Source organism: Oncorhynchus masou, chromosome 12 (genome assembly GCF_036934945.1).
Source record: "Oncorhynchus masou masou isolate Uvic2021 chromosome 12, UVic_Omas_1.1, whole genome shotgun sequence".
Classification (NCBI taxonomy): Eukaryota; Metazoa; Chordata; class Actinopteri; order Salmoniformes; family Salmonidae; genus Oncorhynchus; species Oncorhynchus masou.
In genome coordinates this window covers 50,909,203-50,981,291 of record NC_088223.1, presented here as the reverse complement: position 1 = coordinate 50,981,291, position 72,089 = coordinate 50,909,203, and the positions used below count along the sequence as shown (strand labels likewise).

At 42.7% G+C, this 72,089-nt stretch overlaps 1 protein-coding gene across 1 annotated transcript; it reads left to right on the top strand.

The window, feature by feature from the left end:
* Positions 1-17,015: 17,015 nt before the first annotated feature.
* Positions 17,016-68,449, top strand: LOC135550313 (GDNF family receptor alpha-4-like). Its single transcript, XM_064980991.1, has 8 exons — positions 17,016-17,555; positions 47,694-47,957; positions 48,055-48,147; positions 48,793-49,144; positions 61,681-61,790; positions 62,075-62,209; positions 62,651-62,802; positions 64,042-68,449. Exons 1-8 carry the CDS (start codon positions 17,447-17,449, stop codon positions 64,234-64,236), a joined length of 1,410 nt encoding a protein of 469 aa, XP_064837063.1. The 5' UTR covers positions 17,016-17,446; the 3' UTR covers positions 64,237-68,449.
* Positions 68,450-72,089: the final 3,640 nt, after the last annotated feature.

Genomic DNA, 72,089 nt, shown 5'->3' with positions numbered 1-72,089 from the left:
ATTTCAAAGATTTTACTGAGTCAATTTAAATAAAGTCATTAGGCCCTAATTTATGGGGCAGCAGGGTAGCCTAGTGGTTAGAGCGTTGGACTAGTAACCGGAAGGTTGCAAGTTCAAACCTCCGAGCCGACAAGGTACAAATCTGTCGTTCTGCCCCTAAACAGGCAGTTTAACCCACTGTTCCTCAGCTGTTATTGAAAATAAGAATTTGTTCTTAACTGACTTGCCTGGTTTAAAATTATGGATTTTACATGACTGGGAATACAGATATGCATCTGTTGGTCACAGATACCTTAAAAAAGGATCAGAAAACCAGTGCAATATCATGCAGCACAACACTCAATGGCTGTGAACTGGAACACGTTGTCGATCCAGAGCATCCCAAATGTGCCCAATGAGTGTCATGTCTGGTGAGTACTGTTGGATTCGGGGTAAACTTTTAACATTGTTATACGCATAAGCATAGTATATAAAGGAGTGGAAGAGACTGGTCAGAGGTTAAATGGTTCTCTGTAGAAAGACAGAGTGGCTGTGGAATGTGCTGTGTGGACGGGAGGGAGTCACGGCAGTGCGATAGGTGATACGGGTGGAGAGCTTTGGATTAGACATCAAGGGGATTGAGGTCAGGTCACCTTAAGGGAGACAGAACGGTTTATTACTCTGTCACTTCGTTTTCCTGTTGAACCATAAGATGTAAGGATTGGAGAGAAGGAGGAGAGCCTAAAGTGGAGTAAATATATTTGTAATGTTGGAAACATGTCTGGGTCTGAATACAGCTGTGTCGACCCTTTGGAAGAATTAAACTTGGTTAAGCTTCTCTAGTGTCCGTGAGTTATTTACTCTGAAACATTAGAACTTAACAGTATGCCGGCCATGGAAGAACTGGGACATTCCAGGAATTGTGTACAGATCCTCGCGACATGGGGCCGTGTATTATCGTCCTGAAACATGAGGTGATGGCGGCAGATGAATGGCATGACAATGGGCCTCAGGATCTCATCACAGTATCTCTGTGCATTCAAATGGCCATTGATAAAATGCAATTGTGTTTGTTATCCGTAGCTTATGCCTGCCCATACCATAACCCCTCCGCCACCATGGGGCACTCTGTTCACAACGTTGATATCAGCAAACCACTCACCCACACAACGCCATACATGCGGTCTGCCATTTGCCCGGTACAGTTGAATCCGGGATTCATCCGTGAAGTCCACACTTCTCCAGTGGCCATCAAAGGTGAGCATTTGCCCACTGAAGTCAGTTACAACACCAAACTGCTGTCAGGTCAAGACCTGGTGATGATGACCAAGCAGATGAGCTTCCCTGAGACAGTTTCTGACAGTGTGTGCAGAAATTCTTAATTTGTTAAAACCCACAGTTTCATCAGTTGTCCTATTGGCTGGTCGCAGATGATCCTACAGATGAAGAAGCCGGATCTGGAGGTCCTGGGCTGGCGTGGTTACACGTGGTCTGCGGTTGTGAAGCCCGTTGGACCTACTGCCAAATTCTCTAAAATGACGTTGGAGGCAGTTTATGGTCGAGAAATTAACATTAAATTATCTGGCAACCGCTCTGGTGGACATTCCTGCAGTAAGCATGCCAATTGCACGCTGCCTCAAAACTTGAGACATTTGTGGCATTGTGCTGTGTGACAAAACTGCACATTTTAGTGGCCTTTTATTGTCCCCAGCACAAAGTGCAACTATGTAATGATCATGCTGTTCAATCAACTTCTTGATATGCCACACCTGTCAGGTGGATGGATTATCTTGGAAAAGAAGAAATGCTCACTAACAGCATTTAGATAAACAAGCTTTTTGTGTGTTTGGAAAATGTATGGCATCTCTCATTTCTGCTCATGAAACATGGGACCTACACTATGCTGCGTTTATATATTTTTTCAGTGTACATCATGGGCAAGAAACATAATTGCTTTTAATAAAATCAATTATAGTAGTAGCAAGCTATCAAAGTTGACCTCCGGTCCTCCTCCTTATCTTTGTGCTCTCCTTCTCAAACTGAACAGAACATAGGCTATAGGCTAGATGCGCGCAATATAGTGCTTTATTTTCGACTATGCCTTATCAACAACAACAACCGGAAGAAACCTTTGACTCTCCTCCTGAACTGCCACTGTAGCCCTACACAGCACAGCCATTGGTTAAGCAGCACACAAAAATGTTTTTGATCAGCAAGAGCAGAGTAGGCCGGGGCTCAGGGTTGGAATATCTATTACAGTGCGCTGCCAAGTTTTATTTACACCAAATCAAATTTGATTTGTCACATACACATGGTTCGCAGATGTTAGCAGATGTTAGCAGATGTTAATGCGAGTGTAGCGAAATGCTTGGAATGCATAGTTTCCTAGGAACGCGAAGCGAGGCGGCCATCTCTGTCGGCGCCGGAAGTATAATGCAATTATACCATCCCAGCAGCTATCTTATAAATATAACTTTGCTCTGTGCTTCTCCCAGCATGCATCGTAGCCTTTATGCTATGGATAATTTGCTTGAGACCACACTAAAGAGCCTATAGGCGCAATGATATTGCCCACCCAGTGGAGAATCAGAGATGTGGGGCGGCATCGGGCACACGTCGATATATAGCCTAATAAAGCAACTAATTCTAAAACACTGAGAAATATTAAAATTTGATCCATTACCAGTTACTGTCCACTCGGAAAGTATTCAGACCCACATTTTGTTACGTTACAGCCTCATTTTAAAACGAATTAGAATTTAAAAAAATCCTCAATCTGAACACAATACCCCCATAACGACAAAGTGAAAACAGATTTGAAATATTTGCTAATTTATTACAAATAAAAATTTAAATATCACATTCCGAATACACTGTACATGACCCTCCCCTGGACTAGTTAAAAAAAATACTAAACCCTCCCCTTGACTGATATTTTAAAGTTATGACCCTCCCCCGTTTTCCTCCATTGTTTCCCATGCTTGTTCAATGAACCATAAACAATGAATGAACATGCACCTGTGGAACGGTCGTTAAAACACTAACAGCTTACAGCAATTAAGGTAACAGTTATGAAAACTTAGGACACTAAAGAGGCCTTTCTACTGACTCTGAAAAACACCAAAAGAAAGAGGCCCAAGGTCCCTGCTCATCTGCGTGAACATGCCTTAGGCATGCTGCAAGGAGGCATGAGGACAGCAGATGTGGCCAGGGCAATAAATTGCAATGTCTGTACTGTACGATGCCTAAGACAGTGCTACAGGGAGACAGGACGGACAGCTGATCATCCTCACAGTGGCAGACCACGTGTAACAACATCTGCGCAGGATCAGTACATCCGAACATCACACCTGCGGGACAGGTACAGGATGGCATCAACAACTGTCCGAGTTACACCAGGAACGCACAATCCCTCCATCAGTGCTCAGACTGTCCGCAATAGTCATAACCTCTGACTACTCTCGCAAAATGAAACATTTGCCTCAAAACAGTTTTACCTGTGTTCAAAATCAAACACTGCTCTCAAATCATAAACAAAGTGATCAAAATGATATACACTCTCAAGCAGTCAGTAAACAATACACCGAAAAATAGAAAACACATTGTTCAAAACATACAATTCTCAGGGAGAAGTACATTTTTGTCTAAAAAAATATTCATATTTTTCTGTCATTGTCTTTTGATGAACAAAAACCTGTTCTATCATAGTAGCTCAAAATGTATCAGAAATTACTACTCTGCTTTGCTCTTTGCAATTTTGTTTTTTGTTCTTCCTCCTTCTTGTACCCCTATTTTTACAGTACTGTACCCTGCATCTCACAAACTTGTCCTTTGTCTCTGTGATACTGTAATTCTTGTTCTTTGTTGATATGAACCTGCAACCAGTCAAAATCTGTTGAGCAGTCAGTACTGTTAATAAATGGAAAGCACAATGTTCAGGGCCATACAATTTGTCCATTGTACAGTATACAGCCTACAATGCACTGTACTACAGTATACAATACTAAAAGGGACAAAAATCAAAGGAGTAAAAATGTGATCAATGTTGTTCTTCTTCTTGTCTTTGGGCTGGGTCAGGCCAGAGCACTTCGTCGACATCACAAGCAATATTGTCCCTCCTGAGGCAACGGGGGAAGAAGCCTCTTGTGTGCCGTATCCAGCCCTGACAAGATTCCTCACCTATATCACCACAGGCTAAATCCATGGTTTGCAGCAGATTTACTCTGGTGTAGGGTTGTCTATCATACACTTTCCATCTCCAAGAGGAGAAAAACTCCTCAATCGGATTCAGGAAAGGCGAGTATGTAGGGAGGTACAAGTTCATAAATTGCCCATTGATGTTAAACCATTCCCTTACCTGAGCAGCTCAGTGGAAACTGACATTGTCCCACACTATCACATAGGTGGGAATGGGATTCTCATTTAGCTCTTGACCCTGCTGCTCTTGAACCTGCTGCTCAAATAAAATATCTCTTAGATTGGCAATAAATCTTCGAAGGTGCTTGGTGTTATATGGCCCGAGTGTAACATGGTGATGTAGAACACCATGGTTGCTGATAGCAGCACAGATTGTGACATTGTCACGTCATTGACCAGGGACTTCAACAATGGCCCGCTGTCCAATCATGTTTCTGCCTCTCCTTCTCCTCTTTGTTAGATCGAAGCCTGCTTCCTCGACAAAGATGAACTCATGGGGTCTGTCCAAGGATTCTAAATCAAATATTGTCTGTGTAGAAATACAATATACTGTATGTAGGATTTTGTAAGTCGTACAGAGACAGTGCTATACTGTAGAGTACAATTAGGCTTCTGATTCATATACAATGTTTGTACTGAAGAGTAATGTCATTCACATAGTATGTGTAAGTACTGTAGACAATCTGGATTACAGTAAATGTTTCTGTGTGTACACTTACTTGCACATACTGAGCTCGCAGTTCTTTCACCCTTGGTGAGTTGCGCTCAAAAGGTTCTCTGTATACTTGTTTCATTCGCATCCTGTTACGATGGTAGACACGGTCAATTGTGGAAATGCTCACACTGTCGATCGCCTGGAAGTGTGTGTTGTCTTGTATCACTCGTTCCTGGATTTCTCTGAGTTGTATTGCATTATCTTGAAGGACCATTCCAACTATAATGGCCTCTTGCTCCCGAGTGAATATAGCTGTCCTTCCACCTGCATGTGGCGGCCTTGCAATTCTACAAAGAGTAGTTGTGCAGTTACAAAACATATTCATGCAGTACAATACATACAGTGATTAACTTTACAAATGTCTATTGAAACAGCTGCATATAGTGTAGTACAGTAAATTTACAAGAATACAGTAGTACACTGTACCTGTTCTCTTCTCTGAATGTCCTTACTGTGGTGGACACAGAAAATCGGCTCAAATTGGGTTGCACTCTAAGTCCTGCTTCCCTCATTGTCAGTCCATGGACAAGAACAGGGTCTATAACTGTTGCTCGAATTTCATCAGATATTTCCACTCTTTGTCTTACTCTTCGTCCTCCTCTTCCTCCTTGTCGCCCACTCGTCCTCTCACATTGTTTCTTCTATCCATTCTCAGACTTTCTCCTTCCCACCTTCAACAACCTGTTTGCTCTCTGAACTGGCTTATATTGGTTGTGTCTCATCATTTGAAACAGGTTAAATCAATTTTGAGTGGTTGTGTTCAATCAATGACATGTCTTCTCTATTTGTATTTGATTGTTGCCACTTGTGTTTACCAGTATGGATGACATGTGCATTAGAGTGCAGAATGTGATTTGAGAATGTGTTTAGAGTTTTGCTGAAAAGTCTAAGTGAGATCTGCAAATTGTGTTTTACCATGTGAAATGGTTTAAGGTATTGACAACAGACTGTGTTTTACCATGTGAAATGGTTGACGGTATTGACAACAGACTGCATAATTAGCTAAATGAGTCCAGGCAACTGAGAACTTTGCTCAGCCAAATGGGTTTTAGCAATTGAGAAAGACTGTAAGCGTTGACTTGAATCGGCAATTTTATGCCATGCTTCCCGTCTAAAATTGCGAGCAGCAGTTGTATTATTTTTGTGATATAAAATATGTTTTAGGTCGTCAAACCGCTGAAGTATATAACTTGCTGCTCTGAACGCCGGCCTTTGTCCCTTTTCCATTTTTCAATCACGTGGTGTTGTCGTTGTCATGGTTACCCCTGTTCTTCTCTTCTATGTTTTATCAAAGATCCTTAAATCCCTACCTTTACTCAGCCTAACTATAACCCTTACCGTAACCATTTTAAATGTAAACATCAACGGGGTTAGGGCATCCCAATAATTATTATGACCACGCTATGGAAAGGGGAGACTCCGTTTGGCTCTACGCCCCCAACAAGTGTCACATGACTCATTTCAATTCGACTATGCTGATGTGCCAACGTCTGTCTGTAGCGTCCGAACCGTTTGAACTACAAACAACTACAAGTACTCAATCGCCATACTTGAGTGAAACTAAAGATACCTTCATAGAAAATGACTCAGGTGAAAGTCACCCAGTAAACTATTACTTGAGTAAAAGTCTAAAAGTATTTGGTTTTAAATATAATTACTGTAGGTTTCAAAAGTAAATGGAATTAGTCAAATGTACTTAAGTATCAAGTAAAAGTACATTGATCATTTCAAATTCCTTATATTATAAAAAACAGACACCACAATGTATAGCTTTTTAACATTTATGGATAGCCAAGGGCACAATACAACACTGTCATGAATTTACGAATAAAGCATGTGTTTAGTGAGACCGCCAGATCAGAGGCACTTATGCCCTGCCAAGACTGGCGTCTCGGGTCTTCCTACCTTGGGAGTTAGAGGTCTTAACGGGTCCAAAAAGTTGGAAATGGATCCGTGGCTTTCCCGCCTGACTGATATGCATAAATACATTTTCAAAAAACAGAGACCTGTTCCAAATGGACCCGAGAACAGTCAGACCCGTTCCGACAAGTAGCGTGGGAAACAGACCCAAACAGACCTGTGCTGGTTCGGATCCGAGGGACCCGTTAAGATCCTTGCCATTGTCTCCTCTGCTTTTCTTTAGCGGTTTCCCCTGGGTTGCTGACTTGCTGTCAAGCATTTTTTTTCCATGTATGAATGAATAGGCCTTTGTAAAAATGAATTGGTCACCTTTGTGTGGTGATCCCTGTGCAGCAGCATCATCTGCACTTCCCGTGCTGAGGTTGGACAGGTCCAGACATTGCCTGCATTACTTAGTTTCACTCCTCTGCGATGTCTAGACATGTCCAACCATCGCCGAGGAGTGTCACTAAGGCAGGCAGGCGATGCATGGGATAAAGATGGGTAAACATGGAGATATAAAGATCATGGTTGTAGTTTTAGCCTAGTCTTATTCATAAGTCACGGCACTAGCTCTTGAGAACCCAAGGGGGCCCAAAGTGGCTCTCAGCCAGTCCCTGTCTTGGGTTCTCAGCTGATTGTATGGACAGCTGGCTCCATGTGAAGTAGAATCCAGATAGCTTAGTACCCCTCCCCCCCAATCTAACATGGAATTGTTCTAAGATGGTCGTAACATTGCTATTTGATAGGTAAAGGTAAAAAAAAAAACTGATTATTTGATAAAACATTGAACTTGGCCTTTACTGCGATAGAAACACATTGAATAACACACAAGACAACTCAGGAACGAGTCCCATTATACTTGCTGTGTTGTAAAGTACTTCAGTAAAAATATTTTAAAGTACTACCTAAGTAGTTTTTTGGTGTATCTGTACTTTACCATTTATATTTTTAACAACTTTTACTTTACTTCACTTCATTACATTCCTGAAGAAAATAATGATTTTTTTTACTCCATACGTTTTCTCTGACACCCAAAAGTACTTGTTACATTTTGACAGGGAAATGCTCCATTTCACACACTTATCAAGAGAACATCCCTGGGCATCCCTACTGCAAGAGTGTATGACCATCTATGCTGGTGTGTGCGTTGCATATTCTGTCCACAAACTCTGGTAAAGTAGCAGAGGCTTTGTACTTTCACTTTCAGTAAAATGTTGCACCATTTTAATTTCAGTTGCCACTCCTTCGTCTTTGTTTGTCTTTTGTATGCCATTGTATTTTTGAGCCCATCGTGATATGCTGTTTTCACTCCATCCTCACCATTTCATGTTTTTTTAAAAACATTATTTCCTGTTGGTTTGTAGACAAGCCTACTTCTTCTCCAGTGGCCCTGGGCTCTACTGCCCCTACTGTAGGTGCCAGACTTATTCCTCTCACCTTCAAGAGCACCATTAACTTGAACGTATGAATGCTGTTATCATTTGTGGAGGGATGAGTACCTAGTCCCCATTGGCCCTGTGGATCCCAGTGGCATTGTGTTAGATGATGCTTCCTGCATCATCTAACGTAATGATGTTCTCCTTTGTTCCAGGAGCAGTCGCTCTCTACCTATGAATGTGTTTTTAATGATTCTCATTGTGTTTAACACACTCTCTTCTCACTCAGCTCAGGTTGCTGTGTAGCAGCATAAATGATTACATTTCAGTAACAGCTCAGTGCCCTGTGTGGCTTATTCAACTATGGCCACTAGATGACAGAATGGGATTGCTCAAGTTTCTCCACCTCTGCTGTGGATGTGTTTTTGAGGAGTTACGCATTCTCTGTATCTCACCTGAATTACAATGACTGCATTGCTGTGGTTTCCCCTGTGTTTAGATGGCCCCAGGAAGAGATCTCAGGACAAGCCAAAGTGTTTTATGCCTATTCCAGACTCTCAGCTCCAAGGTGACAGTGAGCCCTGTGCTTTAGGAAGTCCCGTCTACCCTGCACCCCCCCCCCCAACCCAGCACTCTCCAGGGGACCTAGATGGATTCATGGAAATTCTGGAGCAGGAAGCTATTGATGTGATCTGGATCTCATAGACTTGTCTTCAGCTCTTGCCCCATTGTGTTAAGCTATGTCACTGAATGGATCATGCAGCGAGGTTTGCACCCGTGTGAATATTGAACCTGTATTCAATGCACGGTTCAATCTCTGTTGCTGCAGCTTTGAATAATTCTTCCCCAGATCTTCTTCCTTTTTTTTCTGTCTTCCAACATACCCCAATTTTGAATCTCTCCCCTGCCCTTTCCTTTTCTCATGTGTCCATGGCTTGACGTACATCATGGTTGACACAGTAAGTGTAATGAGATGTAGTTCTCCTCCTCCTCCTCCTCCTCCTCATAGTTGCATGTTACATTTGCAGTAAGATACATTATATCTCAAAATACTTCATTCTCTCATTGTCCCAGATGAGTGTTCTTCTGGAAGGGAAGTTCAACTGCTTGGTTGAGTCTTTTGCTGTGGTGGACTGCTGTTACCCATATGAGCATCAGGGAGGACACAGTATGGTGAGAATAATTCCCTGGGCAGTGCAATTTTTGTTTATATCAATGTGGAGTGTGAACCGAGTGTGTTCGTCTGAGTTAGTGTTATCCCTCTCATCACCTGCAGGGGGCTCTGAACCTGCCCAACACAGAGGAGGCAGTGGAAAGCATACTGTCCCAGAGGCTAAAAGCCCACACATTTTATGAGGCTTGTGTTGGAGCTGCACTGTGAATTCTCCTCCGAAAGAGCACCCAGAACGTAACATACATACCTTTTTGTCACGTCCTCCTGTGCGTGTTTTCATGTTCGTGTGTGTGTGTATCAAATCTGCAGATTGCCTATTGTCTGCTTTTGACTCCTGACCAGAAATGTGTTTTTTTTCTGCATGTATTCCATTTGAGATTAAGTCTCTCCTCGTGAGAGAGTGCTTTTCTCATTCTGTAGGTGTCGCCTCCTGCGCAGTGTGGACCACAGAGTGAACGAATACCCAGCCCTGCACTATATCCTCAAGGGTGGCTACAGAGACTTCTCTCATCAGGTATGGACCTGACAATAAATCAAATCACATTTTATTTGTTGCATGCGCCAAATACAACAGTTGTAGACCTTACTTACTTACTTATAAGCCCTTAACCAAAATATTTACAACAACAAAAAAATGTACATGTAAATAGTCAGGGGGGCCATTTGATGAATTGTTCAGCAGTCTAATGGCTTGGGGGTAGAGGCTGTTAGAGGAGCCTTTTGGTCCTAGACTTGGTGCTCCGGTACCCCTTGTCGTGTGGTAGCAGAGAGAACCGTCTATAACTTGGGGGATTGGAGTCTTTGACACTTTTTAGGGCCTTCCTCTGACACCGCCTAGTATATAGGTCCTGGATGTCAGGAAGCTTGGCCTCAGTGATGTGATGTGCTGGGCTGTATACACTACCCTCTGCAGCGCCTTACGGTCAGTTGCTGAGCAGTTGCTATACCAGGTCTCCTTTTCCCATAGTCCACGATCAGCTTTTTTGTCTTACACACATTGAGGGAGAGGTCTGCCAGGTCTCTGACCTCCTCCGTATAGGCTGCCTCATTGTTGTCAGTGATCAGGCCTACCACTGTTGTGTCGTCAGCAGTTTATTTCTCACTCCCTTGGTCTCGTCTGTCTGCCAGGAGCACTGTGAGCCCCAGACCTACTGCACCATGCACCAAGAGGACCACAGAAAGGAGCTGCTGCGGTGCCGCACACACAGCCTCCGCCTAGGAGCGCCGCAGACGCCACCACAACCAAACTTTTGTCAAACTCTGAGCCGGTTGTGTTGGGGATGGAGTCCAGGAGAAGAACAGGCACTCAGAGGGACGGACAGCTGAGTCCAAACAGTGACCTAAAGATTGTCCGTTTAATTATCCTACAGGAACCTACTTGACTATGTGATAACAAATTGCCCTTTTGTTGGGTTTGCTAGCTTTCCAAATGGAACCCTTTTTCACATGCTGTCATGTAACTATGCACTATGTCAATGTTCACTGATGCCTTTGTCCATTTTGTAGTATATTTTAATTACAGTAGAGACCGCAGGTCGCCTTTTCAAATTGCTTTAATGTAATTTCCACATTGCAGAGCAGAAAGGGGTGGCATTATTTCCAGTGTCAATCATGGATGTATGTTTTTATTATTAATGGGAATCATGACTTAATTTGAGCTCTTCTGAATAACATTATTTTAACCAGAGTGAATGACCTTGGAGTTTAGGTTGAATAGTTTTTAATGTTTTGATTATATCAGGGACCTGCACATTAATTCATGCATTACGTATGACATTTATAATTAAAAAACACAAAAAAACATAACTTTTATATTAATTATATAATTTCAATGGGTATCATATGGTCCATGGACAGTAAAACCAAAACATAAAGGAGAAACCTTTCGAAGTATTTTTTTTATTAGGCTTGTCCTTGTGAATATCCTTTGTCCTTATCCCTGCCGGTGCCACAGGTGTGTCTTGTTTGCAGCTGTGGTTCCTCCCCCAACACAGCTGGGTTAACTCTATCCCCCTCGCTGTTAAAAGGCCCCCCTCTTCTATGCACAGCAGCTGTAATTGCGGAACAACTGTGGGATTTCACAGGCCCCAAAAAGTGGTATCCAGCTATACTGAAAGCAGATAGGGTGGGAATGGCCACAGTTCAGACTTCAGACCTTTCCCAGGAGGAAGGAAGACTGGTACTGGCTGGCTGTTGCAGTGGAGGACCTTTTGGCAGTCAGTTTTTATGGGTTTTTAATACCACGTATGGGCCTATATACTCATATCTCTGGCAGCAACAACCCAGAGTCTCAGGCAAGGCCATGGGAGGACGGAGGATGTTGAGTGGGGAGATAAAGACATTGTTGGAGAAAATGGTGAATTAAGAAATCACATGTTATCAACAGCTATGTCCAAGTGGAGGTCTCAAATTGCAGTTTTCAAAAGTCACTTGCTCAACAAAATCAGCCTGTCGAATACCATGACTAACATGTGTCTGATAATGCTTTCTAGTGCGGTGTAATGTTTGGAATATACAGGCTGGTTTCAACTGAGCCAATGGATTTGGAGTTCCTTAATCCCTGCTCCTCAAGTCATGCAGTCCAGAGTGGAGAGGTAACGGGAGGGAAAGTGAAATTATCCATTCCATCTTATTTATAAGTGCCATTATTGGAGTGGCGATGATGGAGAGATTAGTTATTGTCTGTCAGCACAATATGCAGGAAGCCCAGGTGCAAAAGCCCAACTGCTAACGGTGAGAGGAAATCCAACCTAATAGCTGACTACAATTTGCTCATTTTTGGAGTCCAGTTATTTTCTGCAGGGTCAAATGACATTTCAATAGAGAAGGCCATCATGTTGGCCTTCAGAAAGTATTCACACCCATTGACTTTTTACAACAACAAAAAAGTGTTTCAGACAGAATTTAAAATTGATTCAATTGAGATTTTGTGTCACTGGACACAATACTCCATAAAGCCAAAGTGGAATTATGCTTTTAGACATTTTTACAAATTAATTAAAAATGAAAAGTTGAAATGTCTTGAGTCAATAAGTATTCAACCCCATTGTTATGGCAAGCCTAAATAAATTCAGGAGTAGAAATGTGCTCAACAAGTCACATAAGAAGTTGCATGAACTCCCTCTGTGTGCAATAATAGTGTTTAATATGATTTTTTAAATGACTTCCTCATCTCTGTACCACACACATACAAGTATCTGTAAGGTCCCTCAGTCGAGCAGTGAATTTCAAACACAGATTCAACCACAAAAACCAGGGGTCCTTCCTAACTCAGTTGCCAGAAAGGAAGGAAACGGCTCAGGGATATCACACTGAGGGCAATGGGGATTTTAAAACAGTTACAGAGTTTATTGGCTGGGATTGGAGAAAACTGAGGATGGATTAACAACATTGTAGTTACTCCCCAATACTAACCTAAATGACAGAGTGAAAAGAAGGAAGCTTGTACAGAATAAAAATATTCCAAAACATGCATCATGTTTGCAATAAAGAACTAAAGTAAAACTGCAAAAAATGTGCCAACACAAAGCATTATGTTTGGGGAAAATCCAACGCATCACTGAGTACCAGTCTTCACAATTTCAAGCATGGCAGTGGCTGCATTATGTTATGGGTATGCTTGTCATCAGCAATGACTAGAGTTTTTTTTTTTTTTTTGGGGGGGCATAAAAAAGAAACGGAATTGAAATAAGCACAGGAAAAATCCTACAGCAAAACCTGGTTCATTCAGTCTGCTTTCTAACAGACACTTGGAGACTGTAACGGCGTTCGTCTGTTGAAGAAGTGGACCAAAATGCAGCGTGGTGGTTACTCATGTTCTTTAATGAAAAATGACTCGACATGAAATAACTAGAAAATACAAAACAACAAACGGAACGTGAAAAACTATACAGCCTATCTGGTGAACATAAACACAGAGACAGGAACAATCACCCACAAAACACTCAAATAATATGGCTACCTAAATATGGTTCCCAATCAGAGACAACGATAATCACCTGACTCTGATTGAGAACCGCCTCAGGCAGCCATAGACTATGCTCGACACCCCACAAAACCCCAAGACAAAAACACACCACAATAACACACCACACACCCTGGCCTGACCAAATAAATGAAGATAAACATAATATATTTCAACCAGGGCATGACAGAGACAACTTCACCTTTCAGCTGGACACTAACCAAAAACACAAGGACAGATATATACTGGAGTTGCTTACCAAGAGGACATTGAATGTTCCTGAGTGGCCTAATTACAGTTTTGACTGAAATCTGCTTGAAAATCTATGGAAAGACTTGAAAATGGATGTCGAGCAGTGATCAATAACCAACTTGACAAAGCTTGAAGAATTTTTAAAAAGAATAATGTGCAATCCAGGTGTGCAACGCTCTCAGAGAATATATATATACAGTGCTTTGCGAAAGTATTCGGCCCCCTTGAACTTTGCGACCTTTTGACACATTTCAGGCTTCAAACATAAAGATATACAACTGTTTTTTTTGTGAAGAATCAACAACAAGTGGGACACAATCATGAAGTGGAATGACATTTATTGGATATTTCAAACTTTTTTAACAAATCAAAAACTGAAAAATTGGGCGTGCAAAATTATTCAGCCCCTTTACTTTCAGTGCAGCAAACTCTCTCCAGAAGTTCAGTGAGGATCTCTGAATGATCCAATGTTGACCTAAATGACTAATGATGATAAATACAATCCACCTGTGTGTAATCAAGTCTCCGTATAAATGCACCTGCACTGTGATAGTCTCAGAGGTCCGTTAAAAGCGCAGAGAGCATCATGAAGAACAAGGAACACACCAGGCAGGTCCGAGATACTGTTGTGAAGAAGTTTAAAGCCGGATTTGGATACAAAAAGATTTCCCAAGCTTTAAACATCCCAAGGAGCACTGTGCAAGTGATAATATTGAAATGGAAGGAGTATCAGACCACTGCAAATCTACCAAGACCTGGCCGTCCCTCTAAACTTTCAGCTCATACAAGGAGAAGACTGATTAGAGATGCAGCCAAGAGGCCCATGATCACTCTGGATGAACTGCAGAGATCTACAGCTGAGGTGGGAGACTCTGTCCATAGGACAACAATCAGTCGTATATTGCACAAATCTGGCCTTTATGGAAAAGTGGCAAGAAGAAAGCCATTTCTTAAAGATATCCATAAAAAGTGTTGTTTAAAGTTTGCCACAAGCCACCTGGGAGACACACCAAACATGTGGAAGAAGATGCTCTGGTCAGATAAAACCAAAATTGAACTTTTTGGCAACAATGCAAAACGTTATATTTGGCGTAAAAGCAACACAGCTCATCACTCTGAACACACCATCCCCACTGTCAAATATGGTGGTGGCAGCATCATGGTTTGGGCTTGCTTTTCTTCAGCAGGGACAGGGAAGATGGTTAAAATTGATGGGAAGATGGATGGAGCCAAATACAGGACCATTCTGGAAGAAAACCTGATGGAGTCTGCAAAAGACCTGAAACTGGGACGGAGATTTGTCTTCCAACAAGACAATGATCCAAAACATAAAGCAAAATCTACAATGGAATGGTTCAAAATAAACATATCCAGGTGTTAGAATGGCCAAGTCAAAGTCCAGACCTGAATCCAATCGAGAATCTGTGGAAAGAACTGAAAACTGCTGTTCACAAATTCTCTCCATCCAACCTCACTGAGCTCGAGCTGTTTTGCAAGGAGGAATGGGAAGAAATTTCAGTCTCTCGATGTGCAAAACTGATAGAGACATACCCCAAGCGACTTACAGCTGTAATCGCAGCAAAAGGTGGCGCTACAAAGTATTAACTTAAGGGGGCTGAATAATTTTGCACGCCCCATTTTTTCAGTTTTTGATTTGTTAAAAAAGTTTGAAATATCCAATAAATGCCGTTCCACTTCATGATTGTGTCCCACTTGTTGATTCTTCACAAAAAAATACCGTTTTATATCTTTATGTTTGAAGCCTGAAATGTGGCAAAAGGTCGCAAAGTTCAAGGGGGCCGAATACTTTCGCAAGGCACTGTATATATACACACACAGTTGAAGTCAGAAGTTTACATACACTTAGGTTGGAGTCATTAAAACTTGTTTTTCAACCACTCCACACATTTCTTGTTAAGAAACTATAGTTTTGGCAAGTCAGTTAGGACTTGTGCATTTTTCCAATAATTGTTTACAAACAGATTATTTCACTTATAATTCACTGTATCACCGTTCCAGTGGGTCAGAAGTTTACATACACTAAGTTGACTGTGCCTTTAAACAGCTTGGAGAATTCCAGAAAATGATGTCATGGCTTTAGATGTTTCTGATAGGCTAATTGTCATCATTCGCGTCAATTGGAGGTGTACCTGTGGATGTATTTCAAGGCCTACCTTCAAACTCAATGCCTCTTTGCTTGACATCATGGGAAAATCAAAAGAAATCAACAAAGCCCTCAGACAAAAAATTGTAGACCTCCACAAGTCTGGTTCATCCTTGGGAGTAATTTCCAAACACCTGAAGGTACCAAGTTCATCTGTACAAATAATAGTATGCAAGTTTAAACACCATGGGACCACGCAGCCGTCATACCGCTCAGGAAGGAGACGCGTTCTGTCTCCTAGAGATGAACATACTTTGGTGGGAGAAGTGCAAATCAATCCCAGAACAACAGCAAAGGACCTTGTGAAGATGCTGGAGGAAACAGGTACAAAAGTATCTATATCCACAGTCAAACGAGTCCTATATCGACATAACCTGAAAGGCCACTCAGCAAGGAAGAAGCCACTGCTCCAAAACCGCTCACAGTGCGCATCCAACCCGGAAGCCAGCCGCACCAATGTGTCAGAGGAAACACAGTGCACCTGGCAACCTTGGTTAGCGCGCACTGCGCCCGGCCCGCCACTGGAGTCGCTGGTGTGCGATGAATAAATACCATATGAAATACCATATGAAACGTAACATATCATACTAATTGGAGATTCTCTGATTTACTGACAGAATAATACGAACTGCTCTGAGACCAGGTTGGACGACCCCCCCAGCCATCCTCACCCCCTCAGATTTTTGGGGCGCAGGATGGCTTTGCTGGTGGCAGTGGTGGCATAATGCTGCTGTTGCTCAGGCTGGAAGTATTTGAGGTGTATTAGAATCGAGTTCTTCAGTAAGTTTATCATTCTGTGTAGAGGTGATGTATGTGCATAGGCCTACATTTAATATGGTAATCGTGTATTTTCTGCCAATTTGATTTTCAGACGCTGGTTTCTGACTTATCATATTTAAAATATTTTCCCCAAACGTACTGTACGGAATATGCATGCACAACTGAGACCTAGGTTAGGATGAAATAAAACATGCAGTCACTCCAGCTCATCATGCTGAAGCACATATGTAGCCTACTCTATCCTCTCAAAGATTGAGGTACATCAAATATAATTGGATTGGTCGCATACACATATTTAGCAGATGTTATTGGAGATGTGTAGATATGTGTACATCTGTTTGCCTCTAGTGTAATTACAGTTGTAAACAAAATATGTCGCGTTCTTTTAAGTAAAACACACACACACAAAGTAAACGCACACACACAGAGGCGCGCAGCATCACTGTGGAGTATGGTATTTTATTCACCGACTTTTTCTGTAGGGGTATTAGGCTACTCGGGGGCCAATCACAACACAGCTCTGTGTTAGAGCTGCACCATGCAGTCTGACCATTCTATTTTCAAGTCTAGCAAGCGCAATTGAGGACCGACGACGCAAGGCGACATAAGTGCAGTTGAGAATGATTCTAAACAAATTCTGCCTCTGGGTCGCTTAACCTTTCGGAAACTTTGGAGGGACATTTTCTGAAAAGACCGCGGAACGCTTGCAGTGTGTGATGCACGGTATTTGGGGTAACCTATTCTTGACTACTCGTCTAATTATAATATAACTAATTTATTGTACTGCAAGTCCTCTCTTTAAAAAATACGCGACAGCTGCAAACGTTGCATCCCTGCGAGTCCAGGTTTGGGAATTGTCACACATTTGCGAGAATCGGCTTGGCTTATTCACTCAGTCGATCCTGGGACATACGCGGTGTGGCTGGATGTTGCATGCGGGTCAATGAGCGCGAGGACAAAGTGCCTCCGAAGTCCCCAACTCCCCGACCTCTCTTACCTGATGCCGTGCATGATGATTGTCCTTGGAATACTTCTGAATGTCCTCAGTCATGGTAAGCGAAATTCGTCAGTCACTATAATATTGTTTATTTATCATGTCGTCAATTCTAAAGTGATGAAATATTACCCGGCGCATTGTGCACTCAATGTTCCCCCTTGTTTAGAACGTCCAGTCTCTCCAAACTGTAATGCTGTAAAAGCCGTTATCAAATTTTCTAGTTGTCTGTCACTTTCCAAAATAGGGTTCAACGGATGGACAGTCGGTCTGGGGAGTTGTTTTTTTCTAAGGCATCTCCAGGGATCATAATAGCGTGCTTCTATTTCTAAATATAGCAGGTCATTGGTTCAGAAAGCACTCACTGGATGTGACAAAGTTAAACAGATTACAATGGTTTTAGTTTACTTTTATAACAATTCTATGACAAATAGAATATTGACAATCCTTTATAATTAAGACAGTATTAATAATTTACAGTAGGCTAGGCCTATTATTAGTTTTAAAGAGACTCCAAAACTCTCACTTCAGCTCAATTCTCTATTTTAGGCAGTCAACTCCCATTTCAAAAACATGTTTTTAATCAAAGTACTTATTAGGATCAATATGGATACTGTTTCATTTGTTTTCATGAAATTGCAATTCACACAAAGTTAAGAATTTCATGCAGTGTTGAATGTAGAATTGGATTCATGATGCCTATCCAAAATGAATTCTCTACTGTGGTCATTTTCATTTAGCATATTCATTTAGCATAGGAAACTCATGTATGTGTCCTCTCTTGCTATAGCTGACAAAGGAGCTATATATTTAATTGCTGGCTCTATAAAAGGTGTTGTAATCTTTCATACCAAGATTTTGTGACTAAAATTGAAGCACTTAAATCAACTCACAAAGGCATGCGAGAACATGAGACAGTATGATCTATGGTTATCGACACAGTTAAGACCACGGCTCGATGACATCATTTTGAAGGTCTTGTCCTGCTCTTGTGCTTACACGACTAGAGTGGAAAAAGTCTTCTGCCGGGTCCTTTTACAGCTTTACTCTGCTTTTAAGACTTGTTTTCCTGGTCATTCTTTTTTTACTGATACAGATAGAGCTCAACATGCTCTTACCCTAGTTAATTGTGATGTCATTGGAAAAACCACTGACTGCTCGTCCAAGACAAATTATCACAAAGGTGTGAACCAGAAGGCTGCTATCAAATTGAATGCATTCTGCCATGAGGCATGCTGTTGGAGCCTTTTGGTGTCAGACTTTATTCACCGGTACCGCTTTGCCATGCAGAAGAAGAGAGCACAGTCTATGGCTTGGGTGGTTGGAGTCTAACAATTTTCCAGGCCTTCCTTTCACACAGGCTGATATAGAGATCTTGGATGGCAGGGAGCTCGGCCCCAGTGATGTACTGGGCTGTCCGCACCACCCTCTGTATCACCATGTGACCGAGAGTGGTGCTATTGCCATAAGCAGTGATGCTGCCAGTCAAGCTGATCTCAATGGTACTGATCTCAATGAATCACTTTTTGAGCATTTGAGTGCCCATGCCAAACCTTTTCAACCTCCTGAGGGGGAGCTGAAGGTGCTGATGCATCTTCTACACGACTGAGTGCGCCTGGGTGGACCATTTTAAGTTCTTATTGATTTGAAGCTGTCGACCCGCTCCACTGCAGCCCCGTCGATGTGGAGGGGGGCGTGCTTGCCCTCCTGTTTTTGGTAGTCCACGATCAGCTCCTTGGTCTTACTGACGTTGAGGGAGAGGTTGTTGTTCTGGCCCTACACTGACAGGACACTGACCTCCTCTCTTTAAGCTGTCTCATCGTCGTCAGTGATCAGGCTCACCACCGTCGTGACGTCTGCAAACTTGATGATGGTGTTGGAGTCGTGGGTGATAAAGGAGTACAGGAGGGGACTAAGCACACATCCCTGTGGCGCCGCCGTGTTCAGGGTCAACGTGGCGGAGGTGATGTTGCCTAACTTCACCACCTGGAGACGGCCCGTCAGGAAGTCCAGGATCTATTTGCAGAGGGAGGTGTTCAGTCTCAGGGTCCTTAGCTTGTTGACGAGCTTGGACGGGATAATGCTGAGCTTTAGTCAAAGAACAGCATTCTAACATAGGTATTCCTTTTATCTGGAACGGTGAGGGCTGTGAAATGAGATTGTGTCTATGGATCTGTAGGGATGGTATGCAAATTGGGGTGGGTCTAGGGTGTCTGGGATGATGGAGTTGATGTGTGCTATAACCAGCCTCTCAAAGACCTTCATGATTACAGATGTGAGTGCTACAGGGGGGTAGCCATTGTTGCATGAAGCCTTAGAGTTCTTGGGAACAGGAATGATGGTGGTCATCTTAAATCATGTGGGGATTACAGACTGATACAAGGAGAGGTTGAAGATGACTGTGAATATACCTTCCAGCTGTTATGTGTATGCTCTGGGAAAACGCCATGGAATACCAATCGGGCCCCGCGGTATTTATTTTATTAAAGACATTACTCACATCGGCCTCGGAGAGCGAGATCACCCAATCTTCTGGGTCGGTGGCGGCCCTCACACCCGGCATGATGTTGCTATTGTCAAAGTGTGCATAAAATGCATTGCATTTATCTGGTAGGGAGGAATGGTTGGGCAGATCACAGCTGGGTCTTCCTTTGTAATCCGTAATGGACTGTAGCCCTTGTCACATTTGGCGGGTGTTGGAGCCTGTGTAATATGATTCCTCCTTATTCCTATATTGTCATTTTGCTCGTTTGATGACTCTGCAGAGGTCATAACGTGACTTCTTGTTCTTGTTTCTGTACTCAGCCGTAGCCTCAGTGTTGTCTGTGATAGCCCTGTGTGCGTTAGACCCATCCTTTAGTTTAGCGCCAACCTCTGTGTTAATCCAGGGCTTTTGATTGGGGAAGCAGCAAACTCTAACTGTGGTGACAAAGTCACCGATGCATTTCCTAATGAAGCTGGGTGGTTATCTTGTCAATATGTTCGGCAGAGTCCTCCCCATGATTGGAAACATATTCCAATCAGCGCTAGCAAAGCAGTCTTGTAGCATAGTCTCTGATTCTGGTGACCATTTCTCAACGGCGCGAGTCACGGTTGATTCCTATTTGAGTTTCTGCTTGTAAACAGGAAGCAGGAGTAAGTAGTCATGATCTGATTTGCTGAATGGCAGACGAGGGAGGGACATGTATGCTTGCTTGTGGGTAGAATAACTGTGGTCTAGGACTTTATTTCCCCTAGTGTCCAGGGAGACGTGTTGATCGAAGATGGGCTTAATGACACAGAATTCTAATTGCCGGCAACAAGAAAAGCAGCTTCTGTATGTAAGTGTTCCTGCTTGGTTATAGCCCTGTACAATTTGTTAAGTGCCAGCTTGTTATTTTTCTTGTCCTGAGGTGGAATGTATACAATTGTCACGATAACAGCTGAATACTCCGTTGGGAGGTAAAAGGGTCGACATTCGACCATCAGGTATTCCAAGATGGGTGAACAATTGGTCGCACTTCCACTGCGCTCAAGTCGGCACACCAGTTGTTGATGAAGAGCTAAACCCCTCCCCCCTCGATTTCCCCAGACTCCACTGTCTTGTCGGCACAGTGAATGTAGAATCCATCGAGTTGGAGAGCCAAGAGGGGTATCTTGTCCGAGAGCCATGTTTTAGAAAAGCATAGAATATTGCAGTTACGAGAGTCCCGTTGGTAGCAAATCTGCGATCGGAGGTCATCCATCTTATTATCAAGTGTCTGTGCATTGGCCAGTAGAAAGGAGGGAAGAGGTGGCCGGTTCTCCCTTAGCCTTAATCTCACCAGGATCCCCACCCTCTCTTTCCTCTGTAACTTCGGCGTTTCCTCTTGGGTAGCCTGAAAATTGGGTCGGAATTACAGAAAGTCGAACTTGAAGTCAAAATTGAAGCTGGAATTGAGGTAAGTAACTGCCGATCTGATGTTCAAAAGTTATAAGAAATGATAGCGGATACATTTAGAGAAAATAAAGTAAAAATAAACAAAAAAATAGTCACAAAATACCAAAGTTGGGTCAGCGATTGCAAAACGGCGGCCATCCAGTATGGCGCCATCTTTATATTTGTAGCCCAACACACCAACCACAAATACAGCAGAAGTTGAAAATATTGTTCAGGCTTTTGCCAAACTGATCGTTTTGATTGTGGCTATTAATATAGTCCTGTGAAGAATGTATTATAATGACCCAACCGATCATCATAAATCCCTCGGGGGTCCGTGCTCAGTCCCCTCCTGTACTCCCTGTTCACTCATGACTGCACGGCCAGGCATGACTTCAAAACCATCATTAAGTTTGCCGATGACACAACAGTGGTAGGCCTGATCACCGACAACGATGAGACAGCCTATAGGGTGGAGGTCAGAGACCTGGCAGTGTGGTGCAAGGACAACAACCTCTCCCTTAACGTGATCAAAGGAGATGATTGTGGACTACAGGAAAAGGAGGACCGAGCACGCCCCCATTCTCATCGACGGGGCTGTAGTGGAGCAGGTTGAGAGCTTCAAGTTCCTTGGCGTCCACATCACCAACAAACTAACATGGTCCAAGCCCACCTAGACAGTTGTGAAGAGCGTACGGCAAAACCTATTCCCCCCTCATGAGACTGAACAGTTTTGGCATGGCAACTCCTCGGCGTCCGATCGCAAGGCACTACAGAGGGTAGTGCGAACGGCCCAGTACATCACTGGGGCTAAGCTTCCTGCCACCCAGGACCTCTATACCAGGTGGTGTCAGAGGAAGGCCAAAAGTCATAGACTGTTCTCTCTGCTACTGCACGGCAAGCGGTACCAGAGCGCGAAGCCTAGGTCCAAGAGGCTTCTAAACAGCTTCTACCCCGAAGCTATAAGACTCCTGAACATCTAATCAAATGGCTACCCAGACTATTTGCATTGCCCCCCTACTCTGCTGCTGCTACTCTCTGTTATTATCTATGCATAGTCACTCTAATAACTCTACCTAAAGGTACATATTACCTCAAATACCTCGACACCGGTGCCCCCGCACATTGACTTTGTACCGGTACCCCTTGTATATAGCCCCGCTATTGTTATTTACTGCTGCCCATTAATTATTTGTCATTCTTATTTCTTACTTTTTTAAAGTATTTTCTTAAAACTACGTTGTTGGTTAAGGGCTTGTAAATAAGCATTTCACTGTTGTATTCGGTGCAGAGTAGCCTAGTGGTTAGAGCGTTGGACTATTAACCGGAAGGTTGAAAGTTCAAACCCCCGAGCTGATAAGGTTCAAATCTGTTGTTCTGCCCCTGAACAGGCAGTTAACCCACTGTTCCTAGGCTGTCATTGAAAATAAGAATTTGTTCTTAACTGACTTGCCTAGTTAAATAAAGGTAAAAAATAAAATGGGACAAATACAATTACATTTAAAAAAATATTCCTCAACATTCACATATTTAAATCAGTATATTTCAATTGCTGTGTTTGTTCAGGATGTTTCTCTTTGAATGATTGTCTTGAACGATGAACAATGTAGCTGTCATTGTTCATTGAGCTGTTCATCAGTCACCCTCCTACTTCTGACATCAATATAATAAAGTTAGAGGTATGCTTGAATCCAACTTAGAATCCCTCCAAAACAAAATGTGAGTCACAAAAAAGGAATAACTGTGTGCCTCTGCCCAGCAACTCATAAAGCGGCAAGAAGGTGTCCCCATAGCAAGGACTACAATTAGTAGAAAGAACCTTAAGTCACTTTGAAGACTTGGACTCAATGTAATGACACTGGAGCACTCAATCGCCTTTACAATTGTTTTAATGGATCAGAGATTGACAGACAGCCATTTTGCTCCTGAGGCTGACCATTCAAAACCAATTCTTTATTTGGCCGCCTCTCCTTCCAGTTCTCTGCTGCCAATGACTGGAACGAACTACAAAAATCTCTGAAACTGGAAACACTTATCTCCGTCACTAGCTTTAAGCACCAACTGTCAGAGCAGCTCACAGATTACTGCACCTGTACATAGTCCACCTATAATTTAGCCCAAACAACTACCCCTTTCCCTACTGTATTTAATTTATTTATTTATTTTGCTCCTTTGCACCCCATTATTTTTATTTCTACTTTGCACATTCTTCCATTGCAAATCTTCCAGTCCAGTGTTTTACTTGCTATATTGTATTTACTTTGCCACCATGGCCTTTTTTTGCCTTTACCTCCCTTATCTCACCTCATTTGCTCACATCGTATATAGACTTGTTTATACTGTATTATTGACTGTATGTTTGTTTTACTCCATGTGTAACTCTGTGTCGTTGTATGTGTCGAACTGCTTTGCTTTATCTTGGCCAGGTCGCAATTGTAAATGAGAACTTGTTCTCAACTTGCCTACCTGGTTAAATAAAGGTGAAATAAATAAATAAAAATAAAAAATTCTTCAGCATGGTCCAGACCCGTCATCTGCAATGTAGAGTTAATCCTGCCAGTTTCCCTGTGATGCCCATTTCTATCCCTGTCGGGTACCTACAAATTATATGGCAAGGGACATGCATAATCTAGTAGTACTATCAGTACTCGGCCACACCTCTCTACCACCTCAGACAGTACACGGTCAGAATAACACCACAACAACATACTCTAAGTGTGCCTTGTCAATGTACCTACAAGTCAAACCTGTTACAGAATAAATCAGGAACACACACTGATGCTGCTGTTGCTGCTTATGCTCGTCCATTGTATCCAATGACAACTTTGTTTTCATTTGTTTTGTTAAACAGTAATCTATGACCTTCTTTGTAACTGTAAAATCAAATCCATAAACCCCTTTGTCTATCGCAAACAGGGCATGTCAAATCTTGGTTTTGTGGGGCACACATACACACCGTTACGATTACTTCACTGCTACCAGGAGCCGTGTACAATATGCACTTATCTCCGGAGACTGATACAAGAAATTATGTCACCTTTAAAAAGTGTCATCAACAACTTCTGGGAGACCACTAAGTCACAAACTGGGCCACAGCTGGCAGTAATGTTGACATGATGTTAACGCAGATGTTTGAAAGTGACTTACCAGTGGAGAGGCAAAGACATACAGTACAGTCAGGGAGTCAGTCGGTAGAGGGAACATTTGCATGTGTGTGTTTTGTTGATAACCTTGATTTGGAACACACTGTTGGTCTCCAGGAGCAGATGGCACAGAGCTCTATCCATGGTTGGGAGGGTAGCCCAGAGTGGGTGTGTCTGTCTGTGTGCCATTGTGTGTAAGCCTTGTGTGTGTGTGTCTTGCATTTGTATGTGTTTGTGTGTCTGTCAGCTGTTTTCTTAGATACATTTTGCCCTCATTACATGTATATAATTGTGCACATCACATCTTTGGCCTAGGTGAGCATGTGTGTGTCCTTGTGACTTTGGACCAGTATTTGGCTGTGTTCATCAAATTTGTTCCCCACAAGATGCACCCCTCGTCCCCGGCACTATCAAGGGTATGTCTTGACCGGTCTTATTAAAACACTTACAAGAGCACAAGACAAAATTCCACACATCCCAGTAGATTACATTTATATTTTCATGTTTCCTTCCATCTGACTAATCAATATGCATATCTCCTTCTCTTTTTAAGACTGTTCCAAAGAACACAAGGAAAAGGAGAGATTATTTCTGCTATCATCCTGTTACCCTTCCTCTTATCCCCAACCCTTTATCTTCGTCCTCCCATCTTTGTTTGTCAGTATGAATAAGTGAATGAGGTCATCCCTCGCCGTCTTGACTTTTGCCTGTTAAAGGGAATTGATGATCAGTGATTTCAAGATTCACTCATATTTCATCATACTTCAGATCAAAATAACTAAACAAATGATCTACCTTTGTGTGTGTGGCACCTTCAGATTTAATTACTTGACTTGGATATTCTATTTGAAACAAAATAACTCAACTCACACCTTAGATATTTGGGGCTTGCTACAGACGCAGGATCTTAATTTGACGAAGTTTGCTACAGAAGGAAAATAATCCTGCAAGCAACAGGAAATATGAATTATTATGTGGATTATAATTCATGGACATTTTGGTAGGGGTTGATACATTTTTCGTAAGGGATAATCAAGCCTGAAATTTCAAAGTGGAAATTAAAACCTCAAGTTTCAGTTTCAAGTGTTATTAGTATGTACAGGATACACATGGAATATATAAGTATTCACACCCCTGACTCAATACTTTCTGAGTCAATACCTTTGGTGGTGATTACAGCTTTGAGTCATCTTGGGTATGTCTGTAATAAGCCTTGTACATCTATATTTTGGGATTTTCTCCAATTCTTCCCTGCAAGATTTTCTCAAACTCTGTAAAGTTAGATGGGAACAGAAGTCTTCAAGTCTTTCCACCATGCTTCACAGTAGGGATGGGGTTAGATGGGTGATGAGCTGTGCTTGGTTTTCTCTAGACATAGCGCTTTGCGTTCAGTCCCAAGAGTTACATTTTTGACTCATCAGTCTAGAGGCCGATCGATTATGATTTTTCAACACCGATATCGATTATTGGAGGACCAAAAAAAAGCCGATACCGATTAATCGGAAATTTTTTATGTGTATATATATATATATTTGTAATAATGACAATTACAACAATCAAATAAATAATGAAACATGTTCAATTTGGTTTAAATAATGCAAAAACACAGTGTTGAATAAATTAAAAGTGCAATATATGCCATGTAAAAAAGCTAACGTTTAAGTTCCTTGCTCAGAACATGAGAACATACAGTATGAAAGCTGGTGGTTCCTTTTAACATGCGTCTTCAATATTCCCAGTTAAGAAGTTTTAGGTTGTAGTTATTATTGGAATTATAGGACTATTTCTCTCTATGCCATTTGTATTTCATATGCCTTTGACTATTGGATGTTCTTATAGGCACTATAGTATTGCCAGCCTAATCTCGGGAGTTGATAGGCTTGAAGTCATATAAACAGCATTACGCTTCAAGCATTGCGAAGAGCTGCTGGCCAACGCAGGAAAGTGCTGTTTGAATGAATGCTTACGATGCTGCTGCGGCCTACCACCACTCAGTCAGACTGCTCTATCAAATATCAAATCATAGACTTAATTATAATATTATAAACGAACAGAAATACGAGATTAAGTCATTAATATGGTAAAATCCGGAAACTCATTTCAAAAACAAAATGTTTATTATTTCAGTGAAATATGGAACTGTTACGCATTTTATCAAATGGGTGGTATCCATAAGACTAAATATTGCTGTTACATGGGACAACCTTCAATTTGTGGAGTGGTTGAAATTTGTGGAGTGATTGAAAAACGAGTTTGAATGACTCCAACCTAAGTGTATGTCAACTTCCAACTTCAACTGTATACACACAGAGAGAGAGTAGCACAAACACCAGATGGTGCTGCAAAGTATTGGCAAATTAGAATGGGTTGCACCTCTATGACTTGGTTATGTCCTTGCCATTGTTGTCAACATTCTACAGATGCCGTAGCCACATTGATGTCCAAAAGTAGACTGGGAACTGATGACTTTGAACTGGAGTTAATGATTGTTTCGCCCAATGATGTAGTCAAGTCACTAAACCTTGGTTCCGAATCGAGTCCCAAGTCACTTTTGCTCGAGTTCAAGTCCGAGTCACCAATGGTCTAGTCATGAGTCGACCAACCCTATGGCTGAAGTCCAAGTCCCAGTGTTCGAGTCCTTGTCCAAGTGCTCAAGTCTGAGTCACTGGGTCCACATTAACTCTAAATAAAGTTATTTACCCAGTCAGATATAGTGTAATGGCAAGAGGAATTTAGTCAATCATTCTTTTTGCGATCCCTTTTCCTTTCTTTCTGTGCCAGGGCCACGTTCAGTTGCAAAATAATCTTCCACATTGCAGATGGAAATACTATGAATAGAACCAATGTTATTCCTTATTCAACATGTCAGAGAGGCATGTTGGTTCTACATAGGTATGTGGCGCGTCCTTCCCACCCCTGAACAAAACTGTGCTGCGCACATGTGCTGCTAATATTAATTCTGCTTATCAGTACTGTCCAGTACACTTCGTCAGAATTTAGTCACAGAGATAATTTAGTCTCTTCTCGTTTCAGGTAACTGACCTTTCTGGGTCTATTCAGTTAGTTCCCAGCTAGCACATTAGGTTCCTTGGAAGTTGTGTTTTTTTTTAGGTTTTGAGTTTCCCATTGGTTCTGGGAACAAAGCCTTAAGTCTCCTGAAAGGTAAAATGAAAAACGAAAATGAAAATGATGGTTATTTGAAGGTTTGAACTTTTAGGAAACGTTCTGTTGAAGTATTGAAATACCAATACAACATTGTTTTTTGTCAAGTTCCTTGAATGTAATGAGAATAGTCCAACGGCAAGCAACTATCCTGCACCATTCCCAGAAAGTTGTGGGAAGGATGTATGCAAAAAAGCCATAGGACAACTACGCTCTCACCAGTCTCTCACCAACATATGGTTCTCAGAACATTATGTGCTTGCTGGGTTATAGTCTCGTTAATTTCCACTGAAAAATAAGTGTTTGACGAATCCTCAATTTTTGTTGATGAATTAACAGTGCCAGGGTGGCATGCAACATTTCTTCAGCCACTTTAGGAAGTAGATGTACTTTTGCACCCTCTTGACAAGTGTGGTGGTGTTTTTGTTCCATGTCAAGTCCTTGGTGAAGTGGACTCCAAGTAACTTAAAACTGTTGACTCTCTCCTGCAGTCCCGTTGAAGTGTTTCCTTCTCTGCTTCCTGAAGTAAACAATCAACTTTGTTTTGCTAACGTTGAGGGTGAGGTTGTTGTCCTGGCACCACAATGCCAGTTCACTTACCTCCTCTCTATAAGCAAACTTGATGATGGAGTTGGTGTCATGCAAAGCCATGCAGTTGTGGGTGAACAGGGAGTGAGGACAGCCCCCTGGGGGGCCCCTGTGTTATGATTCAATGTAGAGGGGTTGTTGTTGCAAATCCTCACAGCCTGTGGTCTTCCTGTCAGGAAGTCCAGGATCCTGTTCCAGAGGGTGGTGTCCAGACCCAGGGCACTGAGCTTGGTGTCGAGCTTGGAGAGAACAATAGTGTTGAATGCTGAAGTGTAGTCAATGAACAGCATTCTCACATACTGTAGGTGTCCCTCTTGTCCAGATGTGTTACAACCGTATGAATAGCGATGGAAATGGCATCTTCCGTGGATCTGTTGGAGTGGTAGCTAAATTGGAGTGGGTCCAATGTGCCTCAAAGCACTTCATGATGACCGGGGGGAATGCAATTTGGCGATAGTCATTTGGGCATGCCACCTTGGTTTTCTTGGGCACTGGAACAATGGTGGTCTCCTTGAAGCTAGTGGGGACTACAGCCTGGGACAGGGACAGGTTGATGATGTCCGAGAAGACGCTTGCCAGCTGGTCAGCACGCGGCCAGGGATGCCATCTGGGCTGGCAGCATTTTGGGTATTAACTATTTTTAGAGTTTTCCTCACGTCAACCTCAGAGAGCGAAAACACCTGGTCGTCCGGAGCAGCGAGAGCCTTCCTGGATGGCTTGGTATTGTCTGCCTCAAAGGAGAGCATAGAATGTTCTTAAATGGGCACAACACTGCTGGATTTGCCTTTGTAGTCCATGATAGTCTGTCATCCTTGCCACGTGTCCCTTCAGGTGTCTGAGTTGTTGAAGAAGTTTGAGTTTGTATTGTCTTTTTGCGTCCCCAATGGATTTGCGGAGCTCATACCTGCTTGCCTTGTACACATCACACGCCACCGAGTCAACGAGGTTCTTTCTGCTGACTTTGAATGCTGTACTTTGGGCTCGCAGCACTGATTTCTCCATTCATCCAGGGTATTTGGTTTTGTTTGGTCCGGATTGTTATTGTGGGTACAACATAATCAATGCATTTTCTAATGAAGCCAGTTATTGACTGTATATTCCTCAATGTTGATCAATGAGTCCTGGGCGAATGAATCTTTGAAAACAATTCCAGCCAATGTTCTCATAACAGTCCTGCAGATTTGAGTCTGCCTCTGTCCAGCGCCTTACTATTCTCTGTGTTGGTGGCTTCCTCTTGAATTGCTGCTTGTAAGCAGGGAGTAGGAACCGAGAGGCGTGATCTGATTGGCCGAAGTGTGAACGGGGAACAGCTTTCTACGCGTCCGGGATCAAATCAAACGTTATTTGTTACATGCTTCGTAAAACAACAGGTGTAGACTAACAGTGAAATGCGTACTTACGGGTCCTTTTTCAACAATGCAGAGTTAAAGAAAACCAAAAAATTAAATAGTGACAGGATGAATAAATACACAGTGAATACAGAACAACAATGACAAGTAAAAATAACATGGCTAGACAGGAAGGTTTTCAGTCCCAGGGTCCTGAGCTTGGCGATGAGCTTGGAGGTGACTATGGTTTTAAATGTTGAGTTAGGGTCAATGAACAGCATTCTTAAATAGGTATTCATTTTGTCCAGGTGGGTGAGGACAGTGTGGGGTACAATATAGATTTGTACTCCACACTGTGGATCTGTTGGGGCGGTATGTGAATTGGAGTGGGTCCAGGGTTTCTGAGATGATGGTGTTGATGTGAGCCATGACCAATGGTTAAAAGCATTTCATGGCTATAGTTGTGCTATGGGGCCATAGTCATTTAGCCAGGTTACCTTGGCATTCTTGGGCACAGGGACTCGAGTAGTCTGCTTGAAACAAGTTGGTTTAATAGACCAGGTGAAGGATAGGTTGAAAATGTCAGTGAAGACACTTGCCAGTTACCTCTAAGGTATGCGTTCTGGTATTCCATCTGGCCCCATGGCCTTGTGAATGTTAACCCGTTTAAAGGTCTTATTCACATTGGCTATGGTGAGCAAGATCACAGTCTTTCTGAATCAGCTGGTGATCTCAAGCATGGTTCAGGGTTGCTTGCCTCAAAGCAAGCATAGAAGGTATTGTTAACCCTGTAGGCTTGCGTCACTTGGCATCCCAGGGCTGTTTCCCTTTGTAAGCTGTGATAGTTTGCAAGACCTGACATATCCATTGAGCGTCAAAGCCGGTGTAGCAGGATTCATTCTTAGTCCTCTCTTGATGCTTTGTCTGTTTGAGGGCACGTCGGAAGTCGCTCCTTGAAAGCGGCAGCTCTAGCCTTCAGCTCAGTGCGGATGTTGCCTGTAATCAATGGCTTCTGGTTGGGGTATGTACGTATGGTTACTTTGGGGACAATGTCATTGATGCACTTATTAATGAAGCCAGTGACTGATGTGGTAAACTCCTCAATGTTATCGGATGAATCCTGGAACATATTCCAGTCCGTGTTAGTGAAACAGTCCTGTAGCTTAGCATCCGCTTCATCGGACCACTTCTGTATTGAGCGAGTCAATGGTACTTCCTGTTTGAGTTTTTGCTTGTAAGCAGGAAACGGGAAGATAGAGTTATGGTCTGATTTGCCAAATGGAGGGCCTTGTATGTGGTTCTGTGTGTAGAGTAAAGGTGATCTAGAGTTTTGTCAACTGTAGTTGCACAGTTAACATGCTGGTAAAAACGTGGTAAAAATGAGGTAAAACAGATTTCAGTTTCCCTGCATGAAAATCACAGGCCACGAAAAACGCAGCCTCTGAATGTGCATTGTCTTGTTTGCTTATGGTCCTGTACATCTCGTAGAGTGCGGTCTTAGTGCCAGCATCAGTTTGTGGTGGTAAATAGACAGACAGTTATGAAAAATATTGATAAACTCTCTTGGTAAATAGTATTGTCTGCAGCTTATCATGAGGTATTCTTACTCAGGCGAGCAAAAACTTGAGACTTCCTTTATATTAGAGATTGTTCACCAGCTGTTTTTAACAGAGACACACCCTCCTCCCTTCGTCTTACCCAAGACTGCCATACTAGAACATGACAAAAAACGGTTCGGTACAACAATTTCTGTTACTTTCTGTACTTCTGTCAAATGTGTCTCATGGATCACGTCTGTCTATTAGCCCAGCCGATGACCCAGTTATAGTGCACCGTGCCTGCTCCATTTAGCCTGCACTGGGTGTATGGGCTGCATCATGAGTTAATCCCCACATGAGCTAATCCCCGCTGCACAGAAGTTAACACACTTGAATAATGCAACACGGCATGTAGAAACTGTTAATTGCTGTTTTGCAAAACACTTTACAATGCAAGAAGATACCAGTAGCTTCCAGCTTTGTATGATAACTTTCCTTGGTAGTTCACAGCTGAAGCGAACATAAATTCACTACCCAGGTAGGCCTGTTATGATGACCGGTGACCGTATTACCGCCACACCGGCGGTCACGAGTCATGATGGCAGTCAAATTCCATGTGACCATTTAGTCATGGTCATTAGGCTTCTCCGAGCTCTAATGCTCCTTATGGTTATTAGTAGCCTACCAAACTTGATAACTGCATGATACTCAGCACTATGTTGTCCCTCTAATCACTCTGACATCAATGCAAATGTAATCGAAAATCTAATCAAACATGAGCTTATGTTGCGCAACATTTCTATAGGTTATACAATTGCGTGAGAAAACAGAGTGATGGCCTCTATTAGAAAGAGGAGGATCCCATCAGTTTTCTTTAGGTTAGACCTACAATATTTATTTCCCAACTTTCCTAATATTAAGAACATTGGTTCGCTTTACAACAGGTGTATAGCTTACCTGGCTGGCATGAAAATGAACCACGGAGTCCTCCATTCGCTATGTAAGTGCATTGATGACATGTATTTTTTCCCCCTGCCCGTTTCAAGACCGGTGCATGATAATCATCCGTTCTAAATCAAGACAAATTTCACACATATTGTAATGAATACTCAGGGAGAAAAAGGTGTAGATTCACACGCAGAGCATGGCAGATGTTCATTAAGCCTTTGCAGAAGGCAGGAATCATGGTCACGGGCAGGCAATGATCAAACACATGTAGGTAGTTCAAAACAAACGATACCTCACAAACATACAAACAGAAAGAACTGAAGTAAATAGGGAGCTGATGAGATCAGGTGAGAAACGAACACAGGTGAAATCAATTAAGAAAAATAAAAGACAGGGCTACGTTCCAGAATACAAATAAACAGGGCTATGTTCAAGAACACAAAGAAAATGATCAAAAGGTTGACTTAGAAAATAAAAGCAGAACCTTACACATATATTGTTTAGTATATGTAAAGACAGGATTAAATCAAGAATAGTCTGATGGGTGACACTATTAGCCTATCACTTTTTTTCAAATCATAGTCTCAAACCTCATGTTGCCTAGCAAAGAGGACTATATGTTTTGATAAGGTTTGTATCACAACTAAAGTAGACAAATAACTTCTTAAAATTAAGCTGCTTTACAATGGGTGTAGAGCCTAACTGGCATACATACAGTTCCTTGCGAAAGTATTCGGCCCCCTTGAACTTTGTGACCTTTTGCCACATTTCAGGCTTCAAACATAAAGATATAAAACTGTATTTTTTTGTGAAGAATCAACAACAAGTGGGACACAATCATGAAGTGGAATGACATTTATTGGATATTTCAAACTTTTTTAACAAATCAAAAACTGAAAAATTGGGCGTGCAAAATTATTCAGCCCCTTCACTTTCAGTGCAGCAAACTCTCTCCAGAAGTTCAGTGAGGATCTCTGAATGATCCAATGTTGACCTAAATGACTAATGATGATAAATTCAATCCATCTGTGTGTAATCAAGTCTCCGTATAAATGCACCTGCACTGTGATAGCCTCAGAGGTCCGTTAAAAGTGCAGAGAGCATCATGAAGAACAAGGAACACACCAGGCAGGTCCGAGATACTGTTGTGAAGAAGTTTAAAGCCGGATTTGGATACAAAAAGATTTCCCAAGCTTTAAACATCCCAAGGAGCACTGTGCAAGCGATAATATTGAAATGGAAGGAGTATCAGACCACTGCAAATCTACCAAGACCTGGCCGTCCCTCTAAACTTTCAGCTCATACAAGGAGAAGACTGATCAGAGATGCAGCCAAGAGGCCCATGATCACTCTGGATGAACTGCAGAGATCTACAGCTGAGGTGGGAGACTCTGTCCATAGGACAACAATCAGTCGTATATTGCACACATCTGGCCTTTATGGAAGAGTGGCAAGAAGAAAGCCATTTCTTAAAGATATCCATAAAAAGTGTCGTTTAAAGTTTGCCACAAGCCACCTGGGAGACACACCAAACATTACATTACATTTACATTTAAGTCATTTAGCAGACGCTCTTATCCAGAGCGACTTACAAACATGTGGAAGAAGGTGCTCTGGTCAGATGAAACCAAAATTGAACTTTTGGCAACAATGCAAAACGTTATGTTTGGCGTAAAAGCAACACAGCTCATCACCCTGAACACACCATACCCACTGTCAAACATGGTGGTGGCAGCATCATGGTTTGGGCCTGCTTTTCTTCAGCAGGGATAGGGAAGATGGTTAAAATTGATGGGAAGATGGATGGAGCCAAATACAGGACCATTCTGGAAGAAAACCTGATGGAGTCTGCAAAAGACCTGAGACTGGGACTGAGATTTGTCTTTCAACAAGACAATGATCCAAAACATAAAGCAAAATTTACAATGGAATGGTTCAAAAATAAACATACCCAGGTGTTAGAATGGCCAAGTCGAAGTCCAGACCTGAATCCAATCAAGAATCTGTGGAAAGAACTGAAAACTGCTGTTCACAAATGCTCTCCATCCAACCTCACTGAGCTCGAGCTGTTTTGCAAGGAGGAATGGGAAAAAATGTCAGTCTCTCGATGTGCAAAACTGATAGAGACATACCCCAAGCGACTTACAGCTGTAATCGCAGCAAAAGGTGGCGCTACAAAGTATTAACTTAAGGGGGCTGAATAATTTTGCACGCCCAATTTTTCAGTTTTTGATTTGTTAAAAAAGTTTGAAATATCCAATAAATGTCGTTCCACTTCATGATTGTGTCCCACTTGTTGTTGATTCTTCACAAAAAAATACAGTTTTATATCTTTATGTTTGAAGCCTGAAATGTGGCAAAAGGTCGAAAAGTTCAAGGGGGCCGAATACTTTCGCAAGGCACTGTATGCAGCGGGAGTTTCAAGTTTGGGGAAGATCATTTTCACCATAAAAATGCACCTTTATAATAAAAGCTTTACATACATAATCGCATTTGTGGTAAATTTTGAGAATGGTATTTTCCTGCCAATGGAACATTTGCCCTTATAGTCTACTGCTGTGTGCGCATTGCTGCGTGTATAATGTGAAGAAATAGCCTAATAGTTTCTCAACATTTTAAGCTAAATGTTCTGATCTGTTGCGTCAACCTCATTACTTAAATTTTTTTTTTTTGATGCTAGTGGTTGTATTCACTTGGGATCTATCGCATCCCACAACTCTCCCAGGCTATGTTTGGAATATTTATTTCTCGCACAGAATAGAATAGGTCAACTTTTGTATTGTGGGGGAAAGTAGATTGAAATAGGCTAGTGCTTTTGCTGTTCGTTAGGTCTACTCGTCTTGTTGGCTGACGAAAAGTAAATGTGTACAGTTCTTCCTATATCTTCACATGCTCCTCGGAATTGGATAAGGATGCGCGCAGTTGCGTCTTCACTTGTAGCCCGTGAGAAAGACCCGATCATGTGACAGAGAGCCATGTGAGTGAGAGGTTCTTCAGAGCACGCAGCTGGGACAAGGGAATTATTATTATTATTTTCAGCCCAAGGACATAAAGCCCACTGGCCACAAACGGCATGGATTTTTTTTAAGGGGCATTACGGCCACACAAAGGAGATGCCGCCGGGAAATTCGAGTCATTATCAAATGCTTGTCAAATTGTAAATGAGAGACTGATGAAGTGTGTACAGCCTGAGCAAAAAAAAACAAAACAGAGCTCATGCCTTCCATGCAACTTGTTTCAAGTCATCTTTAGAGTCGCATGATGCAGCCTTAGAATGTATTAAAAATCGAAACATATAGCCCAACATTTGTATCACAACTAAAGTTACATAAATAACTCTAAATTAAGCATATAGGAGTGCCTGTTTCTTTGCTAACCGCTCAACACGTGCGCACTCCTGTTACGGCGTTCTTCGTTTGTCGAAAGAGAGTCGGACCAAAATGCAGCGTGTTGGTTACTCATGTTTTTAATAGACAAAAGACGAATACTTGAAATAACGAAAACAACAAGCGGAACATGAAAAACCTGAACACTAACACAGAGACAGGAACAATCACCCACGAAATACAAAGTGAAACCCAGGCTACCTAAATACGGTTCCCAATCAGAGACAACGAGAATCACCTGACTCTGATTGAGAACCGCCTCAGGCAGCCAAACCTATGTAACACACACCCCTAATCAGCTACAATCCCAATAACTAAAAAACCCCACTAAGAATTACAACAAACAATAAACCCATGTCACACCCTGGCCTGACCAACTAATTAACTAAAACAAAAAATACTAAGACCAAGGCGTGACAACTCCCTAAACCTTTATTCCGCTATGTTCAATTGTATTCCTCATACTAGAAAATATAAAATATATCATATAATAAAATAATGACACAGAATTCTAAGCAAATCTTGTCCGCTAAATAAACTAGTGTAGCCCACAGCCATAGCCAGATCAGCCTAACATTTTATTTAATTTGATTTAACTAGGCAAGTCAGTTAAGAACAAATTCTCATTTACAATGGACGGCCTACCCCGGGCCAAACCCGGACGACACTGGGCCAATAGTGCGCCGCCCTATGGGACTCCCAATCACGGCTGAATGTGATACAGCCTGGATTCAAACCAGGGACTGCAGTGACGTCTCTTGCACTGAGATGCAGCGACTTAGAACGCTACGCCACTCGGGAGCCCAACATAAGGAAACCTCAGAGTGGTCTATTCTGTTCTTCTGAAATAGACTACATTTTCTTCATATCATGTTTCTTTAGACCAGTCTGAAATTTAGAATGGATTTATTGTGATGGTGTAGGTTATATTACATGGATTTATTAGACTTTTTAAAATGTAGATGTTCCAAAGGTCTGCATCAGTGGCTTGTAGGCTGAGCATGGAAGACAGGAGATGCTAAATGTGTTTATGTTAATTAACGGTCAATTACCGTGAGACCGGCAGTTATTTGCTTGGCAATCACCGGCTGACAAAATTTCATGACCGCCACTTCGCTATATCGAGGTACTTTGTTTGTGATAATATTCAAACCATAATGGAAAATATGCTGATTTCAAAGCCACCAAAACTTTATTCATTCATTTAATCGGTCCCCGTCTCACGTCTCTCCCTAAGATGATCTATTGCCTCAGTGAACTGACTGTGTATGTGCATAGGGCTCCGATGGGCCGCTTCTCTCTTGCCCCGTGAATGACGTCATTGCTGGTTAAAGAGGCAGATGTATGCTAATGTTGTTGATCAGTACAGTAAAATAAGTCCCAAATAGAAGGGAAACAGATTGTTTGTCATCTGTCTGTAGCCCCATGAAATCAGCCAAAATAAGCTCAATCACTCAATGCATGCACACACTCCTATTGAATACTCATTCACCTATATTGTGAATAGGCCTAGACTACATCTTGATTACCCAGTTTATCAATAGAGATTTGCTATTGAAATACATGATTACCATTATGTTTTTATGTAATTAGGTTTAAGTTGGTAAAAACAAAGTCAAATTGATTGTGTAATTGATTCATTAATGCATACATGGCTGTCTCTGGAAAATGTTGACGTAAAAAATATAATGATATTGAACTTAAACGATTGATCAGAGGAGCAGCTGAGTTTCTGTTAGGATCAAGTGCCATTCTGTGACTTTGGCTAATATGCTTTCTTTTTTTTTGCATGGTATCGTTTTGGTACTGTTTTGGTATTGAGTATTGTGATGGTATCGAGTATCGTGATACTTAACCTTGTCTTTGTATCCAAGTCAAAATTCTGTTATCGTGACCACACTAGTTGGATCAATATATTGATATTAATTTGAAAAGTAGAGTCCGGACATTACATTTTCACTCGTGCCAGGGGCAATTGTAACAGTTGCTGGGATCAAATATAACACCTAAACAATAAACCAAATAAATCCACGCCGCTCTTTCCTGCAGTCAATGAGCAAAAGTACCCTTTTTGGCCCTCATGGGTGGAATGTTATTAATATTTTTCAGAATTGAATAATTAATAAAGAGGACTATTTTTTTTAACAATGAAAATCTGGTGTTTCTATGTCCAACAGTTTTGTTATATTTCAGTCTTCACAGATGTGTATAAAGTGTACCATAGGGATGCAAACTCAAAATGGAATACATTTCAACTCTATATCTGACATGGTACAGGTGTCTTCTTTTTTAAAGCCCATAACCATGTGTGTGAGGTGTATACTTTTGCTTCAAAGTCGATTTGTTTAAGACCACCAAGAATCACGCTGATCCTGATTTAGCCCACTGCAGTAAAATGTTGACTTCAAAATCATTCATGTTTATGAATGATCATATTATCATAGACATATGTGATGATTTCGCAAGAAATATAAGCCTTTCTAAGTACGTAACATTATTTACAGTGACACCCATGTTTGTGGATGGCCATTCTGTTTCTCTCAAAACATCTGAATAGTATGACGATAACCTAACTATATTATATACAACTTATTTGGTACTCTACAGGTCCCCATTGTTATTTAAAGTCTGTAGAGTACCAAATAAGTTGTATATAATATAGTTAGGTTATCATCATACTATTCAGATGTAAGTTAAAATCACAGTGACAACAATAGTGAGATGACAATCGTGTCAATGTTTAGCCAACATATATCCAGCCTCCTGAGACCCATCAATTCATTTTTGTCCTCTAAAGTGGACGTCAGTTCTTGGTCCGTATCTCTGTCATACAAGCCACTGTACTAGGTGCTGTTGTCCCTTTGAGAGGATATTCTTGTCTTTTCAATGATTCCACACGTGTGGGGGTGTGACCTTGACAACTTTATCTTACGGGTTCTTAAAAAATGGCCGCCGTCAAAATGTGTACATTTTATGGACATTTGAAAATAAGTATGTGTAATTAGGAATGATCATTTCTGTGAAGTTTGTTAATCAGATTTTCTTCTAGTAAGTGAATATCTCAGGAATAGTTAAGTGAGTTGTCAGGACTGTGTAAGAATCTTTTCACATTCAATGAGCTAAATAAGAGCTTATCACAAAATGTCCTCTGTGGACACCCAGATGCCGCAACTACTGTACCTATTGACTGTAATGTACATGTTTTCATATTTATGTCTTTTTCTTGGTAAAATGTTGTTTTTTCACCCCAAACACTTATGTTATGTGAAAAAAGAAGAGAGAAAAAAAGAATACCCTTTTTTTTGCAGATAGTGCTGACAATTATGCTAGTTTGGATTTTTGGACGTTAATACTCAGTACAGTATAAGAAAATTATTGCAGGTGTAAAAAACTACTTTCACCCCCAAAAACAAACATTTGCCCATAAAAAGAGTGAGATATGTGGCTTCGGGAGAGAACCTAAATGGGCATGTACTACGAAAATTTTATCACTCTAACTTGTTTCTGTTTGAAGAAATTCAAGGTGTTACAATATCCCTCCGTCTCGCCTACTGTGTGCTCTTCTCATTATTTTTTAAATAAAGTGTATTTCCATGTCTTTCCCCCATGGTACGGAGTTGTTTTTGAAACCGTATACTGGGCCGACCTTGTAGCCCTGTGATATGTAAACCCCGGGAGTGAGAAGCTCTGAAGTGGACCCCAGCCCTCCCGACATGTCTGTCATCATCACCAATTTACAGAGTTCACTGAGGTTGAGCTCATTTATTTCATTTTGTTCCTTTTTAGCCCCTATGTTTGTAACAGAGTTATCCAATATTCTACCCTCAATTACCCCAGTAAAACAAGGCTGGTGTGCCCTGGGTGAGCGCTGAGCATATTAGATCCTGAAACTCCTCCAGCGTTTCCATGTTTACAAAATGGTTACCAAGACCCCTCTAAGGAACTGTTGTAGACGAGAGAGGCTAGATGGTGGAATTCATTGGTTGCGGAACTGCTCCCTCTGGTTGCTTGTCCTCTTATGTTGCTAGGCAATGTAGTGGTTTTTATGTGTTTAACTAACTATTTCGCGGTGAGAACGGATGGTTAAGTAAATGTGTGTTTACTTTAAATGATGTGGTTCAGTGTGTGGGCCTGCGTGTGTGTTGATATGCGGTGTGGTGCTGCTCTTCTGACATTAACCTAAGGCGGGTCACTGAGCTGGCAAGCCATCAGCTTTGCCTTACAAATTCTATAAATCGCCCCACTGAGAAATCAATAGTGCACATGAAGCCTCACATATCACAGGTGGTCATCCCTCCTCCTCACTCTTAAGATTTTTTTTTTACCCCTTACTTTTCACCCATCACACCCCTTCCCTCCTCCACCCCACCCATTTTGTCGTAAGTGAAACTGCCCAATGTAGCGTGGCGACTCTTCATCATCGTGCCAATAAAGAACGCTCAAGTTATTACCATAATTAGAACTTCTCTGCCTGACAAGATTTAACCGAGCTGGTCTGTACCTGACATGGGTTCTAATTATGTGCCTGTGTATTAAGATAGGCCTTCTGAAACAAATGTTGCTGATGGTGTCTATCTTGGGCCTGGTCAGCCTTAGGGAGCATACATGCTGGAGTGGAGAGTAAATGAACAAACCACTGCCCATAATGGAGATTACTGGCAGGCTGTTTAATTGCACAACCTAAGCCTCGGGCCCCGCCTGCTTTTCTGTGATATTACTTTATTATGTGTCAAGAACTCACAATTGTGTGTGTGTGTGTGTGTGTGTCACATCTCCTATCACTTGTGCCTCAACCACCACACTTTGCTAGGGACATGACATGGCGATAGCTGAAGGACAACAATAGCAATGCAAACTGACGAGTTTAACTCTTTGGGAATTAATGTTGTTCACATTTCAATCAATCCAATAACTTCTCTCTGTTACCAGATGACTTTGAAAAGGGCAGCGCTCTCATCTGTATGAACATGCTGGCTCGTCTCCGTATTCCCCAAGGTCTCCATATTCCCCAAGGTCTCCATATTCCCCAAGGTCTCCGTATTCCCCAAGGTCTCCGTATTCCCCAAGGTCTCCGTATTCCCCAAGGTCTCCGTATTCCCCAAGGTCTCCGTATTCCCCAAGGTCTCCGTATTCCCCAAGGTCTCCGTATTCCCCAAGGTCTCCGTATTCCCCAAGGTCTCCGTATTCCCCAAGGTCTCCGTATTCCCCAAGGTCTCCATATTCCCCAAACTATCAAATGAGTTTAGAATGTGATTATTCATTTGTACATGTTTCATTAGGATGTGTATGGCGTTCTGGATTTCATAAAGATGCACATCTTGCATTTAGTTTAATATGAATGTATTTAAGTACTTGGTGTCATTAATATTATCAGTTACACTTACATGCTTGGTCAAATTTATTGGCACCATTGATAAAGATGAGCAAAAAAGTCTGAAATAAATAATACAAATACTGAGCTGTATTGTATGCTAAACACAATTATATTATTTTATACAAATAGAATTGCGCTAAACATTTTGTTCAACAAGTAACAGAAACAATTCTAAAAAAGATGGGTGCCAATCATTTTGACACCTCTGTTTTCAATATCTTTCAATACCTCACCTTGGGAGGATAATGATACTGAGCCATTTTCTAAAATGTTTTATGAGATTAGAGAACACATTGGGAGGGATCTTAGAACATTCCTCCGTACAGAATCTTTCCAGATCCTTGACGTCCTTTGACTGTTTTACGGACTGCCCTCTTCTATTCAAATCACGGGTTCAAGCCTGGAGACTGAGATGGCCATTGCAAAATGTGGATTTTCATGATTTCCACTTGTGGCCAAGTTTCAGGCTCCTGGCAGAGGCAACCAGGTTTTTTGGCTAAAATGTCCTGGTACTGGGTAACATTAATGATGCCGTTGACCTCAACGAAAGGCCCCAGGACCAGTGGAAGCAAAATGGCCAAAACATTAAAGATTTGTTTGTTTGAATTTTACCCCTTTTTCTCCCCAATTTCGTGGTATCCAATTGTTGTAGTAGCTACTATCTTGTCTCATCGCTACAACTCCCGTACGGGCTTGGGAGAGACGAAGGTTGAAAGTCATGCGTCCTCCGATACACAACCCAACCAAGCCGCACTGCTTCTTAACACAGCGCCCATCCAACCCGGAAGCCAGCCTCACCAATGTGTCGGAGGAAACACCGTGCACCTGGCACCCTATCCACATCGATGGGACAGTAGTGGAGAGGGTAGTAAATTTTAAGTTCCTCGGCGTACACATCACAGACAAACTGAATTGGTCCACCCACACAGAAAGCATCGTGAAGAAGGCGCAGCAGCACCTTTTCAACCTCAGGAGGCTGAAGAAATTTGGCTTGTCACCAAAAGCACTCATAAACTTCTACAGATGCACAATCGAGAGCATCCTGTCGGGCTGTATCACCGTCTGGTACGGCAACTGCACCGCCCACAACCGTAAGGCTCTCCAGAGGGTAGTGAGGTCTGCACAACGCATCACCGGGGGCAAACTACCTGCCCTCCAGGACACATATACCACCCGATGTCACAGGAAGGCCATAAAGATCATCAAGGACAACAACCACCTGAGCCACTGCCTGTTCACACCGCTATCCTCCAGAAGGTGAGGTCAGTACAGGTGCATCAAAGCAGGGACCGAGAGACTGAAAAACAGCTTCTATCTCAAGGCCATCAGACTGTTAAACAGCCACCACTAACATTGAGTGACTGCTGCCAACATAGTGCCTCAACTCCAGCCACTTTAATAATGGGAATTGATGTAAATTATATCACTAGCCACTTTAAACAATGCTACTTAATATAATGTTTTACATACCCTACATTATTCAGCTCATATGTATATGTATATACTGTACTCTATCATCTACTGCATCTTTATGTAATACATGTGTCACTAGCCACTTTAAACTATGCCACTTTGTTTACATACCCTACATTACTCATCTCATATGTTGTTACAGGAATTTAATTCCTATATGTTTTAATACCCAATTAAAATTAAACACTGTCAATTCCTGAGAATTTGTAAGACTCTTATTTGCATAAAATGGACAGAGACCAGTCTCAAAATCAACCAGCAGCGTTTATTCTCGAGAGTACTGAACATGATACAGTTTACCACAGGTTATAAACTGAAAATGACGTCATTAGTTTTCGTACTACCACGTCTCATCTCCGCTCCAGTACAATGGCTGTATAGTTCTCAAGACTTAGATAATTTATGACCCGAGCAAAGGTCTGCATGTGTAGATAAGCATTCTAGCCAGTCTGGCGATAAGTTCATTCATTTCTACCAAGGAACAGACAGTCATTGTTCTACTTCTTGATTTTAATTACACACATTATATTCAGTACTAGGATAAAAAGAAAATTGATACATATACAGTAACATAATAGTATTCTGATTAGTCAGTCCTGATTGAAATGTATACATAGTCAAAAAATCCCTTAACATAAGTATATACTGTACTCAATACCATTTACTGCATCTTGCCTATGCCATTCTGTACCATCACTCATTCATATATCTTTATGTACATATTCTTTATCCCTTTACACTTGTGTGTATAAGGTAGTAGTTTTGGATTTGTTAGGTTAGATTACTCGTTGGTTATTACTGCATTGTCGGAACTAGAAGCACAAGCATTTCGCTACACTCGCATTAACATCTGCTAACCATGTGTATGTGACAAATAAATTGATTTGAACCTTGGTTAGCACTGCGCCCGGCCCGCCACAGGAGTCGATGGTGCGCGATGAGTCAAGAATATCCCTACCGGCCAAACCCTCCCTAACCTGGATGATGCTGGGCCAATTGTGCGTCACCCCACGGACCTCCCGGTCACGGCTGGTTGCGAACCCAGAGTCTCTGGTGGCACAGCTGGCGCTGCAGACAACCAAACACAATTCAATATCACTAAATATCATTACATTTGAAATCAACCAGAGCTTGAATCCCTGAGCCTATTGTATTGTCTATTTTTATTTGAATTCTGGGTAGAATTTAAAAAAAAATAGTAGTTGATGACTTTGCAAATGCTACGTAGACCTAATTAACATAATTGATGATATACACCAATGGTTTGTACACTCAGTAGACAGTATGATGGATAAAGTATGGTCACATTTCATTTACTCTGTTGAACCTACCCTTTGGAAAGACTTCGGTAGCAACAGGGAATCTATTTTGGTTTTTGAACTATAATTCTCACAATAGCACATTGGCGATAGTCAGTGTGAAATATCATAGCTAAGCTGGGCTTGGTTAAAACCCTGGATGGAAGACCAAAGGGAAGCTGTAAATAGATACATTCTCCAGTAGGAGGCTCAGCCCAGTGGAAACAAGGTTGAAGATCAAACTTTATTTTTGCAGGTACAAATTGCACATCTTTAATACAAGGTTTGTCAATGTTGAAATTTGGTTACCATGATGACATAATCCTGTGGTTGAAGTGCCACCCACAAATTCGCCATGATATCTCTGGCAGATCTAATGCATTCGTGAAGATATGACAGCCCTTTATAGCGTATCTTTCACGTGAGAATGGGCAACACAACATACAACCTGCAACCAGCCCTGTTCCATAGTAATTATTTTTTAATGACAAGCATAATCCTTATACTGTAGAGTATGTTAAATATCAATGAAGCAAGGTGCCAATTTTGTGTTCTGTTGTGTTCTGTTTTCTTTCTTTCCGTGTCCTGTTGAGGGGTTGGGGGGTATTCTTGATGTACTGTTTGCTGTAATTATCTGTCTGTTTGTAAAACAGAAAATTAATAAATAAAATATATAATTCTCTTTAAAAAAAAGGTCACCCTCAAAACAACAGCTGACATTGATAACTTTTTTTCCAAATCCAATGCATTTTCCATGTAGATTCCACATCTTTGACAAATTACGTTGAAACAACTTTGATGCAATCCGTTTGTGCCCAGTGGGTTGGCCACAAATAGATCTTCCAGCAAGACAATAAACCCAAGCACACATCAAAATCCACAAAGAAATGGTTCATTGACCACAAAATCTAAATTGTTCATTGGGGTTGAAAACCTATGGTCTGAATCAAAGAGGGCAGTCCAAAGGATATCAAGGATCTGGAAATATTCTGTATGGAGGAACGGTCTTAGATCCCTCCCAAAGTGTTTCTCCAATCTCATAAAACACTTTAGAAAAAGGCTTAGCGCTATTATCCTCGCAAGCTTAGGTATTGAAAACGGGGGTGGCAATCATTTTAACCCCTCTTTTTAAGAAAAAATAACTATTACATGGTAAAAAACTAAAATTGTCAATTGTATTAGTATAATATATATATATTTTTAAATTGAGCATACAATATTGCTCAGTATTTAAAATAAAAAAAATTATACTGTCTTTTTTTGCTGATCTTTATCGATGGTGCCAACAATTGTGAACTTGACTTTATATGCCTCATCACCCTGTAGCTTGGTGGGAACTCCAGAGTTTATGTGCTTGCCTTGCTGGCCTCGTCTGCTAGGGTCCCCTGCCTATGGTGACGGAGAGTGTCCATCTGTTTTTGATTTGTTTCCTGCCAGAGTGAGATGTGGAACTCATGGGGCGTCTGTGATTGTAACCATGCGCCACTGGAGTTTGATTTCAGCTGTGCTGTGCGCTCCTAGCCAGCATGGGCTTAATTGAAGTGCGTAACCATAATCAGTATTCCCCTCTGTGTGTTTGTGTTTGTATATATAGGAGCGTGGTTGAGTGTGGGCTTATGGTCGTACTGTATTATACAGTAGATTTATTTGTTTGCAGGTATGTGTGGGTGTGAGCAAGAGAGAGAGTCTGTACAACAAACATGTTGAATGAGGATATAACTGCAAATCCGGATTCCATTTGTAGTCTGATCCTTAAAGCCCTCAGGGAAAAAGCTGCATTTGCCACTTGCCAGGAACTATTTCAATGCTACCACAAATGAACTGAATTTGAAGTCCCCCCTGAGAACAGAAAAAGGACAGTTAAGCATTGCTAGCCACTGCTTTACTCAACCTCTTCGGTCTGTGCTTCTGCCTGGCCTTTATCCTTGACAACTACCAGTTCTTCATAGAACATACTCTGAAGTGAAGTGTTTTGTAGATTGTCTGTCTCTGTCCCACCTCTGATGTTAGGGTCTTGCTTTTCAACAAATAAGCACTGATGCTCATTGTCAAACAGGTGGGTCCTTCCACCAATTCGGTGACTTTTGCAAAGTGTAACCTGGTAAATATATATATATATATATATATATTTGTCAGACATTTTCACAAAGTCTGCTGCCTCAGTTTTGTATGATGACAATTTGCATATACTCCAGAATGTTATGAAGAGTGATCAGATGAATTGCAATTAGTTGCAAAGTCACTCTTTGCCATGCAAATTAACTGAATCCCCAAAAAGCATTTCCACTGCATTTCAGCCCTGCCACAAAAGGACAAGCTGACATCATGTCAGTGATTCTCTCGTTAACACAGGTGTGAGTATTGACGAGGACAAGGCTGGAGATCACTCTGTCATGCTGATGGAGTTTGAATAACAGACTAGAAGCTTCAAAAGGAGGGTGGTGCTTTCCTCCTCTGTCAAATATGGTTACCTGCAAGGAAACACGTGCCATCATCATTGCTTGGCACAAAAAGGGCTTCACAGGCAAGGATATTGCTGCCAGTAAGATGGCACCTAAATCAACCATTTATCGGTTCAACAAGAATTTCAAGGAGAGCGGTTCAATTGTTGTGAAGAAGGCTTCAGGGCGCCCAAGAACGTCCAGCAAGCGCCAGGACCATCTCCTAAAGTTGATTCAGCTGTGGGATCGGGGCACCACCAGTACAGAGCTTGCACAGGAATGGCAGCAGGCAGATATGAGTGCATCTGCATGCACAGTGAGGCAAAGACTTTGAGGATGGCCTGGTGTCAAGAAGGGCAGCAAAGAAGTCATTCATCTCCAGGAAATGTATTAGGGACAGACTGATATTCTGCAAAAGGTACAGGGATTAGACTGCTAAGGACTGGGGTAAAGTCATTTTCTCTGATGAATCCCCTTTCCGATTGTTTGGGGCATCCGTAAAAAAGCTTGTCCGGAGAAGACAAGGTGAGCGCTACCATCAGTCCTGTGTCATGCCAACAGTAAAGCATCCTGAGACCATTCATGTGTGGGGTTGCTTCTCAGCCAAGGGAGTGGGCTCACTTACAATTTTGCCTGAGAACACAGCCATGAATAAAGAATGGTACCAACACATCCTCCAAGAGCAACTTCTCCCAACCATCCAGGAACAGTTTGGTGACGAACAATGTTGAGGTGATAACGAAGTGGCTCTGGGAACAAAACATCAATATTTTGGGTCCATGGCCAGGAAACTCCCCAGACCTTAAACCCATTGAGAACCTGTGGTCAATCCTCAAGAGGCAGGTGGACAAGCAAAACCCCACAAATTCTGACAAACTCCAAGCATTTATTATGCAAGAATGGGCTGCCATCAGTCAGGATGTGGCCCAGAAGTTAATTGATTAATTGACAGCATGCCAGGGCGGATTGTAGAGTTCTTGAAAAAGAAGGGTCAACACTACAAATATTGACTTTGCATCAACTTCATGTAATTGTCAATAAAAGCCTTTGACACTTCTGAAATAATTGTAATTATACTTGTGTATTCCACAGTAACATCAGACAAAAAAATATCTAAAGACACTGAGGCAGCAGACTTTGTGAAAATGTATATTTGTGTCATTCTCAACTTTTGGCCACGACTGTATAATATATATATATATATATATATATATATATATATATATATATATGAATGACTTGATCAAGGAAACAAAAATAACTACAGCTTTACAATGATAGTGAAAACTTGGAGAAAGTTTGGGGTTAAGTGGGTTAAAATCTTCCATAGTGTACGGAGGGACACTTTAGCAAGTCTTTATTCATATAAAAAATGATAGAATCATTGAATTCTCCACGTGGTCTATATTAAAGGGAACTTCATTTAATATAACCTGTATTTAACATTCAATATTGGTGCACAATTTCTACTTAAAATATCAAAGGGACACAAAAGGCACTCTTTTCGTGGAACGACACAGGTGTTAACCGACAGAACAATTCTCATCTGTAAAAATAAGCTGTTCAGGAACACAGGTGAACAATAGACAATAATGTTCCCCATCTTCCACCTCTTCCAGGTAGTGTGCTGGCTGGCTCCATAGACTGTCTGGAGGCGGAGCGGGGCTGTGTGCAGGATGAGGGCTGTATGGGGGTGTACAGGGTGCTAGAGTACTGTGCTGCTGAGGAGGCTGTGTCGCCCCTGGGCCCAGACGCCCGACGTGAGTGCCTGGAGGCCCAGAGCGCCCTGCAGCACTACCACCCCCTCCAGGCCTGCAAGTGTCAGCGCGGCTCCCGCCGGGAGGAGCTCTGCCTCAGGGTCTACTGGACCGTCAGATTCGCTGGTGGGTTTGACTGTGTTTATGTTTTGTATTTTATCTGTTCGATTGTATTGGTGCGTGTGAGGTTGTTTCTGTCCTTACGGCCTCTGTGTTTTCACAGTGTACGATGAGAACGAGGTGTCTCCGTATGAGGATCTGGAGGTGGAGTTTGTGAGGCACATAGAGATGTCACGCATGGCCTCCATCATGGCAGGTAAATGCTGCTCACTGCTCCGTCAATACACAGCTCTCTCTTATTGAAACATCTCTGAATAATTCGCTCTGGCTATCTACTCCAATTTCAGAGCACTCTCATCTGAATATTCCAGAGCGCAGAATAACTGATCAATTTACGAATGCTCAACACCCATGGGATATGGCCGGTGTCCGTAAACGTCGGCAAAAAAAGTGAATTTAAATTGTTGCCAGTAGCAGTTAGTCACCACTGCTCTGCTAGGGCGAGTAAAATGGTCAGAGTGAGGTGTTATCTCATTAGTGTCTGGAAGCAGCTAGCAAGCCCGCCAACGTTAGCCTGTTAGCTTGGCTGCTTGACAGTCAATGTGTGGTCAGAACGCTTGGATCAACCCCACTCCTCGGTCCGATCGTCCAGTGTGGGCTCTGAACGCGAACGGACAATCTGACAACGCTCTGAATTTACGTACGCCCAGGGCGCACTCTTGAGCACACTCTGGCACCCCAGAGTGGATTTACAAACGCACCCCATGTCAGTCTGGGACGTTTTTGCGTTCCAGAATCATATATTTTATGGTTTTGTCTTCCTTTCTGTTATTCATGGCCCCTTTTCCCAAAACACAACCACCTTCTTCCATTCTTCTGTGTTTTCTCCCTCTGCTCCCAGCTTCCTCTCTGCCTCTGGATGGGCAGAACCAGTGTTTGAAGGCAGCCCAGGACTGTGGTCTGTATGAGAAGTGTGGTTCTCTGAGGTCGGAGTATGTTGTGTCCTGCACCAAGCGGCCACCGGGCTCCGACGGCAGCTGTAACAGACAGAAGTGCCACCGAGCGCTGCGACGCTTTCTGGAGCGGGTACCAGAGGAGTACAGCTTTGCCCTGCTCTTCTGCCCCTGCTCCGATGCCCTCTGTGGGGAGCGCCGGCGGAAGACCATCGTACCCTCGTGTTCCTATGAGGAGAGAGACGGCAAGCCCAACTGCCTCAGCCTGCAGGGCTACTGTGCCAGGGACAAGCTGTGTAGGTGAGCTGAGCTGGCTGGGGAAACACGGTTACTGGGAGGTGTGACATCAGACTAAACTTTTCCACTCAACTCTAAGTACTGTATTGAGGCATATAAACAGTTATAATCACAATACAAAGATTCATAACTAGCGTAGTATTTGCAGAGGGCTTAACTGATTTCATTATAGCGCATGAGTGTGAAGGGAGGTTTTGTAGCGAATGTTAGAGTAGACATAGGTGGAGAGGACTGGATCTACATACAGTAAGTATTTCATGAACTACCACCTGAATCTTCAACTTCAGATCCTTATATACAGTACAATAGTTACAGTACAACGAGTTCAGAGGTTTGAGTTCCCTACAGAGAAAAGGTTGTTCAATAATCTTTTTTTATTTTTCTCCCCAATTTCATGGTATCCAATTGGTAGTTACAGTCTTGTCTCACTGATGTAACTCCAGTACGGACTCGAGAGCTGTGCGTCCTCCAAAACACAACCCAACCAAGCCGCACTGCTTCTTGACACAATGCCCACTTAACCCGGAAGCTAGTCGCACCATTGTGCCAGAGGAAACACCAAGCACCTGGCGACCGTGTCAGCGTGCACTGCACCCGGCCCGCCACATGGGTCTCTAATGCGCGATGGGACAAGGACATCCCTGACGGTCAAACCCTCCCCTAACCCGGACGACCACTTAGACCACTGCGCCACTCGGGAGGCCCTGTTGTTCAATAATCATCATAATTAGCTAGGTTTCCATCCAATTTGCGACAGATTTGCATGCGTAAATGGCTATGCGTGATGACGTAGTTAACATAAAAATAACTTTCTGTTAGAATACCATGTAACGAATGAAAAATACAAGTTAAATGGGTCTCCGTCGCACTTTCATCTCTACTGATGGTTGTCACAAAAACTATTGCATTATATAGAAAATGTCCTCACTCTGGTCTTGGTACATGTGCTCTAGCCAACAGCTCATAGAGAAGAGTGGGGGGTAGAGTACATTATGAGATTATTATGGATAAGAGCGATATTATTTGTATTTGTCAAATGACAGCTAAGCATTGACCATTATCTTACCAGAATAAGACCCTCAAGAAGATCCTACTGTAACGGTTCTCCTCTTCTTCTGACGAGGAGGAGAGGAGAGATCGGACCAATGTGCAGCGTGGTAAGTGTCCGTTTTAGTTTATTAAACTGAACACTAAAGAATACAAAATAACACCGTTGAATGATCCAAACGAAAACCGAAACAGTCCTGAAATGTGACACAAACATTACAACAGGAAACAATCACCCACAACTCAAAAGTGAAACCAGGCTACCTAAGTATGGTTCTCAATCAGGGACAACGATTGACAGCTGCCTCTGATTGAGAACCATACCAGGCCAAACACAAAAATCCCAAAACATAGAAAAAGGAACATAGACAACCCACCCAACTCACGCCCTGACCATACTAAAACAAAGACATAACAACAGAACTAAGGTCAGAACGTGACACCTTCCATATCCAACAAACAAATTGTTAATGTTTCCATCAGCCCGGTCATGACTTTTTTTCGTGCGCCAGGTAATTTATTCACATAAATGACTGGATGGAAACATGGTTACTTATAACATTGATGACATTCATAATATTAAAGACTATTGATATGTCGATACGTCTCTGTGTCTGGCTCTGTCCCAGGCTGCAGTGTTTTTATTCCACCGGCTGCTCAGAGGTGTTTTGTATGGATGAGTATGCTTGGGGAGCAGGTTTAGAGGTGTTAGTCTGTGAATTATGAATGCACCACTGGGTTTGACTAGCAGAGTCTATTTCCCAGTGTTCCTATAAAGGCAATATTCATGCCACAGGTAACATCCAAAGCTAATATTCGATATGTTTATAACAGTGTTAATTTTGTCAACAGAAATAGTGATTAAAATATTTGTCAAACACACATTTTTCAGTTGCAATTGAGGAGACTATAACTGACTAAATAGACTAAAAAAACTATAACTAAAAAAATAAAAAATAATTTCAGTTGACTAAAACAAGACAAGATTAAATGATCTCTGACTAAAATCTGACCAAGAAGTGCATTTACATTACATTACATTTAAGTCATTTAGCAGACGCTCTTATCCAGAGCGACTTACAAATTGGTGAATTCACCTTCTGACATCAGTGGAACAGCCACTTTACAATAGTGCATCTAAATCATTTAAGGGGGGGGGGTGAGAAGGATTGCTTTATCCTATCCTAGGTATTCCTTGAAGAGGTGGGGTTTCAGGTGTCTCCGGAAGGTGGTGATTGACTCCGCTGTCCTGGCGTCCTGAGGGAGTTTGTTCCACCATTGGGGGCCAGAGCAGCGAACAGTTTTGACTGGGCTGAGCGGGAACTGTACTTCCTCAGTGGTAGGGAGGCGAGCAGGCCAGAGGTGGATGAACGCAGTGCCCTTGTTTGGGTGTAGGGCCTGATCAGAGCCTGGAGGTACTGCGGTGCCGTTCCCCTCACAGCTCCGTAGGCAAGCACCATGGTCTTGTAGCAGATGCGAGCTTCAACTGGAAGCCAGTGGAGAGAGCGGAGGAGCGGGGTGACGTGAGAGAACTTGGGAAGGTTGAACACCAGACGGGCTGCGGCGTTCTGGATGAGTTGTAGGGGTTTAATGGCACAGGCAGGGAGCCCAGCCAACAGCGAGTTGCAGTAATCCAGACGGGAGATGACAAGTGCCTGGATTAGGACCTGCGCCGCTTCCTGTGTGAGGCAGGGGCGTACTCTGCGGATGTTGTAGAGCATGAACCTACAGGAACGGGCCACCGCCTTGATGTTAGTTGAGAACGACAGGGTGTTGTCCAGGATCACGCCAAGGTTCTTAGCGCTCTGGGAGGAGGAAACAATGGAGTTGTCAACCGTGATGGCGAGATCATGGAGCGGGCAGTCCTTCCCCGGGAGGAAGAGCAGCTCCGTCTTGCCGAGGTTCAGCTTGAGGTGGTGATCCGTCATCCACACTGATATGTCTGCCAGACATGCAGAGATGCGATTCGCCACCTGGTCATCAGAAGGGGGAAAGGAGAAGATTAATTGTGTGTCGTCTGCATAGCAATGATAGGAGAGACCATGTGAGGTTATGACAGAGCCAAGTGACTTGGTGTATAGCGAGAATAGGAGAGGGCCTAGAACAGAGCCCTGGGGGACACCAGTGGTGAGAGCGCGTGGCGAGGAGACAGATTCTCGCCACGCCACCTGGTAGGAGCGACCTGTCAGGTAGGACGCAATCCAAGCGTGGGCCGCACCGGAGATGCCCAACTCGGAGAGGGTGGAGAGGAGGATCTGATGGTTCACAGTGTCGAAGGCAGCCGATAGGTCTAGAAGGATGAGAGCAGAGGAGAGAGAGTTAGCTTTAGCAGTGCGGAGCGCCTCCGTGATACAGAGAAGAGCAGTCTCAGTTGAATGACTAGTCTTGAAACCTGACTGATTTGGATCAAGAAGGTCATTCTGAGAGAGATAGCGGGAGAGCTGGCCAAGGACGGCACGTTCAAGAGTTTTGGAGAGAAAAGAAAGAAGGGATACTGGTCTGTAGTTGTTGACATCGGAGGGATCGAGTGTAGGTTTTTCAGAAGGGGTGCAACTCTCGCTCTCTTGAAGACGGAAGGGACGTAGCCAGCGGTCAGGGATGAGTTGATGAGCGAGGTGAGGTAAGGGAGAAGGTCTCCGGAAATGGTCTGGAGAAGAGAGGAGGGGATAGGGTCAAGCGGGCAGGTTGTTGGGCGCCCGGCCGTCACAAGAAGCGAGATTTCATCTGGAGAGAGAGGGGAGAAAGAGGTCAGAGCACAGGGTAGGGCAGTGTGAGCAGAACCAGCGGTGTCGTTTGAATTAGCAAACGAGGATCGGATGTCGTCGACCTTCTTTTCAAAATGGTTGACGAAGTCATCTGCAGAGAGGGAGGAGGGGGAGGGGGAGGAGGATTCAGGAGGGAGGAGAAGGTGGCAAAGAGCTTCCTAGGGTTAGAGGCAGATGCTTGGAATTTAGAGTGGAAGAAAGTGGCTTTAGCAGCAGAGACAGAGGAGGAAAATGTAGAGAGGAGGGAGTGAAAGGATGCCAGGTCCGCAGGGAGGCGAGTTTTCCTCCATTTCCGCTCGGCTGCCCGGAGCACTGTTCTGTGAGCTCGCAGTGAGTCGTCGAGCCACGGAGCGGGAGGGGAGGACCGAGCCGGCCTGGAGGATAGGGGACATAGAGAGTCAAAGGATGCAGAAAGGGAAGAGAGGAGGGTTGAGGAGGCAGAATCAGGAGATAGGTTGGAGAAGGTATGAGCAGAGGGAAGAGATGATAGGATGGAAGAGGAGAGAGTAGCGGGGGAGAGAGAGCGAAGGTTGGGACGGCGCGATACCATCCGAGTAGGGGCAGTGTGGGAAGTGTTGGATGAGAGCGAGAGGGAAAAGGATACAAGGTAGTGGTCGGAGACTTGGAGGGGAGTTGCAATGAGGTTAGTGGAAGAACAGCATCTAGTAAAGATGAGGTCGAGCGTATTGCCTGCCTTGTGAGTAGGGGGGGAAGGTGAGAGGGTGAGGTCAAAAGAGGAGAGGAGTGGAAAGAAGCAGGCAGAGAGGAATGAGTCAAAGGTAGACGTGGGGAGGTTAAAGTCGCCCAGGACTGTGAGAGGTGAGCCATCCTCAGGAAAGGAGCTTATCAAGGCATCAAGCTCATTGATGAACTCTCCGAGTGGACTGGACAAGAGGACTGGACAAGAGTTTTTGGTAAGCACAATTAATATTAGCAGCACAGATGCGCAGGGCAGTTGTGTTCAGCAGTGGGAAGGACACACCACACCCGCCACACACAGCCTACACCAGCTTCGTGAGCTGTAGGGGAGCAACATTTAACACCCGCCACACACAGCCTACACCGGCTTCGTGAGCTGTAGGGGAGCAACATTTAACACCCGCCACACACAGCCTACACCGGCTTCGTGAGCTGTAGGGGAGCAACATTTAACACCCGCCACACACAGCCTACACCAGCTTCGTGAGCTGTAGTGGAGCAACATTTAACACCCGCCACACACAGCCTACACCGGCTTTGTGAGCTGTAGGGGAGCAACATTTAACACCCGCCACACACAGCCTACACCAGCTTCGTGAGCTGTAGGGGAGCAACATTTAACACCCGCCACACACAGCCTACACCAGCTTCGTGAGCTGTAGGGGAGCAACATTTAACACCCGCCACACACAGCCTACACCGGCTTCGTGAGCTGTAGGGGAGCAACATTTAACACCTGCCACACACAGCCTACACCAGCTTCGTGAGCTGTAGGGGAGCAACATTTAACACCCGCCACACACAGCCTACACCGGCTTCGTGAGCTGTAGGGGAGCAACATTTAACACCTGCCACACACAGCCTACACCAGCTTCGTGAGCTGTAGGGGAGCAACATTTAAAGCTGTAGGGGATAATTGCGTTGTTTGCTCTATAAACTCTTCGTTCATATGCCACCGTGATATACAATAAGGCCGTGACAACAAAAAGATTACAGTCATACTGTAGCGGAATAAATTCAACTACACGTACGTTTGTTTCATCACAAAACCAGAGAGCAACATCTGTTCGGTGAAGTCCACAAAGCAAATATTACATACCAACAGTTATATCACCTGCAGCATGGTCAAGCAAGTTCATGTTTTTGACAGTTTACTAAATAAATAACGACTGATTTAGAACCATGGAGTTGCAGCACAAAGACGACAGGAGCACTGCCTCCGCTAATTCCAGCACCATTTCAACTTAAACATGTAAACGTTGTCAAATCAACAAGGCTGTATACTGAGACAGACTAAAGAAGGATTTTTAAGCCTTGAGAAAATTGAGACATGGATTGTGTATGTGTGCCGTTCAAGTATGTGTGCCGTTCAAAGGGTGAATGGGCGGGGCAAAATATTTCAGTGCCTTTGAACAGGTTATGGTAGTAGGTGCCAGGTGCACCGGTTTGTGTCGAGAAACTGTAACGCTGCTCGATTTCTCACCCGCCAACAGTTTCCCATGTGCATCAAGAATGGTACACCTTCCGAAGGACATCCAGACAACTAAAAAAAATTTAGTCCAATCAATGTTACTAAAGATCATGTGGCTGTGCATGGTACTGATTTATGTCTGTCTGTCTGTGTGTGTATGTGTGCGAGTGGACGTGTTTAAATATTCTTGTAGGGACCAGAATTCCACCCTAAGAATAGTAAACAAACAAAAATGTTACCAACTGGCGACATTTTGTTAGTCCCCACAAGGTGAAATGCTATTTCTAGGGGGTTTAGGGTTAAGGTTAGAATTACTGTTTAGGGTTACAATTATGTTAAGGGTTAGTGTTAGGAGCTAGGGTTAGATTTAGGGTTAGGAGCTAGGGTTAAGGTTACGTTTTTGGGTTAAGGTTAGGGTAAGAGTACGGGTTAGGGAACAAAGGTTTTTAAATGGGACTGAATTGTGTGTCCCCACAAGGTTAGCTGTAGAAGGCTGTGTGTGTGTGTGTGTGTGCAAGTTTAAAAAATGTTTTTGACTCACCATACTTGTTGACCAATGCCATCCTCCTCTCATTCATGTTGGCAAAACAGTGAATGTTTTAGAGAGTAGTACTCAGTAATGTGTTGTATTGGATTTGCTCCAAACATCACACTTTGTATTCAGGACAAAAATATAATTTCTTTGCCACATTTTTTTCAATTTTACTATAGTGTCTAGTTGCAAACAGGATGCATGTTTTGTAATATTTGTATTCTGTACAGGCATCCTTTTTTTCACTCTAATTTAGGTTAGTAATTGTGGAGTAACTACAATGTTGTTGATCCATCATCAGTTTTCTCCATTCACAGCCATTAAGCTCTGTAACTGTTTTAAAGTCACCATTGGCCTCATGGTTTTCTTCCTCTCCTAGATGAGGCAGTCATTCAGATCCATAGGGCGGCGAACAATTGGCCCATCGTCGTCCGGGTTAGGGGAGGGTTTGGCCGTCAGGGCTGTCCTTGTCCCATCGCGCACTAGAGACTCCTGTGGCGGGCCCGGGTGCAGTGCACGCTGATACGGTGGCCAGTTGCACGGTGTTTCCTCTGACACATTGGTGCGGCTGGCTTCCAGGTTAAGTGGGCATTGTGTCAAGAAGCAGTGCGGCTTGGTTGGATTATGTTTCGGGGGATGCACGGCTCTCGACATCCGCCTCTCCCAAGTCCGTACTGGAGTTGAAGCGATGAGACAAGACTGTAACTACCAATTGGATACCACGAAATTGGGGAGAAAAAAAACAGAAAAAAATAACTATTATTGCACACAAATCAAACCTGACAAATGTATGGGCTTTCCTCTGACACTGCCTATTATATAGGTCCTGGGTGGCAGGAAGCTTGGCCCTGGTGATGTACTAGGCCGTACTCACTAGAGGTCGACCGATTAATCGGAATGGCCGATTTCAAGTTTTCATAACAATCGGAAATCGGTATTTTTGGACATTTTGCCATTTTTTTACACCTTTATTTAACTAGGCAAGTCAGTTAAGAACACATTCTTATTTTCAATGACTGCCTAGGAAAGGTGGGTTAACTGAACGACAGATTTTTACCTTGTCAGCTCAGGGATTCAATCTTGCAACCTTACGGTTAACTAGTCCAACGCTCTAACCACCTGCCTCACGAGGAGCCTGCCTGTTACGCGAATGCAGTAAGAAGCCATGGTAAGTTGCTAGCTAGCATTAAACTTATCTTATAAAAACAATCATAATCACTAGTTAACTATACATGGTTGATGATATTACTAGTTCATCTAGCGTGTCCTGTGTTGCATATAATCAATGTGGTGCGCATTTGCGAAAAAGGATTGTCGTTGCTCCAACCTGTACCTAACCATAAACATCAATGCCTATTCTTAAAATCAATACACAGAAGTATGTATTTTTAAACCTTCATATTTAGGTACAAGAAATCCAGGTTAGCTGGAAATATTAACCAGGTGAAATTGTGTCACTTGTCTTGCACGCAGAGTCAGGGTATATGCAACAGTTTGGGCCGCTTGGCTCATTGCGATCTAATTTGCCAGAATTTTACGTAATTATGACAACATTGAAGTTTGTGCAAAGTAACAGGAATATTTAGACTCAGGGTTGCCATACATTAGATAAAATACAGAACTGTTCCGTATTTCACTGAAAGAATAAACGTTTTATTTTCGAAATGATAGTTTCCGGATTCTACCATATTAATGACCTAAGGCTCGTATTTCTGTGTGTTATTATGTTATAATTAATTCTATGATTTGATAGAGCAGTCTGACTGAGCGATGGTTATGCACCAGCAGGCTCGTAAGCATTCATTCAAACAGCACTTTTGTGCATTTTGTCAGCAGCTCTTCGCAATGCTTAAAGCATTGCGCTGTTTATGACTTCAAGCCTATCAACTCCCGAGATTAGGCTGGTGTAACCGATGTGAAATGGCTAGCTAGTTAGCGGGGTGAGCGCTAATAGTGTTTCAAATGTCACTCGCTCTGAGACTTGGAGTAGTTGTTCCCCTTGCTCTGCATGGGTAACGCTGCTTCGAGGGTGGCTGTTGTCAATGTGTTCCTGGTTCGAGCCCAGGTAGGGGCGAGGAAAGGGATGGAAGCTATACTGTTACACTGGCAATACTAATGTGCCTATAAGAACGTCCAATAGTCAAAGGTATATGAAATACAAATCGTTTTTGAGAGAGAAATAGTTCTATAATTCCTATAATGACTACAACCTAAAACTTCTTAACTGGGAATATTGAAGACTCATGTTAAAAGGAACCACCAGCTTTCATATGTTCTCATGTTCTGAGCAAGGAACTTAAACGTAAGCTTTCATACATGGCACATACAGTGCCTTGCAAAAGTATTCGGCCCCCCTGAACTTTGCGACCTTTTGCCACATTTCAGGCTTCAAACATAAAGATATAAAACTGTATTTTTTTGTGAAGAATCAACAACAAGTGGGACACAATCATGAAGTGGAATGACATTTATTGGATATTTCAAACTTTTTTAACAAATCAAAAACTGAAAAATTGGGCGTGCAAAATTATCTCCAATACTTTGTTTTTGCATTATTTAAACCAAATTGAACATGTTTCATTATTTATTGGAGGCTAAATGTCACGCCCTGGCCATAGAGAGGCTGTTATTCTCTATTTTGGTTAGGCCAGGGTGTGACTAGGGTGGGCATTCTATGTTCAGTTTCTATGTTTTGTATTTCTTTGTTGTTTGGCCGTGTGGTTCTCAATCAGAGGCAGCTGTCTATCGTTTTCTCTGATTGAGAACCATACTTTGGTAGCTTTACCCACATGGGTTTTGTGGGTAGTTGTTTTCTGTTTTGTGTGTCTACACCTGATGAAACTGTTTTGTTTGTGCCGCTTTGATCATTTTTGTTCTAGTGTTCGTTTATAATAAAAATCATGGACACGTACCACGCTGCACCTTGGTGCTCACCTTCTTCCACCAACAGCCGTTACACTAAATTGATTTTATTGATGTATTATATTAAGTTAAAATAAGTGTTAATTCAGTATTGTTGTAATTGTCATTATTACAAATACATTTCAAAAATCGTCCGATTAATCGGCATCGACTTTTTTTGGCCCTCCAATAATCGGTATCGGTATCAGCGAAAAATCATAATCGGTCGACCTCTAGTACGCACTATCCTCTGTAGCTCTTTATGGTCAGATGTCGAGCAGATGCCATACCAGGCGGTGATGCAACCGGTCAGGAAGCTCTCAATGGTGCAGCTGTATAACATTTTGAGGATATGGGGACCCATGCCAAATCCTTTCAGTCTTTACACAGAGTGAGTCCATGCAATTTCTTATTTGACAAATGTTTACTCCTGAATGTATTTATGCTTGCCATAACAAAGAGTTTGAATGCTTATTGACTCAAGACATTTCAGCTTTTCATTTTTAATTAATTTCTAAAAATGTCTAAAACATAATTCCACATTGACATTATCAGAAATTGTGTGTAGGCCAGTGACCAAAAAAATCTAAATTTAATCGATTGTAAATTCAGGCGAACACAAAAATGTTTGTGAAAAGTCTAGGGGTGTGAATAGTTTCTAAAGGCACTGTAATCGGATTACTTGCAGTTACTTTTATATTCCTTTCCCCTAAAGAGGCGCAGGTTAGCGTGTTTCGTCATGAATCTTGTTCTGGAGTCAGCTTTGCAGAGTGGTCATTTGCTGGCACAGCCACAAAGGGGTGGAAGCTATACTGTTACACCGGCAATACTAATGTGCCTATAAGAACATCCAATAGTCAAAGGTATATGAAATACAAATCGTATAGAGAGAAATAGTTTTATAATTCCTATAATAACTACAACCTAAATCTTCTTAACTGGGAATAATGAAGACTCATGTTAAAAGGAACCACCAGCTTTCACCTGTTCTGAGCAAGGAACTCAAACGTTAGCTTTTTTACATGGCACATATTGCACTTTTACTTTCTTCTCCAACACTGTGTTTTTGCATTATTTAAACCAAATGTTTCATTATTTATTTGAGACTAAATAGATTTTTATTAAAATCAAAGTTTTCATTCAGTATTGTTGTAATCGTCATCAACAATCGTCCGATTTAATCGGTAGCAGCTTTTTTTGGTCCTCTAATAATCGGTATTGGTATCGGCGTTGAAAAATCATAATAGGTCAACCTCTATCGCCTACAATAAATGGCTATTCCTGCTCTTTTCCTGCAATCCATCAAACGCATATGGTATTATAGTAGTCTCTGACTTGTGGTCAGACCCGCTTAGGTGGAACAAACTTAAACTTGTGCCTTTTTTCAATGCTGATTTGAATGTCATAGAGAAAGCAGAAAGGGGCCCCAAAAAATTCTAGAAGTAATCATCTAGTTATTCAACGTTTTGGAACTTTCAGATAGAAATGTGCTATGTAGAACAAACATGTCTCTCTAACATGTTGAATAAGGAATAACGTTGGCTTTATTTCATGGAATTTCCATATGCAACGTTCGAGAATGTTTTGCAACTGAACTTGGGCACTGGTACCATTACCAGTAGCCTCAATGCAAATATTTGGTGGCACAGAAAGAATGGAAAATGGAGAGCAAATTGTTCATTGACTAAATTCTTCTTGCTACTACACTATATCACACTTGGGTGAGTAACTTTATTTTAAGTTCATGTTGACCCAGTGACTCAGACTTGAGCACTTGTATCACGACTTGAGCACTGGCTCTCTGACTTCAGCCACAGGGACTCGTGACTCGAGCACAGGGGACTTGGGACTCGATTTGGACTCGAGGTTTAGAGACTCAACTACATCATTGGGTGAAACAGTCATTAACTCCAGTTCAAAGTCATTAGCCCCCGTTCTACTTTTGGACATCAGTGTGGCTGTGGCGTCTGTGGAATGCCGATAACAATGGCAAGGACACAACCAAGTGATGGAGGTGCAACCCATTCCACTTTGCATCACCATCTGGTGATTGCGCTATTCTCTCTCTCTCGTTCTCTCTCTTTTTCGCTCTCTTTCTCCCTCTGCACTCCTGTGTGTCTTGTTTGTTTTTTATGTAATATCTAAGTAGGCTGAATTAGGAATTTACATGGCAAAATAATTCTTATATATATTTATTCTGTTGGGAAGAGAATAGGATGTTATGCAGAACAAATACTGTATGTTGGTAAGACAATGATATGTATGTTGGATGTCAGTGATTTATGTTTATTGTAGGTTACTGAGGGAATACAAATGTGATGTGACTAAACCGTGAGTAAATGAAAGGACAATTAGTTTACTAAAATGGCCCACCGTTTTCATCATTTTGACTGGACCAAATCATTATTCAACAGACACAAATGTGACTGAGACTAAATTATACTTTAGTCAAAATGACTAAGACTAGACTAAATCTAAAAGAGTGCCAAAATGATTATTCACCTCATATGTATACGTATATTCTGTACTCTATCATCTACTGCATCCTTATGTAATACATGTATCACTAGCCACTTTAACTACTATGCCACTTTGTTTACATACTCATCTCATATGTATATACTGTACTCGATACCATCTACTGTATCTTGCCTATGCTGCTCTGCACCATCACTCATTCATATCTTTATGTACATATTCTACATATTGTACATAGCACAAGCATTTCGCTTCACTCGCATTAACATCTGCTAACCATGTGTATGTGACAAATAAAATTCGATTTTTGATTTGATTTGAAAATGAACACTGGTTCATAATAATGGCGCAGCACCTCTCATCATGCTTCAGATAATGATTTTAAAATGTCTATAAAATAAACATTGCATGTGCTAACACTAAGATTCCTAGGTGGAAGGTTATCTTTCTGTAGGCTTTCATGTGCTGTGGATTCTGCCTTTTGCTAGGTACTAAATCCCCAAAAACATCATTGCAAAGGTGCCCTCAGAAAATTACATCGCCAAGTTGCCAACCCAGTATTGGCACCTACAATTATGTTTGTCTCCCTTTGTGTGTGTTTGGGCGGGTTTGTGTGAATGTGTGTGTTGGTGTGTGTGTCTGTCAGATCTCGGCTGGCTGATTTCCAGCACAACTGCCAGCCCTCGTCCCATTCTCCCTCTGGCTGCATGAGAGAGAGTGGAGCCGTCTGCCTTAAGGCCTACGCGGGACTCATAGGTGAGCTGGAGAGAGCAGGATCGAGGGGGTGGAAGAAATGAGATAGAGGGAAGGGATGGAAGAGGGATTAACGACACAAGGAAGGAACAATGGTAGAGAAGGAGTTCTGCGTTGACCCCAATATCCTTATAATCAGATCATTGTTGTTAGCTCTTGCTAACCCCAGGGTATAGGTAGGCATTCATTTCATAGCCAATTGCCTTGTTTGGCTTTGGATCAAACGTTCCAAAGTTCATATAGAAGTCAAGCCTGCTGACACGTCTCTAATCAACAACCTCCTCCAGGCACCATCATGACCCCCAACTACGTGAACAATATCAGTATGGACGTGTCCCAGTGGTGCAGCTGTGAGGGAAGTGGGAACCAGTGGCAGGACTGTCTGCGCGTCCTGCACATGTTTGACAGCAACGTCTGTCTGCGTGAGTAACACTCCCTCAACCGCCTACAATGCCATCCCCTAGAGGCTGCTCCAGCAATATCCCTGGTCCTGTGAGCCCACTTGAAATCAGCAGATCACACAAATAGATTAGCGGGCGCTCTGTAGCCCGGTAGCCCTAGAGAGCTGCCTACTTGTTCTGTATGGTATACTGTAGCCCAGCACTTAATTACAATATTGATGGACAGCAGTGTTAATTGAAACTGTTTCATTCGTGTCTGATTCCCATATTGCAACTGAGGTGAATAACTGAACGATTGCCATGCCTTAAGGGTGCAATGCCCAGTTGATTAACGCATTCATGGCTGCTATGAATAATGGAATGTTCTGAGGACATTTGGCCTCGTCGGCAGTGGGTATAATGGGGATGATGATGATAATGTGGGTGGTGGTGGTAATGATGATGTCTGTTGTTGTGTCTCAGGTAATGCTATCAGTTATTTGGGTGGCTCTTCCCCTCGCCCTGTGGAGAGCACTACTCTGCCACCTCGTCGCCACGCATCTGCCACCCCCTCTCCCCACATCTTTCCGGACAAGATCAATGTCAACGTCAACGTTTTATCAGAACGCAACAGTGTGAGTATAAGTACTCTTCGTTGCCTCACCAAACCCAGACTGCTTAAATACTGTACAGTAACTTAAAAACAATGGTGGCCAAAAAGCTTGTTCCTTGGGTTTTTCTAGAGTAGGTTCTCACTAGGATGTTCTGTGAATTGCATGATGACCTACGGTGTGACGTGAGTGCCAACAGAGCTGGCTGAGTGTCAAAGTTCACACACAGAACTGACCTGATATAGACTCCCAACACATCTGACTCAACACAGGGCTCACGGTCACAGTCAGCACATTACTGTGGCGTTGAACAAGACCCAGCACCTCCCTTTTTACCTTCACTTCCCTTTATTTCTCCCTATTTTCTGTCCCATTTCCCTATCTCTCTCTCACTCACTGTGCGTGAGGATTAGCCAGAGGTGTTTGCAGGAGGGAGCATCAATCCTCTTGTGTTGATATTAATTTATTCACACCCATCTGTCTCCTCTCCCCATTTCTCTTGTCATCCTAATCCCTCTCACTCGCTTTCTCCTCTCCTCCGCTACAATCCTTTACACCGTTCCAATCCCTCCCTCTCTTTTTCCCCCCCTAACCTCTAAACCTCCCTCCCTCTGAGTGCAGGTTGTAGATGTTCCTCTGTAATACACTTATTTTCTTCCACTTTCTTCCCCTCACTCTGGTGATCTTATTCTGTGACCACGACTCTCACCTTTCTTTCTAATAACAAAGATGCTGACACCTTTCGAATCGGGATTCAACACCCTACATTGAAAAGCAACTTTTAACGCTGAGTTGCTTTTTTCTCTGTCAGGAGGCTCATGATACCCTACCTATTCCACACGAACAATGGATTGTTTTAACGACCCTGTTTACTGCCAAGAAGTTTCATATTTACAACAAGCAGATACACTATGGACTGACTGTATGAGATGGTTAATTACCTGCAAATTCCATTCTCTCTATTCAGGGGTGCAACTTTCACAGGGGATGGGCGGGACATGCCCCCCCCCCCCATTCTGAAATTGCATTTTTGACCCCCACCAGTTTTATCATTGGAATGTGATACAAAACGAGGCAATTGTGTGCATTAGGACCATGCGGACGCCTACCAAGCAGTCGGGTAGGCTGTTTGGAGTGTTTATCCGACCAGATGAAAAACAAATGTGTGTCCCCCACTTCTAAAACCAAAGGTGAGCCCCTGGCTCTGTTTGAATTCTGAATGATCACATTCCCTCTCTCTTTCTCTCTCTCTCTCTCTCTCAGGTGGAAGACACTGAAGAGGAAGAAGAGGAGGAAAGTCAGGAATTCAACGTTATCCCTCAATATTCTGAGAAGGAGAAGTCTAGTGTGGGCTCCGGGGCCCGAGGGGGCCATAGAGGAGCGGCAGGCCAAACAGTACCCATGCTGCCTCTGCTGCTGCTGCCCGCTGCCATGCTGGGCTGGGGGTGTCAGGGTTAATGAGCCCCCCCCCCCTTCTACCTCCCTTACGCTCAGCTACGGTATCACATTCACTGGGTCACCTCCACCATGGCAATGAGATAGAATGGACTGATGGGGAGACTTAAGGCTGAGGGAAGAACGACCACAAGGAGGAAATGGACATTTCTTCTGTTTTACATTACTTGCTGTATTTCTGTTTTCCTTTCTTACTTTCCACCGACTGGTCCTTTTCTGTATTCTCTATCTTTCCTCTCCTGCTCTGTCTACTTGCGATCTGTTTAAGTAGTCATAGCTGCCCATCTCTTTGCTCCTCTCTCGCGTAAGTAGACGTAGTTGAACAACCTGGGCCGATAAATAAGTCGATGGCTGAATTAATAAGGTCTGTCTGGATGAATCGATATGGCTGTCTGTCCGGTGCCTGTCTCAAGATTGGCTATCCAGCTCCACTCTCCCTCTTCACGAGGAGCTCATCACCCAAGGCCAGTAACAGCACCTATCTCCAAGAAAACATGACCAGTGATTGGTGGAACCAATGACAGTTCATTCCTTTGATTTTTGTGCCATGCCTCACCTCGCCTTTTTCTTTCTCCTTCGTTAACTCCCTTTCTTTCATCATCCCTTGGATACGAGGGTTGTTGGGCAAGCCACTCTGTGCTAAACCATAGAGACCTCTGTTGCACTTCCTTCCTGTCTCTTATGTTGCTCTCCTTGTTTGCACCCTCTTCACCACCTCAGACTAGATGCCACTGACCTCTCCGGTTTGTACACCACTTATTCTCAGCCTTGTGGAGGAGATCTGAGAAACCCACCACAGGCACAATAATTATACCAAATTTGAATAATGACAGTGGCAGAGGAAAACAACATAAGCAATAAAACATGAAATCAGATGGCTCAGCGGGCAGGTGCTGGGGCCGTCTGGATTTGAGCTCAGGGGAGAGAGGAACCAATTTGCTGCTGTCTGTAGTTCACAAGTGCTTTCTATCCCTAGGTGTTGTTATAGTTTTGGAGAGACAATATCACACTTAGCTATACCTTTCCTGCCTGTGTTTGAGTAGGAGTAGATAGAGAGGGGGCACTATAGAGCCTCTGGCAGCTCTGATCATTGAGCATCACATTGAGCCTCTAAATCTTTTGCTGACGTTAATGTTTTTTTTCTCCATTTTTTTCTTGCATCTCTCATTTTCTTGTGAACTTGCAAAATGAACTCCCACCTGAGGGGAAGTAGGTAAAGGGCTGTGGGTGGTAGTTAAAGGGGGAAACTACTCTACTGTGGAATTGTGTACGTGACTTGTATTCATCGACTTCTTTCCGTTCTAGAGGGAGATGTTAGACCTGACTCGTGCTCTCACCGATAATACATGATGCTAAAAAGAGAGAAATATTCACAGGGCATATTTGTGCTGCAGCTCTTTACATCATCTGCCACCAGTGAGGGGAATCGCTGGGACTTAATTCTGAGTATTAATTAAGCAGGCACGATGGCATCCGTACGGTCTAACACCATCTCCAATCTGGACATTGACGTTCATGACGACTGCTGTTCTTTTTTAATAGACACTGTCATCACTCACTGCCTCCTGGCAAGGGATCCTTATGCTAGTGATCATCAAAGTGAGTGAACGCACAAGAGATGACGTGAGAGCGACAAGCCTGGATTTACACACTGAAACAGCCTAAATAAATATGATCGTAAGCCATACAAGCGAACAGCAAGAGGGAACGAGCGTGCCAACTCTAAATGTATCACGTTGGTTTTGTTTGTACAGCTGTATTCACACATATTTCCCCCATGGCCAAATGGTTTTAATAATATCCAATGACGTTTAGTGCTGACGTTTAGTGCTGACGTTTAGTGCTGACGTTTAGTGCTGACGTTTAGTGCTGACGTTTAGTGCTGACGTTTAGTGCTGACGTTTAGTGCTGACGTTTAGTGCTGACGTTAGTGCTGACGTTAGTGCTGACGTTTAGTGCTGACGTTTAGTGCTGACGTTTAGTGCTGACGTTTAGTGCTGACCCATGAAGGCGCTTCTCGAGGTCTGTTCGGTTTTGATTCGATTATTTAAAAAATAATCACGGTTTTCGATTTCGGTTTCAAATCTTCTTCTTTTTTTTCCACATTAAATGCACCATGCATTATGTGGGTTGAATTCTGTAACACAGAATAAAAAGTCAAGTGAAAGTCCCATGGTGGTAGTGACTGTCCATTACTGCTCATCACTTATTAACCATCATTTATTCACATTACTTTGCTTTAATACAATATTTTGTTTTATTCAATGGTTTTATTATTTCATTCCAAGTCATCATCTCATCTCTATAGAGCTGCCGCCTATGCTGTCTGACAAAATCACCATTTTAGTCATTCTTCAAAGTAAATAAGGCAAACTTATGACTGCTGAATGCCAACTATCAATCACTTAAATCATATATTTTCATGTAGAGATGCCTCACAAAGCAACTGCTTTCTATCCATCTCGTACGTCCTCTCTTCTTTCCGTCTCCATTATCGAGGTCTCCGTGTGGAATATGGTCATTGTAGTTAATTGCCACATTTTCTGCGCTGAACTATGTAGAATATTAGCCTGTTGGAAACTACAACTCCCTACTACATCACGCAGTTTGCGCTTGATCTGATTTATTTCTACCGAAACTTAGCAACGTGCTCACAGAAAAAAAAATGAACAAAATTAAATTCAAATCATTTTGATTGATCACTGAGAACTAAAATATTGATATCATGTTTTTGTACTCAAATAAATCCACAGAGAAAGGGAGAGGTAAGTGGGAACGAATGGAAAAGGTGCGACAGTGGGGGATTTGGGAAAGATGGGGAGAGTGACAGACGTAGATGCAGAGAGAGGGAGAGAGAGACCGAGAGAGAGAAAGCAAGGGCTCTTAAAAGCTTTCAGTAGCGTTGCTGTTGTAGTCAGGCCCTCTCAGATTTATTTTCATGCCTGTGGCTAAGAGGCGAGTGTCTGTTCCACTCTATTACTCCTGTGCTTTAACGTCCTGAACTGTGTGCCTCCACCTCCGTTTGGCCTCACAGACCGACAACGCTACTCTCCCGTACATGCATTCCCATCACTCTCTGCCACCGTGTGTATTTTACAATCATCTGCTGCCCCTCACAGACAACATGCCTCTACATCTTCTACCCATTCCTCTTTTCTTTTTGAAACAACAAACACTGTACCATCAACTACTTGTACAAAGCTTTATTTTATGGTAGGCTTATGTACGCTTTAAACAGAAAATGTGTATATATTTTTGTTTTCTTTTCTCTTGTTGTAATTATCATTGAGAGTGAGCTGTGCCATATAGGGCTGGATCTGCCCTGTTGGATCTTATGTATGCCTCTTGTAAGTGTATATGTGCAGGTTATGGTCAAGCATCTGTCAGTCTGTCTGTTTGTAACAGTGAAACACTGTTGTTCTGCGGTGTCCTGCTTGCGTTGACCTTGATATACATGTTGGTCATTTTTAGTATGGTATATGATGATCATCATGTTCCGCGTTAGAATCACACTGCTCATTTACAAAGCCGATGCTACCAAGCCCCGTACAGTTGTGTAAAATTGGATTAGCTGTCTGAATCGCACCACTCCTGAGAGTTGTTGACTGAACACTCTGTGGACATGGTGTAAGGCCACTTCTTGAAAGTGATCCTCAGTTGGCAAGCTGGTGAACACGTTCAACTTGAGGAGTTGCCGGCCTCTCTGCCAGCCCTCTGAAACAGTCTTGAGCTCTGTCCATTAGTATCAAAATGGTCGCCATTTAGAAAATGGACCCTTGTTATGTATGGATGGGGCCAGTGAGAGACTTGGAAACTCTCCAAGTAACATAGTAAGCGCATTGCACTGAACGTGCCTATGTAGACTTCAGTTGGAGAAAGGAATGAAGGACACTACAGTGGGCTGAGTTTAACATGAAACAGCTACTGGATTAGGGGCGATATCGATCCTTATTTTGACAATGAGTTATCTCGAACTTCAGAGTTCAGCAATGCCAAAATGTCCCCGCCATCGCCACTGCTTCAAGCCACACAGTGCCCTCCTCAGCCCTGTGTCACACCATCCACCTTCATGGCCATGAGTTCCGCCGTGCACTATTCATGCCTGATGGTGTGAGTTTACAATCAGGTGTGAGCACTGTGTGGATCTTCATCAAATGTGAGAATTTACAATGCTGTGTGAAAAAGACTACATACAATAATAAAACATTTAAAATGATTGTTTTCGGTGTGGAACTTTTTGCATGTCGGGATGGGGATCTGGATGATTTGACTTTTCACCAACGTGCCGACCCCTTTCTCTGGCGCATAGATCAACACTGTGCCGCAGTTTTATCTGAGCATATTAAAGGAAGAATAGAAGGTTAGAAGAATAGATGGTTTCGATGACTGTGTGATGCAGTGTTATTGCAGGTGCATAAAGTAGACTAATCAGGAAGGACAGAAGACGGGGACCCTTCTGACTTGCCAACCCCCAAAAATCTATGAGTTGACATGATAATGTTTGGAAAAGCTTTGAGGACAAATCTCAAGGACATCAGGACAGATTTATTCCCCCCCCCCAAAAAAAACTGTCTGACTAAAGTGTGGATTTTTTTTGTATGAAAGTCTATGAGAGTGCTGAATTACTGTACACAAGGCTTATTTGATCGAATAGAAGTTTCATAATGTTTAGGCTGTTGCAAATGCACTGATATACAGCGCATTCGGAAAGTATTCAGACCACTTGACCTTTTTCCACATTTTGTTATGTTACAGTCTTGTTCTAAAATGGATAACATTTTATTTATTTTTAAATACAAAGCAAAAAAAAAAGGTTATTAGAAATGTTTGAAGACAGGCATTTCCATTGTTAGAACGGTCACACGACTGTCTTGGTAATATAATAGATCATCTTTGCAATAACCTTGAAAACCTTTGCCAATTTGTGCAAAATGCAACCACATAGAAAACAAACAAGTCCATTATCGACCCATATCGGTGACTGCCAGTAGGCTAGTCTACCCCGAACCACAAACCTGAGCTCCAGAATGCACAGAAACTGTTAATTCAACTACTCAGCACTCTTATCTCCTCACGTCCATATCGCTGCCATGGTGGGGCCCAATGATTTACCCTGCGAAAGTGCTTGATAAGTACTTATCATGGTAATTTTCTAAACGGGAGAGCCTCCACACCTGGGATGTCTCCCATCCTATTTGAGCTGATTCAGTTCCGCCCTCACCAGTCTTTGGCGCGTGCACAGTGAAATATCTTCTGATTCCCTTTTTGCTCAACTCCCCGGGGAGTCCATCTTGTCTTTTGACTGCTCTAAAGGATGAGGTAGGTGAAGCAACCAGACGACCACGGAAAGCTTTTAATCTGTTAATGGCTTTGTGTAATGGGCGACATTCTATCAGAGCTGCCTGCATCTGTGAGCAGAATTATAATAGCAAGAATTATTACACTAAAAGCCACATGCCTATAGGTCCATATTTGGTTACACACCAAAAATATGTGGACACCTGCTCGTCGAACATCTCATTCCACAATCATAGGCATTTATATGGAGTTGGGCCCCCCTTTGCTGCGATAACAGCCTCCACTCTTCTGGGTAGGGTTTTCACTAGATGTTGGAACATTGCTGCGGGGACTTGCTTCCATTCAGCCACAAGAGCATTTGTGAGGTCGGCACTGATGTTGGGCGATTAGGCCTGGCTCGTAGTCGGTGTTCCATCCCAATCCACCCCAAACTTTTGACACAAAGTTGGAAGCACAGAATCGTCTAGAATGTCATTGTATGCGTTAAGATTTCTCTTCACTTGAACTAAGGGGCCTAGCCCGAATGGGGCGAGCTTTACACTACTCCAGCCAACGCTTGGCATTGCACATGGTGATCTTAGGCTTGTGTGCAGCTACTCGGCTATGGAAACCCTTTTCATGAAGCTCCCTGCGAACAGTTCTTGTGCTGACATGTCTTCCAGAGGCAGTTTGGAATTCGGTACTGAGGATAGATGATTTTTACGCACTACACGCTTCAGCACTCGGCGGTCCCATTCTGTGAGCTTGTGTGGCCTATCGCTTCGCGGCTGAGCCGTTGTTGCTCCAAGACGTTTCCACAATAACAGCACTTGCAGTTGAATCGGGGCAGCTCTAGCAGAGCAGAAATTTTATGAACTGATTTGTAGGAAAGGTGGCATCCTATGACGGTGTCACATTGAAAGTCACTGAGCTCTTCAATAAGGCCATTCTACTACCAATGTTTGTCTATGGAGATTGCATGGCTGTGTGATCAATTGTATACACCTGTCAGCTGAAATAGCCAAATCCACTCACTGGAAGGGGTGTCCACATACTTTTGCATATATAGTGTATATCCTTAATAAGAGCATTGAATTCTCTGGGTTTTAAATGGGCCTATATTGAAAATGTTCTAATGCATGCAGCATGTAACCTATAGCCTAATCAGAATCCACTTGCCACTTTGTGGGGAGGGACCACATAAAGAGCAGCCTAAAAAGACATAGGCCAATCTAAGGACACAGACACATAAACAGAAACCAAAAAGCAGGGAATAGTAGGGATTTTAAGATGTCTGTGAGAGACTGGGTGAATAACTCCTTCATAGTAATACATTGTGACAGTATGTCTGTCTGGACTGAGGGACATTGTACTATCGGCCTGAGGCGAAGAAAGTCCTAGGATTGGTGGGAAATGGGCACACAGCTAGCCAGCCAGGTGTGTACAAGAGGACTGGGCACGCATGCTTCCTTCGGCACAGCTGTAGTTGGAGTTGGCCTGATTAAACAAACGGGTGGATGGAGGAGTCATTTTTTTCTTGAAGCTAATTCAGGATCCGCAAACTCAAAGACTCTGGAATCATGAGAATATATGTACAGAGGGTTTAAGGAGCAAATCAGTGTGATCATAGCCCTTTTTCACACTGGCATTCCGCAGATTTGCAGAGCCCACCTGCAATGTCCGAACAAGCCCCCCCCCCCCAAAACAAACAGCAAATGTCATGCAATTCTGCTGATTTTGCCATGGGACAGAGAGAAAAATGTGCCGTTTCATAGCTATTTCCTGCAGTTCTACATATTGCATTTTAGCAGACACTCTTATCCTAGAGTGACGTACAGGACCAATTCGGGTTAAGTGCCTTTCTCAATAACAGATCTTTCGCCTAGTCGGCTCAGGGATTCAAACCAGCAACCTTTCAGTTACTGACCCAACGCTCTTAACAGCTAGGCTGCCTGCCTTCTACACACTTAGCCACGAGGCCTAGAGATATTCTTACAGCTTTAAAACTAATTTCCTGTTATTAAAAAATTAATAAATTGGCTTTTGATGTGTTCATATTCTATCTGGGGGAGGGGCCCCCAGAGCTTGTGGGTCCCCCCTCGCTGCGGGGGTGTGGGGTACTCTGTACTCTGTACACTGTTGTTCATGAGGGCAGGCAAAACTGTTTGGGAGGCAAATGTGTGAAAGATTACTTCCACTTTAACTGAAGTTTAGTAGTACCATGTGAATGTGGCTTATGCAGTCTTTATAACTGCACATGGTAGAGAGAGATTGACTCCCACCGATGGAGGGAAGGGGAGTGTTCGTGTTTGTGTGGCATGTGTGTGTGTCTGCGCCCTCGCATGTGTGTACGGAAAAGGGCTTGCGAGTTATCTCTCCTCGCAGTCCCGAAGCGAAACCCTTACAAACTCTCCGAAGAAAAGAAAATCGGTCAAATGTAAATAAATTAAATATACCTGCTGGAGCAAGCAGAAAAAGATAAATAAGTGAATGAATATCTAAAAGTTTGGTAGAGGCCAGCTTACTTCAGAGAGGAGTCTGGGGAAAGGGGACTGAGGGTAATACAGAAGGCCCCCTCG

What these genes read in the sequence shown, in the direction of transcription:
- LOC135550313 (XM_064980991.1), top strand. Translation starts at nt 17,447, where the DNA reads ATGAGCGCGAGGACAAAGTGCCTCCGAAGTCCCCAACTCCCCGACCTC. An exon ending in GGCCTACGCGGGACTCATAG is followed by an intron (nt 61,791 to 62,074) that starts GTGAGCTGGAGA and finishes AACCTCCTCCAG; the next exon opens with GCACCATCATGACCCCCAAC. An exon ending in TTTTATCAGAACGCAACAGT is followed by an intron (nt 62,803 to 64,041) that starts GTGAGTATAAGT and finishes TCTCTCTCTCAG; the next exon opens with GTGGAAGACACTGAAGAGGA.